The sequence below is a fragment of the Lepus europaeus genome, unplaced genomic scaffold, assembly GCF_033115175.1.
Source record: "Lepus europaeus isolate LE1 unplaced genomic scaffold, mLepTim1.pri SCAFFOLD_505, whole genome shotgun sequence".
NCBI classification, from domain to species: Eukaryota; Metazoa; Chordata; class Mammalia; order Lagomorpha; family Leporidae; genus Lepus; species Lepus europaeus.
In genome coordinates, this window is record NW_026909381.1 from 1 (window position 1) to 63,150 (window position 63,150).

General features: G+C 56.3%; 1 protein-coding gene across 1 annotated transcript; it reads right to left on the reverse strand.

Annotated features, from left to right (window-relative positions):
• Positions 1-2,457: 2,457 nt before the first annotated feature.
• On the reverse strand, positions 2,458-53,420 carry LOC133755487 (adhesion G protein-coupled receptor E1-like; the record flags this gene model as incomplete). The annotated part of the gene is given in 21 exon segments (XM_062185599.1): positions 2,458-2,562; positions 2,657-2,825; positions 3,725-3,774; positions 3,776-3,817; positions 7,398-7,464; positions 8,576-8,811; positions 10,275-10,469; positions 11,299-11,469; positions 13,391-13,602; positions 13,760-13,879; positions 15,514-15,694; positions 15,962-16,051; positions 18,291-18,379; positions 20,569-20,715; positions 29,794-29,943; positions 31,041-31,187; positions 37,126-37,245; positions 37,335-37,490; positions 37,899-38,045; positions 49,414-49,476; positions 53,390-53,420. Coding segments are annotated over 21 exon segments (2,688 nt in total), but the record flags the coding sequence as incomplete, so codon positions are not given.
• Positions 53,421-63,150: the final 9,730 nt, after the last annotated feature.

The following is a 63,150-nucleotide window of genomic DNA, read 5'->3' on the forward strand; positions in this document are numbered from 1 at the left end:
CACTGCTGGAAACCGCCAGCCACTCCCAACCTCTCAGCCACGACTCGTCCTCCTGCAGACACCGGAGAGCCAAGTGCTCGGCTGCACAGGCTACTGTGCACCCGGGAGTGGTCACAGGATACAGGTCTGACCAAGTCGGTGAATAGGAATGCACCGAGTGCATGCTGGGAAACCTCTATTTCCTGTCACAGAAGGAGGCACGGAAGGAGAGTCTCCGCTTCTGCTTCGTCCATCTTTTTCTTGCCTTAGACATATTTCTGACGTCTGGAGCTGTGACAGCCATCTTGCAACCATGAATCACTAAGCTGAAAAGCCAACGTGCCCATAGCTGAATGGAAACCCATGGCGAGCCTGGATCCTTCACAACACCACTGAGCAACAAAACAATTCCAGCAATGCCTCACTCGGGACTTCCATTGTTTGAAGATTTATGTTATTTATATGAAAGGCCGAGAGAGAGAGAGAGAGAGAGAGAGGGGAGAGAGAGGGAGAGAGAGAGAGAGAGAGAGAGAGAGAGTGGGAGGGAGGGAGGCCTTCCATCCACTGCTACGCCCTCCCAAATGGCTGCAATGGCCAGGACTGGGCCAGATCGAGGCAGACGCCTGGAGCTCCACCCAAGTCTCGCACGTGGGTGCAGGAGCCTGAGCTCCTGGGCCGTCTGCTGCTGCTCTCCCAGTTGCATTGTCAGGGAGCTGGATCAGGAGTGGAGCAGCCTGGTGCCAAGCCTGCTCACTGACATGGGATGCTGGTGTCACCACTATGCCAGCCCCTGGACTTCTGTTCTTAAAAGGAAAACAATTCCCTATTTATCTAAGCCACTGGATCTTGGTTACTTGGAGTCAAAAGTATTGTTACCCGGGACCCTCATGTGTGGGAGAATGGTAACTTTTATTTCCTTGTTGTTGTTGCTTCTAATAGTTTTCTAAAATTTTCTATACCTATAAACCCTTTAAGCAGATAGTACATCTTATTACGTACACATAAGCTATACAGAGACAAATATAGAGACAAACAGATACAAGAGAGACTTCAAAAAATGTATGGAAAATAGAACCAAAAAATTTTTTTGATGCCAAGAAAACCTGAAATCCATGCATTTTGTTTATACTATGCATTCCCCACAAGCTTTGTAAATTTTCTGTGCCAAAATAAACTGATCTTTTAGCTCCATTTTCAACAAATGTTTAGAAGTATCCTTGGGGGGCCGGCGCCACGGCTCAACAGGCTAATCCTCTGCCTTGCGGCGCCGGCACACCGGGTTCTCGTCCCGGTCGGGGCACCGGATTCTGTCCCGGTTGCCCCTCTTCCAGGCCAGCTCTCTGCTGTGGCCAGGGAGTGCAGTGGAGGATGGCCCAAGTGCTTGGGCCCTGCACCCCATGGGAGACCAGGAGAAGCACCTGGCTCCTGGCTTCGGATCAGCGCAGTGCGCCGGCCGCAGTGCGCCAGCCCGTGGCGGCCATTGGAGGGTGAACCAATGGCAAAAAGGAAGACCTTTCTGTCTGTCTCTCTCTCACTGTCCACTCTGCCTGTCAAAAAAAAAATAAAATAAAATAAATAAAATTTAAAAAAAAGAAGTACCCTTGGACATATAGCCACTCTTTGCTTTCTCTCTTTTGAATTTGAGAGAGAGAGAGAGAGAGAACCCCTCTGCTGCTCCCCAAAGGCCCACAGGAGCCAGAGAGGGACCAGGGCCAAAGCTAACAGCCAGGAACACAGTCCAGGTGCCCCACGTGGAGGTCAGGATCCCAGGCACCTTAGCCAGCACTGCGGCCTCCCTGGAGTCAGGAGCCGGGACCCGAACCCGAGCAGGCTGATGGACGCTGTACGTGTCTTCACACTAGACCAAGGCACCTTCTTCTGAGCCGCCTGCAGTCTACCCGCTTCCTCTCTATTAACGGGTGGGGATACGACTGATCTCACCTGCTGGTTATGCCAGTCTCAGTCCCGGCGCGATCTGCTTTTACATTGCACCGTTGGTTAGGGCCAGGGCTGGGATGTAAACACAGGCTGCCTGGATCTTGAATCTCAACTCTTCTTTTTTTAAAAAATTTGTTTATTTGAAAAGCAAAACGGCAGAGACAGAGACAGATTCCCACCCACTGGGCCACTTCTCAAGTGACCACAACAGCCAGGGCTGGGCCAGGCCAAAGCTAAGAGCCTGGAACTCAACCCAGTCTCCCACGTGCCTGCGGGGGTCTAAGTCACTGGACCATCACCCCCCCCCTTCCCAGGCACGTGCACAGGATGCTGACTAGGAAGTGGAGCAGCTGGGACTTGAACCTGCACTCTGATATGGGATGCCAGTGTCCCAAGAGGCAGCTTAACCTGCTGCGCCCCAACACCAGCGCCCCAAACCCCAACCCTCAGTCCCCACTCTCCACGCAACCAGCCAGCCGGGGTGGACAGGCTCGGCTCCCACCCCCACCCCACAGTGCCGGCAAACCCACAGTCCCTCACCATTTTGGAAGCGGATGGCGTGGACAACAGAACCATCCCCGTGGTCTGGGACTGGGAGCTGGGCTTGGGCCTCCTGCACAGCCACCTCCTGTATTCCTCTCGTACCTGGGGGTGGAGGCAGAGCACGGGGAGGGGTGAATCCCTCCCAGCCCTGGGGGATGTAGGGAAGGAGCATGGGGGAGGGGAGGGCAGCCCGTACCTGGCGGCTGAGCAGGCAGTGGATGAGGAAGATGAAGGCCCCCTGCAGGCTGTTGACCACGGTGAACAGGTACGCCATGACATGGGCCACGGGTCCAATCTGGAAGATTCCCAGCACCCAGGTGCAGCCCAAGATGAAGAGCTGGGCAAAGGCCTTGAATGTCAGCAACCTGGGGGAGGGGATTCGCAGAGCGTGAGGCTCGGCTGGTGCCTAGTCCTCCCAGGCCACGCTCGCTCCAGGAATGGCCCAAGGAAGCTGCCAAGCGACCCAGGATGCCACCGTCTGGGAGTGGACAGACAGAGGGTGGGGCCTCCAAGCCCACATGGTGGGAAATCAAATCCTATAGGTACTTAGATGAGGGGATGGGAGGGGAGGGGAGAGGAGAGGGGAAGGGAGGGGAGAGAAGGGGAAGGGGTGGGAAGGGAGAGAGCAGGGGAGGAGGGAGGGAAGGGAAGGAGGGGTAGGGGAAGGAGAAGGGGGAGAGGAGGGAGGGGAGGGGGAGAAGAGAGGGGAAGGGAGAGGGGAGAGGGGAGGGGAACAGAAGGTAGGAAGGGAAAAGGATGGGGAAGGAGGGGAGAGGGGAGGAGAGGAGGGAGGGAAGGGAGGAGGGGGAGGAGAAGGAGGGGGAGGGGAAGGAGAAGGGGGAGAGGAGGGAGGGGAGGGGAGAGGAGAGGGGAAGGGAGAGGGGAGGGGGAGGGGAACGGTAGGGTAAGGGAAAAGGATGGGGAAGGAGGGGAGAGGGGAGGAGAGGAGGGAGGGAAGGGAGAGAAGGGAAGGGAGGGGGAGGAGAAGGAGGGGAGGGGAAGGAGGGGGAGGAGAAGGAGGGGAGGGGAAGGAGGGGAGGGGGAGGAGGAGGGAAGGGAGGAGGAGAAGGGAGGGGGAGGAAGGGACGGGAGAAGGGGAGGAGAGTGGAAGGTAGGGTAAAGGGGAGAGGGTGGGCAAGTGGGGGAGAAGGGAAGTGGGGATGGAAGGGAGGAAGAAAGGGGAGGGGGAAGGAGGAAAGGGGAGAGGAGAGGGAAGGGGAAGTTGGGAGGGGAGGGGAGGACAGAGGGGAGGGGGGAGCCACACCTGGTGTCTCTGAGCGTGGAGACCTCGGCGTTGACGCTGGAAAGCTTCTGCCCGCAGGACACACAGCGTCCACGTGAGCAGCACGGAGTTGATCTGCGGGGCAGGGGGAGGGGTCAAGAGGTCGCCAGGAGCTGGGCCGCGACCCCCGGGGCCTGCTGCAGGGCCCACGGCTTCCCTGATCACCGCCCCCATGCACCCCCGCGCACCCCAATCTCCCAGGCCCAGAGTGCAGTAACCCTGGGCATCCTCGCTGCTGTGTGCATGGAGTCTGAGGACGCTGCTGGGAGGCCAGCCAGGGGCCCTGCACCCCCAGGAGGCTGAGGTGGAGCTCCTGGCTCCTGGCTCCGCCTGGCCCAGCCCTGGACCGGGGCTATGTGGGGGCAAACCAGAAGATGGAGGATCTCTCTCTCATTCTCTCATTCTCTCCTCTCTCTCTCTCCCCCTCCTTCCCCCCCTACTCTGCTTTTCAAATAAATAAATTTTTTTAAAAAGATGGAGCAGAAAAAAATCCTAGCAGACGGAAAAAGAAGGCAAATTTTCTGTCTGTGCTTTAGAACTTAATGCAGAGGAAGAGAGAATGGAGGGAGGAGGCCTGAGGAGGGGAGAGGAGGGAAGAGGCGGGGACAGAGCAGGGGGGCTGAGGCTTCCGCTTCCTTCACAGCCTGGGAACCCTGACAAGAGAATTTATGTGAAGTTCTTCAGGCGGTTAACACCTGCAGTGGCTTGAATGTGTGTGTGTGCATGTGTGTGTGTAAGAGAGAGTGTGTGTGAGACAGAGTGTGTGTGTGAGAGAGTGTGTGTGTGAAGAGAATGTGTGTGAGACAATGTATGCGTAAGTGTGTGTGAGTGTATGTGTGAGTGTGTGTGAGACAGTGTGTGTGTGAGAGTGTCTGTGTGAGAGAATGTGTGAGACAATGTATGTGTGTGAGAGTGTATCTGTGAGTGTGTGTGAGTGTGTGTGTGTGAGAGAATGTGTGTGAGACAATGTATGTGTGAGTGTGTGTGAGTGCATGTGTGAGTGTATGTGTGATTGAGTGTGACAGTGTGTGTGTGAGTGTATGTGTGAGTGTGTGTGTGAGACAGAGTGTGTGTGAGAGAGATAGTGTGTAAGAGAATGTGTGTGAGACAATGTATGTGTGAGTGTGTGTGAGACAGAGAGTGTGTGTGTGAGAGTGTGTGAGACAATGTATGTGTGAGTGTGTGTGAGTGCATGTGTGAGTGTATGTGTGATTCAGAGTGTGAGAGTGTGTGTGTGAGTGTATGTGTGAGTGTGTGTGTGAGACAGAGTGTGTGAGAGAGATAGTGTGTAAGAGAATGTGTGTGAGAGTGTGCTTGTGTCTGTGTGAGGAGAGTGTGTGTGTATGAGAGTGTGTGTATGTATGAGAGTGTATGTGTGAGAGAAAGTGTGTGTGAGAGAGAGAGTGTGAATGTATGTGAGAGAGACAGAGAGACAGATGTGAATCCTGACTCCCAAGACCCTCCCCCCAGCGGCGCTGTCTCTGGAGGCGGGGTCTCCACAGGGGCAGAGGTGGTGGGAAGTGGTCCTCGAGGACCTGACCATCATGGGACAGGAAGCTGAGACACAGAGCCACCGCTGGGAGACACGGGGTCCGGCAGCCTGCGTCTCTCGGGAGTGGGAGACGGCCCTGGGGGGGACCCCCCGGCCGCCTGCCCCATGCCTCAGCTTCAGCCCTGGAGCCACTGGACCCTGGGGGGACTGGCACCCGTTTGACAGCCAGAGGAAGGAACCCTGTCTGGGAGACACAAGCCCCAGCATGGCCAGGCTACAACCAACCGCAAGGCAAAGCCGGGAAGGTCCCCAGTGTACAAGGACAGCGACAACAGGGACGGTGGGGCGGCAGAGTCTGCCCTGGAGCCGAGGAGGCAGCCATGGGCTCAGCCATCAGCCCCTCTGCCTGCCCCCAGCTTCTCACTCCATCCTTCCACCCTCGCCTTGCACTGCTCAGAATTAATTTCTGCCGTTCCTCTCATCCAGCACTTGCTCGTAGGAGAGGCTGATAGACCACGCTGTAAAAAATAATAATAATTAACTTGTGTATTTGAAAGATGGGGTGAGAGAGAGAGGTCTTCCATCCACTGCTTCACTCCCCAAATGGCCACAACAGCCAGGGCTGGGCCAGGAGCTCCACCTGGGACTCCCACGCAGGTGCAGGGACCCCAGCACTCGGGCCATCTTCTACTGCTTTCCTAGGGGCATTGGCAGGGAGCTGGATTGAAGTGGAGCAACCTATAGGGATGCCAGTGCTGTCGGTGGTCTAACCCAGCACCCAATAGGTCCCTTCTTCCTGAAGCACAATAATGGAGACTGTGGCCTCCCCAAGGGACATCTGCATTTTTTTCTGAGATAAAAGTACTTTATTGAGGAGTTTGAGGGGGTGGGTGGGGGAATTGGGACATGCACTGGTACTGATTGAAGTCCAATGACCTCAGCCAGAACCTGCTGATGGTCCCAGTCCCAAAAAATGACATTTGCATTTTGAGCATGAAATAACAATTACAAGTTTAAAAAAATTACATGATTTTAGAATGAAAAAGCAATCAGAAGGGGCCAGCACTGTGGCGTAGCAGGTTGAACCACCACCTGTAACACATTTGGGCACTGGCTGGAGTCCTGGCTGCTCCACGTCCCATCCAGCTCCCAGCTGTGGCCTAGGAAGGCAGCAGAGGGTGGCCCAAGTGCTGGGGTCCCTGCACCTGCGTGGGAGACCTGGATGAAGCTCCTGGTTTCAGCTTGGCCCAGCCCCGGCCATTGAAGCCATTTGGGAAATGAACCAGCATTTGGGAGATCTCTATCACTATGCCTTTCAAATTAATCTTTCTTTAGGGGCTGGCACTGTGGCACAACAGGTAAAAGCCTGGCCCGAAGCACCGGCATTCCATATGGGTGCCAGTTCAAGACCTGGCTGCTCCACTTCTGATCCAGCTCTTTGCTATGGCCTGGGAAAGCAGCAGATGGGCCAACTGCTTGGGCCCCTGCACCCATGTGGGAGACCCAGAAGAAGCTCCTCGCTCCTGCTTCGGATCAGCGAAGCTCTGGCTGTTGTGGCCATCTGGGGAGTGAACCAGCAGATGGAAGACCTCTCTCTCTGTCTCTGCCTCTAACTCTGTCTTTCAAATAAATAAAATAAATCTTTTTTAAAAAGTCTTTCTTTAAATTACATTCATTTTTGGAATGAAAACAATTGCAAGTCAAAACATCACACTTCAGGTTCAGAAGGGAGAATTCTCAGGGCCCGTGCTGTGACGCAGCAGATAAAGCTGCTGCCTGCAGTGCCAGCACCCCATGTGGGCACCAGTTCGAGTCCCGGCTGCTCCAGTTCCCATCCAGCTCCCTGCTAATGGCCTGGGAAAGCAGCAGGAGATGGCCCGAGGGGTGGGACCCCCACGGAGACCTGGATGAAGCTCCTTGGCTCCAGTCTGGCTCAGTCCTAGCTCTTAGGGTCACTTGGGGAGGGAACCAGGGATGGAAGACCTTACTGTGATCTCTTGACTCCGTAATTTTTAAATAAATAAATATTTTTTAAAAGGGAGGTGGAAGTCTTCAGGGGAACGGAGAACCCGAGGCTGGGCCTTTCATTCGCATTTTCTGAGCCCTGGGGTCTCCTCGCTCCCCACCCCCACCAGGACACTGTTCCCAGATCCATCTGCTCACCTTGATGATCACACACACTGGCCCCAGAAAGCTCCAGACGAACCCGGTGTCCGTATTCAGCCAGCAGCTGTGGAGAGAGACAGGCGGCGTCAGGGTCTTGGGCTCAGTGACTCCGGCTCAAACACGCACCAGCGGAGAGGACCAGCACAAAGTTCTCTCCCGGGCCGCGTGGCATCAGGGCCTGGGCACAGCCTCTGGCAGACTTCCTGGGCAGACGTGCGCCCCCTGCTGGACATCTCTCTTTCCCCCTCTCTCTCCCTCTCCCTCTCTCTCCCTCTCCCCTCTCTCTCCCTCTCCCTCTCTTCCTCTCTCTCTCCCCCCCCGTCTCTCTCCCTCTCTCTCCCCCTCCCTCTCTCTCTCCACCCTCCCTCTCCCCCCTCTCCCTCTTTCCTCCCCCCCTCTCTATTTCTCCCTCTCTCTTTCTCTCTCTATATATCTCTCTCCCTCTGCCCCTCCCCCCTCTCTCCCCCCTCTCCCTCACATCTCTCCCCCTTCCCCTCTCTCTCTCCCTCTCCCCCTCTCTCCCCGTCTCTCTCCCTCTCCCCCCTCCCCCCTCTTTCCCCCTCTCCCTCTCTCTCTTCCTCTCCCCCCTACCCCCTCTCTCCCTCTCCCTCCCTCTCTCTCCTCTCTCTCTCTCCCTCTCTCCCTCTCTCCCTCCATCTTGCTTTCACTCTTAATGTTCCCTTCCCTCCTCCTCCTCTCTCTGTAACTCTGCATTTCAAATAAATAAAAAGTAAATCTTTAAAACATATACATGGGGCCAGCACCGTGACACAGTAGGTTAATCCTCCCCCAGCAGTGCCGGCATCCCATATGAGCGCAGGTTCGAGTCCCGGCTGCTCCACTTCCAATCCAGCTTTCTGCTATGGCCCAAGTTCTTGGCCCCTGCACCCACGTGGGAGACCTAGAAGAAGCTCCTGGCTCCTGGCTCCTGGCTCCTGGCTCCTGGCTTTGGATCTGCACAGCTCTGGCCATTGTAAGCCATTTGGGGAGTAAACCAACAGATGGAAGACCTTTCTCTCTGTCTCTCCCTCTCACTGTAATTCTAGCTCTCAAATAATTAAACAAAATATTTTTTAAAATTTTAAAATAAAAAACATACATTATACACATTGCTCTTGTCTACGCATCACAAACTCGGGCAGTAAGGGTTCAGGGAAAGTGAGGCCAACACTCACCGATTGTGCATCCCGTAGCCCTGTGGCTGGACGCCAGCAGAGACTGCCACCACCAGTGCTGGGAGCCCATAGCCAAAGGCGCAGAGGTATACCATCTTGATGTTGCGAGAGCTGAAGTAATTCACCACCTTCAGGTTCCTGACCGTCAGGGTGAGCATTATGGCCTCTAGCAGCATCCAGAAAAAGCAGGCAAGGAAGAGGTAGTGCAGGAAGCCCGCGATGATGGCGCAGCCCATCTGCAGAGGGCAAGCACGGGCGTGAGAACCCCCCAGCCAGGCGCAGGTCAAGGGGCAACAGGCAGGGCAGTGACCACTGGGACTACAGGTCCCACCCTCGGCCCCGCCAGCCACTCGGAGACACACACGATGATCCCAAGACGGTGTCATCCTTGTTAGGGGTGTCACCACCCCAGAAGGTCAAGAGTGAGCCTGGAAGATTTTAGGGGAGGAGCTGGTGCTGTGGTGTAACAGGTAAAGCCACTGCCTGCAGCACCAGCATCCCATATGGGCGCCGGTTCGAGACCCAGCTGCTCCACTTCTGATCTAGCTCTCTGCTGTGGCCTGGGAAAGCAGTGGAGGATGGCCCAAGTCCTTGGCCCCTACAACTATGTGGAAAACCTGGAAGAAGCTCCTACCTCCTGGCTTCAGAACGGCTCAGCTCTGGCCATAGTGGCCATTTGGGGAGTGAACCAATGGATGGAAGACGTCTCTGTGTGTCTATAACTCTACTTCTCAAATAAATAAATAGAACCTTTTTTTTTTTTAACAAAAAAGGGTTTTTGGGAAGCTGACCATGATCGCCCTGCTTCAGAGAGTATCTGAATGGAGAGTGTGGGTTCAGCAGACCACACTCACTCACTGGTTACCTATGTTGTCAATAAAGTTTTATTGCCACACAGCCACGCCCACTTAACCTACTCTCTATGTCTGCTTTCACATCCCAGGGCAGAGCCGAGCAGTCATGTGGCCCACAAGCCCAGCAATAGTCACTGTCTGCGTTTTCATGGATGTGGTCGGACCCCAGCCCCACTCAGGAAGGGTGGCAGGTGGCACAAATTCCATTCACCCTCCGAGGGGCCGGGTGCCAAACGCCCCACAGTGAGGAGGCTCCTCCTCCAGGGAAAAGGATCGTCACACCCAAGATGCCAACAGCACCCATCTGGGGATCCCACAGAACCTACTCTGTGTCAGGCAGGGTGCCTGGCGGGGAACGGCCCTGCTGAGGCTCATGGTCTAGTGGTGGAGGTGGACACATGACAAATAGGACAACAGATGGCTCCTGTGGTCTCCAGTAGTGCAGGGCAGGGAGACAGGAGGGACCAAGGAATGGCGTCTCAGCCATAGCACCACAAACACCCAAGATGCTCTCTACACTGTTTCTCTATCACGAGGGGCTGCCCACCACGCTACGGGCTGTGCAGTGGCACCTCCGACCCCCACTAAAATATCCCCAGATATCGCCAAGTATCCCCCTGGGGCGGCAGAATCGCTCTCAACACACACCGGGACCACAGATGCGATTTCAAACTGACACCTGTCACTAGAAAGGGTCGACTCGGCGAGGGGCTGGGCAGTGAGCGTGAAAGGGAGTGAGAAGAGCACCTGCAGAGGCCCCGAGGAAGGAACCGGCATGCAGGGACCCAGGGGTAGATACGGGGAGATGACGACCTGGGTGGGGGCACCGCCCGAGGGACACAGACCCGGTTCTCGGTCTTGTCTATCCCGACGAGGAAGAGAATCTTGGCCAAAAAGAGGCACACGCAGAGGTGCAGGTGCAGGTAGGTGTTGTGGTTACGAATGGAGCGGCACAGCAGGAAGGTGAGGATGGCCAGCGCCAGGCACAGCAGGGAGATGACCATGCCCGTGTGGCTGATGATGTACAGGGCGAACTCCAGCTGTCGGGAAGCAGTTGTGGTCAGCATCCCCCAGGCAGGGCAGAGTGACCCAGCCCCTCGGCGTGGCAGGAAAGGCCATGCAGTCAGATCTCCCCGTGTTCAAATCCCCCCTCTGTCTATTCATGACCAGGCAGGCTGCCAAGCCCCCATCTCCCAATCCAGTACGTGGATGTAGAAACACTTAACCAGGCGAATGAGTGGTGTCAGGGTTGGGACACCACCTGGGGTCCTCATGTCTCATGTAAGAGGAACTGGGTTCAATGCCTGGCTCTGCTCCGGGCTCCACCTCCCATTTGTGCAGCTCCTTGGAGGAGGCAGCAGGTGGTGGCTCAAGTACTTGGGCCCCTACCACCTGCGGGGGGGCCTGGACCGAGTTCCTGCTCCTGGCTTCCTCCCGGTCCAAGCCCCAGATGTTGCAAGCATTGGAGAAATGAACCAGCAGATGGGAGATTTCACTCCCTCCCTCCTCCTCCTCCTCCTCCTCCTCCTTTTTTCTTCTCTCTCTCTCTCTCTCTCTCTCTCTCTCTCTCTCTCTCTCTCTCTCTCTCTCTCCAAAAACACCTAACAAAATAGCCCAGTTCATGCTAGGTGTGAATTAAATGAGACTTGTGATTCCCACAGGGTTGTTCCTCCCTAGAATCGCCATCTCTCACTGAGTCCACTACTTCCCAGCCCGCAATGGCGCCCTGAATGACAAAGATGACCCACCGCCCTCTGTCCCCATGGCTCCCTCCTGTGACACCCCAACCATGAAGGACACAACAGTTAGTTGGCACTTTCTTGTTCAATCTGGGAGCAGAGACTCACAGCACAGATCACCAGCACTGACCGTGAGCTCCCCTGAGGCCATGATGATGGCCAAGTTCGCCATCCGATTACAGCTGCAGACGGTGTATGTCTCGGAAGCTTCCAGAATCACACAGCCAGAGCGTGTCCACCTTCCACCATCCACATCGGTGCTCCAGGAAACACAGATGGGCCTCTCATGCTCCTGTTTTGGCTGAAACATCCAAAGTTTGGGTCAACTGAGACTTCCTCCTCCAGCGGATTCAACAGGGGCTTCCCAAGAGCCACCAGGGACAAGATGTATCAGGTGTGCTCTGTAGGGAACGGGGCGGGTCCACCAACGTGCAACAGTGCACAGCAAGTCCTGTGGTGTTCCACAGGCAACAGAGACCAGTCTGATGGGGCAGCCCATTCGGGTTGCCAAAGGGAAGCTCCTGGCCCCTTCCAGTCCACGACAGGGTTTCCAAACTAGCCATTCATGTCCTCACTCACTCGTCCACCATGTTTGGTTGAATACCTACTGTGTGCCTTGAGTGGTGCTGTCTGTGGACAACATCAGCAAGACAGACACGGTTCTGTCCCCCAGTGAGATAATGGGAGGAGAAACGTAACAGAAACAAGTCGCCAGAGGAATATTTCTAGCCACTGCTGAAAATGACCAAGAATGTATAAAAGAAGCCCAATCAGGCTGGAAGAAATGAAATTGGAGGCCTGAGAGATGCACTGTGGCTACCCAGAAGAAACACTGGCAAGGGAGTACAGCACAAGGGGGCAGGGTACTCTGAGCAGTGCGTGCAAATGTCCTGGGGCACAGAGGAGCGGGATACATTGTCAGAACTGGGTAAGTCCACAGGGCTGGGAAGCAGTGAACGGTACAGAGATAAGACTGTGCAGGTGCTGGTGTGAAACCCAACACGCAGGTTCACAGACTGATGGAACACACTACACATGGAGCTAACTATACCTGCCGCTTATTGGAAAATTAAAACCTATTTGGCGGCCGGCGCTGCGGCTCATTAGGCTAATCCTCCGCCTGTGGCGCTGGCACACCAGGTTCTAGTCCCGGTTTGGGCGCTGGATCCTGTCCCGGTTGCCCCTCTCCCAGGCCAGCTCTCTGCTGTGGCCCGGGAGTGCAGTGGAAGATGGCCGAAGTGCTTGGGTCCTGCACCCGCATGGGAGACCAGGAGAAGCACCTGGCTCCTGCCGGATCAGCGTGGTGCACCAGCCGCGGCGCGCTGGCCACGGTGGCCATTGGAGGGTGAACCAACAGCAAAAGGAATCTCTCTCACTGTCCACTCTGCCTGTCAAAAAAAAAAAAAACCTATTTGGCAAACTTTCAGAAGTGAGACTATGGGAAATTTAAGAGGGAAAAAGCGGCTGTGACCAGTTGAAGAGTGTTAGGGACTATTATGGAGAAGAGGAAGAATGTATTTTTGCTTTATTAGTGCAAGTCGAATTTGTTGTCCCAGGAAATGCAACCAGGTCTTTCCTACTTCTTTAGCTGGAAGATCAAGGGGCCTGGGCATGGGCCTGTGAGTGGATTCAGTGCTGCCAACCTCAATAGCTGTGAGTGGCAGGCATAGGGCCTGGTGGTGAGGGTACCCTACTCACACCCCCCAGCGGAGTGCCTGGGTTCGAGTCCCGGCATCGCTGCCGATTCCAGCTTCCTGCTAACGCAGGCAATGCTCAAGTGGCTGCACCCCTGCCATCCACGTGGCAGACTCAGACCGAGTTCTGGCTTCTGGCGCCATCCGGCCCCTGTCCCGGCTGTCGTGGGAATCTAGCAGGTGAACCAGCAGACAGATCAACATCTCTCTCTCTCCTCCCACATCCCCCTGTCGCTCTGCAGGTACAGACGCACGTCGCAGGTCTCGGGCTCACGTTACTAACACGAGTGGCCTGCGCCTTGGCTGCATCAGGGGCAGAATGCTAGCCAGGATAGAACTTTCTAGATCTTACCACTCGGGGAACCTGGCAGCAGCTACACTGGGGATCTCTGTGTTACATCCTACAACTGAATCTACAGTTATCTCCGAATAAAAGCCTTCATCTATAAAACGAAGACCTCTAATGCCACTGAGAGAAGTGAGGATGGGGGGGTGGATGGGGGTCCCGGTGGAGCCCCCTTCCCACACCTGAATGTTCTCCAGGGTGTAGACGATGGGCTCCGAGAAGCCCTCCTTCTTCTCCCCAGTCGTGAGGCCACCAACAACACGTGAATTCATCTTCAGCTTCCTCCCGGAGTTGTCCCCAGAGCCCCAGGGGTCTTCTAGGAAGCGTTCGTCTAGAATGGACTCCATGCCCGCAAAGGACACAAAAGCCACTCCGGAGAGCCCTGCAGGTTCCCCTGGATGAGAAAGCACAGGAGAAACCGTTAGCTGCACACACAGCCGTTCCTGCTCCCACCATGGTCGGTGCCCAACCCCCCGGTGCTGGGCTTGGAATTCGCCGGCAGGGGGCGGTCACCCGCACCATGTCTGGGACCCTCAGGAGTGGACAGGTACCTGCAGGCTCAGCTTCCTCCACCATGGAGCAGCTGATCTTCATCTTGTCCCCTTTGGCCTTCAGGCTGAAGAACTTGCTCTCCCCGACGCACCCGTCCTTGATAACTTTGCTCTCGATATCTAAGACCAGAAGGCAGTGCATGAGGGGATGTGGACAGCAGGTCCTGAGAGGTCTCTGCCCATGAAAGGTGCTGTCCACAGCAGAGAGTGGAGAAGGCCACGGAAAAGGCGTTGGGTCCCATGGTGCATGGCCCCAAACCAGTGAGAAAGGGAGCTGGAGCTTGGGAAGTGACCTCTGAGTCTCGGAGGGCTGGTGCCAGAGAGACAGCCGGGACTGAAGTCCAAGGGGACAGCAAGCCACAGACTCAGGGACGCTCTGGCCACTCCAGACTTAAGCAGCTTCCCAAAGCAAAGGAAACAGAAAGGGAGCGAGGGGGGCCTGGCTCTGCTGCCCACCAGCTGTCAGCCAGGACGGGGCCCCCTGAGTTTTCTATCTCATCTACTGTCAGTAAAAAAAAAAAAAAAAAAGCCAACGGCATACCCATGTGTGCCGGTTTGAGTCCCAGCTGCCCCACTGCCAATTCAGCTCCCTGCTGATGGCCTGGGAAAGCAGTGGAAGATGGCCCAAGTGCTTGGGCCCCTGCACCTGCGTGGGAGACCCGAAAGAAGCTTGTGGCTTCAGCTCTGGTCACTGTGGCCATTTGGGGAGTGAACCAGCAGAGGGAAGACCTCTCCCTCTTTACCTCTCAAATAAATCTTTAAAAGAAACAGATAGTAACCTTGGCTGTTGGGGAGTTGGGGGTCTTTTGTGCTTCTGTAGGAAGCTTAGGATTCCAGCACAGATCCTGAGAGACACAGGGCCTCTGCTACCCCCAAGCACATGGAAACAGCATCATCACACAGGAAGAACAAGGAGACAGGCGCGGAAGCTTCTGAGCGTGGAGCAATGGAGAGCAGCCCTGTCTGGCCTAGCTGTGACGATGCCACCGGCAGGAACACCACGCCTCGCGGCGGAACGCCTGATTCCAGTTCCGGCTCTGCTCTTGACTCCAGTCCTGCTCATGCAGTCTGGGAGGCAGCAGGCGATGGCCCAAGCAGCCAAGGCCTGGACTGAGCTTCCAGCTCCCACCTCTGGCCCGGCCCCGCCCCATTGTTGCAGGGTCACTGGGGGGAGTGAACCTGCCCCATCTGTCTGTCCATCTCCATCTCTGTCTATCCCTATGTCCATGTCTGCCTCTCAGGGAATAAGGAGATGGAAACACCAATGATCCCGGCTGGACTGGTACACGTGGTATGCATGGACTGAAATGAGGACCATCATCATAGGCAAGATTCAAAAGCAAACTAGCGGCCGGTGCCGTGGCTCAACAGGCTAATCCTCCGCCTTGCAGCGCCGGCACACCGGGTTCTAGTCCCGGTCGGGGCACCGATCCTATCCCGGTTGCCCCTCTTCCAGGCCAGCTCTCTGCTGTGGCCAGGGAGTGCAGTGGAGGATGGCCCAAGTGCTTGGGCCCTGCACCCCATGGGAGACCAGGAGAAGCACCTGGCTCCTGCCATCGGATCAGCGCGATGCGCCGGTCGCAGCGCGCTAGCCGCGGCGGCCATTGGAGGGTGAACCAACAGAAAAGGAAGACCTTTCTCTCTGTCTCTCTCTCACTGTCCACTCTGCCTGTCAAAAATAAAAAAAAAAAGAATAAAAGCAAACTAGCAGAACCTCAGTGGCTGGGCGTGAGCTGCCCCGACAGGCGCCCTACCTAGTTGTTGTGTGCGGACACACTGGCCGCCACTCCCTGAAGTTCTCAGCAGAGTGGCCACGGTGGCGCTCTCCACACTCTGCAGCAACACCGTGGCCAGGGCTGACGACTCCGCCCTGGTGAAGTTGACAGACGACATCGACGCTTGTTCCAGCACAGAAGCAAAGTTCTCTGCCACGGTCTGCAAGAAGAGACGTCTGTCCCTCTCCCCTCCCCCTCCCCTCCCCCTCCCCCTCCCCCCTCCCCCCTCCCCCTCACGACCCTAACACATCACACATCAGCTAACAGCTCACTCATCACTCTCCCCCTCCCCCCTCCCCCTCCCCTCCCCTCTCCCCTCCCCCTCCCCCTCACGACCCTAACACATCACACATCAGCTAACAGCTCACTCATCACTCTCTGCGCCCCAGGTGACACTGAGACATCAGGACGAAGGCGGCACCGTTACCTTCAGAGACGCTGGGGGAGCTTTGCTCTCGCAGGATTCATCCAGCACGCCGAAGGTGGCGTTCATGAGTGTGCAGAAGGAAACCTGTGCCTGGGAGAGAGACGACCTGTGAGTGTGGGTCCACCTGTCCCCCTAGCCTGCCACCCAGAGACTGCACCAGCAAGACCAGCAGGGGGCGCTCCGTGTGAGTGTGGGTCCCCCTGTCCCCTAGCCTGCCGCCCAGAGACTGCACCAGCAAGACCAGCAGGGGGCGCTCCCTGTGAGCGTGGGTCCACCTGTCCCCTAGCCTGCCACCAAGAGACTGCACCAGCAAGACCAGCAGGGGGCGCTCCCTGTGAGCATGGGTCCCCCTGTCCCCCTAGCCTGCCGCCCAGAGACTGCACCAGCAAGACCAGCAGGGGGCGCTCCCTGTGAGCGTGGGTCCCCCTGTCCCCTAGCCTGCCACCCAGCAAGACCAGCAGGGGGCTTTATTTGAGCTTTATTGGTCAAAACGGAGACTATGGCTAACGAGAGTGCATTGAATATTTAAAAACTGCTAAAATAGTGCACTTCAAAGGTTCTCACTGGGAAAAGTCCTAGTTATCTGAGGCACTGGCCTTGTTATCTTGATTTAATCATTATGTGCAGGTGGCTGTACACATCTCACCGAATTAGAAACTTCAGCTTTCTCTTCCACAAAAAGAGAAGTAAACAAAAAGCAAAACTATTTAGTGGGAGGCTGGCATTGTGATGCACCTGCAGCCCAGCATCCCATATCCGAGTGCTGGCTCGAATCTCGGCTGCTCCACCGGGGACCCAGCTCCCTGCTAATGCACCCGGGAAGACAGCAGGGGGTGGCCCAGCTACTTGGATCCCTGCACCCCTGTAGGAGACCCGGATGGATTTCCAGGCTCCTGAATTCCGTCCAGCCCCAGATGCTGTGAGCCTCAGGAAGTGAACCAGCAGATGAAAGATCACTCTCTCTCTCTGACTCCTTCTCTGTCATTCTGCTTTCGAATAAATAAAATTTTTTTAAAAAACTATTTAGAGGCCAGCATTGTGGTACAGTGGGTTCAGCACCACCTGCAGTGCCAGCATCCCAGATGGGCACTGGCTCAAGTCCCGGCTGCTCCACTTCTGACCCAGCTTCTCGCTAATGCACCTGAGAAAGCAGCAGAAGATGGCCCAGGTCCTAGAGCCCCTGCACACACATGCAAGACCTGGATGGAGTTCCAGGCTCCCAGCTTCAGCCTGGCCCTGCTCCGGCCATTGCAGCCATTTGAGGGATGAGCCAGTGGACAGAAGATCTGTCTGTCTCCAACTGCCTTTCAAGCAAATAAATATTTAAAAAAAAAACTATTTAGTGCAGTAAAAAAGATGAGGAAAGGTGTGAAACCCAGCAGTCCAAATGGAATATTATTCAGCCATCAAAAAGAATTAGTTTCTGATCTATGTTACAATGAACCTGAAAATCATTCTAAGTGAGAGAATCCAGACAAAATGACACAGATTGCATGATTATATCCATATAAAATGTGCTGAGCAGACAAATCCACAAAGACCACAAGCTGATTTGCATTTGAAAGGGGCAGAGCTGGGGAGTGGATAAGTGGAAAGTTACTGCTGAATGGAGATGGGGGTCTCCTTTTTGGAGGTGACAAGGACATTCAAGAACCAGACCGTGGTGCTTGTCTCACACCCCAGCGAATGTGCCCAGTGCCACTGTGTTGTGCACTCCAGAACACTCAAGTGGCGAGTTTTAGGTTGTTCTGTTTTACAACAAGTAAAGGGAACACCAGCACCCAAGGTACCCAGGAATGCCAGAGCTAGCATGCATGCCCATGTTTAGAACGACACACCACCCACCCCACGTCACCCAGGGGAGCACCAAAACCCTCACCAATTTGGAGACTCTTATGCAGTTCTCTGTATTCTGTGAGCCAAAGAAGCCCTGTTACAGACAGGCAAGGACTACCTTTCCCGCCTCCCTTGCAGCTAGGCATGGTCATGTGACTGCCTTCCAGCCAATGAGGCATAAGCAAAAGTGATAGCGAGTCATACACTTAGAGGGCTGGGCTGTGCCTTTCCTTTTCCCCCTCTTCTCGTCCATGAACTGAAGTGCAGTTGTGACAGCAGGAGAGGCCGTCTTGGGCCACACAGTGGGAGGCTTGTGTTGGTAGAGCCTCCATCAGGGGTTCCCAGCTTACACTCACTGCTACAGAGGGGGAAGGAAAGCAGCCGTCCACTTCAGGGCCCTGTGACTTTTGCCTTCGCAAAAACTGGGAAAACAGCCTTCCTCTGTGGTTTCCAGGCAACACTTAGAGAGGAGAGGAGCTCCAGAAACACTTACAGCGTCAGGTTCCCCGGCTGCTGCCCCATGACATCGCTGCACGAGTTCGTTGTAGGGTATCACATCTTCCCTACACTTGAAGGGGACCCCTGGGAAGAAAACAAAACCATCACACCACACTCCAACCACGGCAAGGAGTGAGCAAGGGGCCAGCGTGGTGGCCACGGGCTAAGCCGCCACCTGCAATGCCAGTATTTCATAGGATTGCCGGTTCAAGTCCCGGCTGCTCCACTTGTGATCTAGCTCCCTGCTAATGCGCCTGGAAAAGCAGCCAGAGATGGCCCAGGTCCTGAGGTCCCTGCCACCTGTATTAGAGACCTGGATGGAGTTCCCAGAACTCAGCCTTAGCCTGGTCCAGTTCCAGCAGTCGAAGCATTTGGAGAGCGAGCCAGTGGATACAATTTATCTATTTCCTTCTCAAATAAATACCTCTAAAATGATCCAACATTATATGTTTAAATCTTTCATGTTTGTGCTTGGGGAGATAAATTCTCCAAACTACTTTGCATGGCACCAAAGCCCAGCGGAAGCTGACCCCTGCCCACCTCATCGGGTGTGGCCGATGTCCCTGCCCCCAGCTCTCCCTCCTCGTGAGCCTCAGGCCCCTGCACACGCCCACCACCCTCCGTCCGGAATGTTCCTACTCCCCCTTCAAGTTATCATCTAAACGCCATTTTGCTGGACTGCATTGAATACCCTGCTGGTCACCCCAAAGCTCACCACAGTTCTTAAACTGCTGCCTCCACTGCAATTTCCATCAAATCACTGTGATGTGCATGTGCGTGGGTGCTCCCCCAATTTTATATTTTTATTTTCTAAGGAATACAGATTCCCTAAGTACAACTTCAGAAATATAGTGATTCCTCCCACCCCTCCCCCTCTCTCTCTCCTTCCTAGTCCCATTCTCCATTAAGATTCATTTTTAATTAACTTTGTACACAAAAGACCAACCGTACACTAAGTAAAGATTCCAACAGTTCGCACACACACACACAAAATAAAACTGAAAACAAGTGTTAGGCCGGCGCCGTGGCTTAACAGGCTAATCCTCCGCCTTGCGGTGCCGGCACACCGGGTTCTAGTCCCAGTTGGGGCGCCGGATTCTATCCCGGTTGCCACTCTTCCAGGCCAACTCTCTGCTATGGCCCGGGAGTGCAGTGGAGGATGGCCCAAGTCGTTGGGCCCTGCACCCGCATGGGAGACCAGGAGAAGCACCTGGCTCCTGGCTTCAGATCAGCACGATGTGCCGGCTGCAGCGGCCATTGGAGGGTGAACCAACGGCAAAAATGAAGACCTTTCTCTCTGTCTCTCTCTCTCACTATCCACTCTGCCTGTCAAAAAAAAAAAGAATGTTAAAAAAAAAACAAGAAAACAAGTGTTACAGTTAATGCTCATAGTACAACTCATTGAGGACAGAGGTCCTGCATGGGAAGATAGTGCACGGTGACTGCTGCTGTTGATTTAACAATTCACATTCTATGTATGACGTCAGTGACCACCCAAGGCTGTTGACATGAGCTGTCAAGGCTGTGGAAGACTTTGGGGTCCACAAACTCTCAGTATTTAGACAAGGCCATAAGCAAAGAGGAAGCTCTCTCCTCCCTTTAGAGGAAAGTACGTCCTTTGATGGCCGCTTCTTCCCCCTGGGGTCTCACCCACTGAGGTCCTTCATGTAGGACATGTTTTGCCACAGTATCTCAGCTTTCCATGCCTGAAATGCTCTCATGGGCCTTTCGGCCAGACCAGAATGCCTTAAGGGCTGATCCTGAGGTCAGAGGGAGGGAGGGAAGGAGGGAGGGAGGGGAGAAGGAAGGAGAGGAGGAGGGAGAGGGGCTGGAAGAGGGAGGGGGAGAGAGGAAGGCGGGGGAGGGGGGGAAGGAAAGGAGGGAAAGGGAGGCAGGGGAGGGAGAAAGAGGCAGGGGAGAGGGGGAGAGGAGGGAATCAGGGGAGGGAGGGAAGCAGGGGGAGGGGGAGGGAGGCGCGGGGGAGGGAGGCGGGGGAGGAGGGAAACAGAACAAGGACTTTCTAAAAACAACAGGCAGAAGTCATTGCTCGTGGACCTGTTGTACAAGAAATGCCAGAGACCAGATACAACTATATCACAAACTAGGATCTACACTAAAAAAAAAAATTAACAGTTTCAGAAAAGAAATGAATGGAGGTAAAATCTAAAACTGAAAAGGAGAAGAACATGTGGATGAGAGAAGGCAGGAGAAGGCTCCAGAGGTCGGGGAGAGCGGGCGTCTTAACAATCAGAGCGCGATCAGGAGGTTTTTACTTTTGCAGCTGAAGTTGCCGTGTCGCTGGGAGCCTTCCGGATGGGGACGGAAGCCCACGGTGCAGCCGCAGCTGTAGGAGCCTGGGGTGTTGGTGCAGACAGAATCTGGGCCACACGGTGAGGGGTCTTGGAGGCATTCGTCGACGTCTGCAAGGAATTCGAAAATATCAACGAAGTTGGAGGAAGGAGAAGAAACGCCTCCCCCAGGCCGACTGGCAAGCCCTCACATTCCGCTTCATGGTCCTTGAAACTCGGCTGCCCACTTCTGGGTGCAAAGCCAGGGTGACAGGTGCAAAAGTAGCTCCCAGGGGTGTTGGTGCAATCCAAGTTGAGGGGGCACTTTTCAACACACTCATCAATATCTGGCGGTAGAGAACGAGGGAGAAGAACTGCCCGAGATAGCAACAGCACACTTCCCCTTCAGGACAGCCCCGCGTTGCCCCACGCTGGCAACAGCTTCTGAGAAACATGGCGTTGGGACATCCTGTGCCTGTGCGGTCAGCGTGGAGCGCGTGTTTGCACAAGCTTGAGTGGTGCCGGCTGATGTTTCATCGAGTGACGTGGGAGGTGCAGCTGGCGTGACACACGTGCTGTTTCATAGAAAGCTACTTCTAGTAGGTGGAAGGAGCACAGGCTAAAATACTGGTGAAAAATATACTAAATACCTAAAGCAGCCACAGTCCCTTATGCCCAAGGGTGTGTTCTGCACTTACACGGCTGGCAGCCCCGTTGTGTGCACCTCAACCTGCGTGATGTGGTGCACTGGGACCTCACTGGGCAACGGGAAGCACTCAGCTCCATTCTAGTGCCTGGGACCCACCACCTCACACACATGTCCACTTATCGAACTCGTTTGAAAGGGAGACAGAGAGAGTGTGGTGTTGGGCATTTGTGATTCAAGTGTAGATGGACACTGACACCTCCCAGGACAAGAGAACGGCCTGTGGCTGGAAGGTGTGGGGAAGTGGCTTCTCTCTGGTGAATGGATGACATTGGTAGTGGTGATCACTCCACTTCCAGAATTACTTAGCTGTAAACCAGGGGAGTGCTCGTCAGACAGCACAGGTGCAATTTACACTTTGCAGATGGAACTGGGTAACGTGCATGACTGCAAAACTTTGGAATCTGGAAGCTGGAATTCACGTCACGTGAAACTGGAATAAGTCAAACCAGTAAGAGATGACAACTTAGTAGACAGGTGGGTAGAGGGTCTGGCGTTGTGGTGTAGCAGGTAAAGCTGCAACCTGCAGGGCCGGCTTCCCGTATGGGTGCCAGTTCAAGTCCCAGCTGCACCACTTCCCATGCAGCTCTCTGCCATGGCCTGGAAAAGCAGTAGAAGACAGCCCAAGTTCTTGGGCACCTGCACCTGTGCAGGAGACTGGGCGGAAGCTCCTGGATCCCAGCTCCAGATCAGCCTAGCTCCAGCCAGTGTAACAAATTGGAGAGTGAACCAGTGGGTGGAAGACCTCTCTCAAAACTCTCTGTGTGTAACTGACTTCAAATAAATAAATAAATAAATCTTTTTTTAAAAAAATGAATGGGAGCACAGGGCATTATGGGATGGCCTTTTCCCATAGCCGTGATAGGGACACAACAAGGGCTCCTTGGGGTCCCCGGCATTCCAGTAACATATTGTCAAGGCCCCTCTAAGTTCCCCCTCTATTGAACTGCTTCTAAAAACATCACAATAACAATTAACAGACAGTTTTTTACTTAAGAAGCATGAGTTTCCCCAGGAAGTTAGAGAACATAACGGGGCCTCTGTGTGCCTTTGGTAGACACTGGGAAGACGGCCTCCAGTGATGCCCCATTTCCTGCGAGTGCGGCGGGATCTCCCAGCGAGAGAGGGGGCTATGTCCCTGCCTTTGACACCCACAGGCCCTGGGGCTGCTCCCAGTAGAATGCTAGAGAAGTCGCCTTCCCAGATTTCTTTTTTTTTTCTTTTTTTTTCTTTTTTTTTTTTCTTTTTTGACAGACAGAGTGGACAGTGAGAGAGAGAGAGAGAGAGAAAGATCTTCCTTTTTGCCGTTGGTTCACCCTCCAATGGCCACCGCTGTGGCGCGCTAAGGCCGGCGCATCGCACTGATCCAAAGCCAGAAGCCAGGTGCTTCCCCTGGTCTCCCATGTGGGTGCAGGTGCCAAAGCACTTAGGCCATCCTCCACTGCACTCCCGGGCCATAGCAGAGAACTGGCCTGGAAGAGGGGCAACCGGGACAAAATCCGGCACCCTGACTGGGACTAGAACCCAGCTTGCCGGTGACACAGGCAGAGGATTAGCCTATTGAGCCACGGCGCTGGCCACCTTCCCAGATTTCTAAGCCAAGATCATTAACAAAAAAAAAAATCAGGTCCTGACTTCTTCCCCTTGGAGGTCGGTCGCCATGTTGTGAGGAACCCCAAGCAGCCATGAGGAAGCCTGAGGCGATCAGCAGAGCTCACCACCAGCGGCCAGTACCAACTACGGCCATGCTAGCTAGGTTCCTTTGGACCTCCCAACCACACTAGAGACCCAGGTGACACCCCACTACACGGAAGAGCCCTGGGATCAACCCCTAGAACCATGAGCTACTGCAGCGGTCATTGTCAGAAGCCACCTGCGTTTCCGGACGGTTTGGTGCCCACTGAGAAGCCCTCGGCTGGGCTGTGGAAGTCACCTGTGCACTGCAAAGCCTTGGTGTCCACGGGGGCCTGACCGCTGGCGGAGAAGAACCCAGGCAGGCAGGAGCAGTTGTACCCCCCAGGGGTGTTGACGCAGACCGAGTTGGCACCACAGAGAGAGGAGTTCTTGGAACACTCATCCACATCTAAGCAGAAAGCAGGTCCACGTCACAGGCTTGGAGGACGCTGAACTGCGGCCCCTCTGTCTCACCACTGACCGCAGTCGGCGGCTTCCCCGGCTCCAGCCTCACCTTCTAGAACACGTGTTCACCACGCACAGAGCAGCCGTGTAGAGGCACATCCACGACCCTGTCGGCCTTCTGAGAAGTCTGCCCTCCACTCAGGAGAAACCTGGGCCCTTCGATAGCTGGACAAGGCCCTGGGAATGTGGCCCTAGCCAAGATCACCTACCTTGTCACTTGCTTCTAATCCTCTCCTGATGTGTGGTAGATGCCTTAACTACTAGTGGCTCACAAAGGCAAACTGTGGCCTCTTTAGCTTGCACACTCTCCTCCAGACAATCACAGGATTAGTAACAGTAACACAAAGGCAGGGACGGCGCCATGGCTCACGTGGCTAATCCTCCACCAGCCTTGCCAGCATCCCATATGGCTGCTGGGTTCTAGTCCTGGTTGCTCCTCTTCCAGTCCAGCTCTCTGCTGTGGACCCGGAGGGCAGTGAAGGATGGCCCATGTGCTTGGGCGCCTGCACCCATGTGGGAAATCAGGAGGAGGCACCTGGCTCCTGGCTTCAGTTTGGCGCAGCACTTGCCATAGAGGCCTTTTGGGGGGTGAACCAACGGAAGGAAGACCTTTCTCTCTGTCTCTCTCTCTCTCTCTCTCTCTCTCTCTCACTATCTATCTCTATCTGTCAAAAAAAAAAAAGTAACACAAAGGGAAGGTCAAGAGCATCGCCGTTCCAGGTTCAAAGCCTGGCTCTGACACTCATGGCTATGCTCCTGACGGGATGGACTTAATCGCACACTCTCCCCACAATTCACATGCTGATTCCTGACCCCTCATAGATGGTATTCATGGGTGGTATTCACTGCTACGTTCCTAGTACTGAGAACGGTGCCTGGAATGGCGTAGACGCCCCATCCTTGGAGGAGGGCACGAATTAATAAGTGATCATTGGCTTCAGCTCTGCAGAAAAGCTCTCCGACACATCCGAGACCCTTCCCAACCCCTCTCCACTGTCTGCAAATAGATCGGGACTTGAGTGCCCCCAAGTGCACCACCCACCTTCACACGCCTCTCTCAGACCCCGGAAACTCTTGCGTCCACTTCTGGATTCAAACCCCAGGTTGCAGGCACAGGAGTAGCTGCCGAGAGCATTGAAGCAAGTGGCGTGCTCCGGGCAAGCTCGAGGACCGGCACATTCATCCACGTCTGGCAGATGCAAGAGAAAACCCAACCCACACGGAGGGAAAGGGAGAATCAGGGCTGGAGACTGCAACCAGGATGTTCACCCTGTGAGACCGGGAAACACTGCCCAACACCCACGCTTCCCTTCGTCTGGAGTGCACAGCTGGGCATGTGTGTGTGTGTGCATGTGCACAGCATGGCAGGGGAGGGGTGTTCCCCAGCCTCCCCTGCACTAAGGCTCGGTCATGAGAAACTCTGCTCAATGCTGGTGAGCAGAAAGATGGCCAATACTTTGAACACGTGATTCTCAGAGACTGCAGAACCACTCATGGTCATCCGCGGTTCCTGCAGGCACACACTGGCAGGTGGACCGTGGGAAGAGGCGGAGTACAATCCTCCCTCCCCTGAATCCAGCCAGCCCTGTGACTGCCAGGAAACAGGACAGCTGGTCTAAGCCTGGTCCTCAAGAACCCTGTTTTCAGGGCCGGTGCTGTGGCGCAGCGGGTTAATGCCCTGGCCTGAAGCGCCCGCATCCCATATGGGCGCCACTTCAAGATCTGGCTGCTCCACTTCTGATCCAGCTCCCTGCCATGGCTGGGAAAGCAGTGGAAGATGGCCCAAGTCCTTGGGCCCTTACATCCACGTTGAGACCTGGAAGAAGCTCCTGGCTCCTGGCTTCGGACCGGCACTCCGGCCATTGTAGCCAACTGGGGAGTGAACCAGTGGATGGAAGACCTCTCTCTCTCTCTCTCTCTCTCTTCCTCTCCTCTGTGTAATCTGACTTTCAAATCAATTAATAAATCTTTTTTTAAAAAAGTGAATTGGAGCACATGGCCTTATGGGCTGGCCTTGTCCCATAGCTGTGATGGGGACACCACAACGGCTCCTTGGGTCCCCTGGAGTCCTAGTAACATATCGTCAAGGCCCCTCTAAGTTTCCCCTCTATTGTACTGCTTCTAAAAATAGCAGAATAACAATTAACAGACAGTTTTTTACTTAAGAAGCATCAGTTCCCCAAAAGTTAGAGAACATAACAGGGCCTCTGCATGCCTTTGGTACACACTGGGAAGACGGCCTCCAGTGATGCCGTACTTCCTGCGAGTGCGGGGGGATCTCCCAGCGAGAGAGGGGGCTATGTCCCTGCCTTTGACACCCACAGGCCCTGGGGCTGCTCCCAGTAGAATGCTAGAGAAGTCGCCTTCCCAGATTTCTTTTTTTTTTCTTTTTTTTTTTTTTCTTTTTTGACAGAGTGGAAAGTGAGAGAGAGAGAGAGAAAGATCTTCCTTTTTGCCGTTGGTTCACCCTCCAATGGCCACCGCGTGGCGCGCTAAGGCCGGCGCATCGCACTGATCCAAAGCCAGAAGCCAGGTGCTTCCCCTGGTCTCCCATGTGGGTGCAGGTGCCAAAGCACTTAGGCCATCCTCCACTGCACTCCCGGGCCATAGCAGAGAACTGGCCTGGAAGAGGGGCAACCGGGACAAAATCCGGCGCCCTGACAGGGACTAGAACCCAGCTTGCCGGTGACACAGGCAGAGGATTAGCCAATTGAGCCGCGGCACCGACCACCTTCCCAGATTTCTAAGCCCAGATGATTAAAAAAAAAAAAAATCAGGTCCTGACTTCTTCCCCTTGGAGGTCGGTCGCCATGTTGTGAGGAACCCCAAGCAGCCATGAGGAAGCCTGAGGCGATCAGCAGAGCTCACCACCAGCGGCCAGTACCAACTACGGCCATGCTAGCTAGGTTCCTTTGGACCTCCCAACCACACTAGAGACCCAGGTGACACCCCACTACACGGAAGAGCCCTGGGATCAACCCCTAGAACCATGAGCTACTGCAGCGGTCATTGTCAGAAGCCACCTGCGTTTCCGGACGGTTTGGTGCCCACTGAGAAGCCCTCGGCTGGGCTGTGGAAGTCACCTGTGCACTGCAAAGCCTTGGTGTCCACGGGGGCCCGACCGCTGGCGGAGAAGAACCCAGGCAGGCAGGAGCAGTTGTACCCCCCAGGGGTGTTGACGCAGACCGAGTTGGCACCACAGAGAGAGGAGTTCTTGGAACACTCATCCACATCTAAGCAGAAAGCAGGTCCACGTCACAGGCTTGGAGGACGCTGAACTGCGGCCCCTCTGTCTCACCACTGACCGCAGTCGGCGGCTTCCCCGGCTCCAGCCTCACCTTCTAGAACACGTGTTCACCACGCACAGAGCAGCCGTGTAGAGGCACATCCACGACCCTGTCGGCCTTCTGAGAAGTCTGCCCTCCACTCAGGAGAAACCTGGGCCCTTCGATAGCTGGACAAGGCCCTGGGAATGTGGCCCTAGCCAAGCTCACCTACCTTGTCACTTGCTCCTAATCCTCTCCTGATGTGTGGTAGATGCCTTAACTACTAGTGGCTCACAAAGGCAAACTGTGGCCTCTTTAGCTTGCACACTCTCCTCCAGACAATCACAGGATTAGTAACAGTAACACAAAGGCAGGGACGGCGCCATGGCTCACGTGGCTAATCCTCCACCAGCAGTGCCGGCATCCCATATGAGCACCGGGTTCTAGTCCTGGTTGCTCCTCTTCCAGTCCAGCTCTCTGCTGTGGACCCGGAGGGCAGTGAAGGATGGCCCATGTGCTTGGGCGCCTGCACCCATGTGGGAAATCAGGAGGAGGCACCTGGCTCCTGGCTTCAGTTTGGCGCAGCACTTGCCATAGAGGCCTTTTGGGGGGTGAACCAACTGAAGGAAGACCTTTCTCTCTGTCTCTCTCTCTCTCTCTCTCTCTCTCTCACTATCTATCTCTATCTGTCAAAAAAAAAAAAGTAACACAAAGGGAAGGTCAAGAGCATCGCCGTTCCAGGTTCAAAGCCTGGCTCTGACACTCATGGCTATGCTCCTGACGGGATGGACTTAATCGCACACTCTCCCCACAATTCACATGCTGATTCCTGACCCCTCATAGATGGTATTCATGGGTGGTATTCACTGCTACGTTCCTAGTACTGAGAACGGTGCCTGGAATGGCGTAGACGCCCCATCCTTGGAGGAGGGCACGAATTAATAAGTGATCATTGGCTTCAGCTCTGCAGAAAAGCTCTCCGACACATCCGAGACCCTTCCCAACCCCTCTCCACTGTCTGCAAATAGATCGGGACTTGAGTGCCCCCAAGTGCACCACCCACCTTCACACGCCTCTCTCAGACCCCGGAAACTCTTGCGTCCACTTCTGGATTCAAACCCCAGGTTGCAGGCACAGGAGTAGCTGCCGAGAGCATTGAAGCAAGTGGCGTGCTCCGGGCAAGCTCGAGGACCGGCACATTCATCCACGTCTGGCAGATGCAAGAGAAAACCCAACCCACACGGAGGGAAAGGGAGAATCAGGGCTGGAGACTGCAACCAGGATGTTCACCCTGTGAGACCGGGAAACACTGCCCAACACCCACGCTTCCCTTCGTCTGGAGTGCACAGCTGGGCATGTGTGTGTGTGTGCATGTGCACAGCATGGCAGGGGAGGGGTGTTCCCCAGCCTCCCCTGCACTAAGGCTCGGTCATGAGAAACTCTGCTCAATGCTGGTGAGCAGAAAGATGGCCAATACTTTGAACACGTGATTCTCAGAGACTGCAGAACCACTCATGGTCATCCGCGGTTCCTGCAGGCACACACTGGCAGGTGGACCGTGGGAAGAGGCGGAGTACAATCCTCCCTCCCCTGAATCCAGCCAGCCCTGTGACTGCCAGGAAACAGGACAGCTGGTCTAAGCCTGGTCCTCAAGAACCCTGTTTTCAGGGCCGGTGCTGTGGCGCAGTAGGTTAATGCCCTGGCCTGAAGCGCCCGCATCCCATATGGGCGCCACTTCAAGATCTGGCTGCTCCACTTCTGATCCAGCTCCCTGCCATGGCTGGGAAAGCAGTGGAAGATGGCCCAAGTCCTTGGGCCCTTACATCCACGTTGAGACCTGGAAGAAGCTCCTGGCTCCTGGCTTCGGACCGGCACTCCGGCCATTGTAGCCAACTGGGGAGTGAACCAGTGGATGGAAGACCTCTCTCTCTCTCTCTCTCTCTTCCTCTCCTCTGTGTAATCTGACTTTCAAATCAATTAATAAATCTTTTTTTAAAAAAGTGAATTGGAGCACATGGCCTTATGGGCTGGCCTTGTCCCATAGCTGTGATGGGGACACCACAACGGCTCCTTGGGTCCCCTGGAGTCCTAGTAACATATCGTCAAGGCCCCTCTAAGTTTCCCCTCTATTGTACTGCTTCTAAAAATAGCAGAATAACAATTAACAGTTTTTTACTTAAGAAGCATCAGTTCCCCAAAAGTTAGAGAACATAACAGGGCCTCTGCGTGCCTTTGGTAGACACTGGGAAGACGGCCTCCAGTGATGCCGTACTTCCTGCGAGTGCGGGGGGATCTCCCAGCGAGAGAGGGGGCTATGTCCCTGCCTTTGACACCCACAGGCCCTGGGGCTGCTCCCAGTAGAATGCTAGAGAAGTCGCCTTCCCAGATTTCTTTTTTTTTTTCTTTTTTTTTTTTCTTTTTTGACAGACAGAGTGGAAAGTGAGAGAGAGAGAGAGAAAGATCTTCCTTTTTGCCGTTGGTTCACCCTCCAATGGCCACCGCTGTGGCACGCTAAGGCCGGCGCATTGCACTGATCCAAAGCCAGAAGCCAGGTGCTTCCCCTGGTCTCCCATGTGGGTGCAGGTGCCAAAGCACTTAGGCCATCCTCCACTGCACTCCCGGGCCATAGCAGAGAACTGGCCTGGAAGAGAGGCAACCGGGACAAAATCCGGTGCCCTGACAGGGACTAGAACCCGGTGTGCCAGCGCCACAGGCAGAGGATTAGCCAATTGAGCCGCGGCACCGACCACCTTCCCAGATTTCTAAGCCCAGATGATTAAAAAAAAAAATCAGGTCCTGACTTCTTCCCCTTGGAGGTCGGTCGCCATGTTGTGAGGAACCCCAAGCAGCCATGAGGAAGCCTGAGGCGATCAGCAGAGCTCACCACCAGCGGCCAGTACCAACTACGGCCATGCTAGCTAGGTTTCTTTGGACCTCCCAACCACACTAGAGACCCAGGTGACACCCCACTACACGGAAGAGCCCTGGGATCAACCCCTAGAACCATGAGCTGCTGCAGCGGTCATTGTCAGAAGCCACCTGCGTTTCCGGACGGTTTGGTGCCCACTGAGAAGCCCTCGGCTGGGCTGTGGAAGTCACCTGTGCACTGCAAAGCCTTGGTGTCCGCGGGGGCCCGACCGCTGGCGGAGAAGAACCCAGGCAGGCAGGAGCAGTTGTACCCCCCAGGGGTGTTGACGCAGACCGAGTTGGCACCACAGAGAGAGGAGTTCTTGGAACACTCATCCACATCTAAGCAGAAAGCAGGTCCACGTCACAGGCTTGGAGGACGCTGAACTGCGGCCCCTCTGTCTCACCACTGACCGCAGTCGGCGGCTTCCCCGGCTCCAGCCTCACCTTCTAGAACACGTGTTCACCACGCACAGAGCAGCCGTGTAGAGGCACATCCACGACCCTGTCGGCCTTCTGAGAAGTCTGCCCCTCCACTCAGAGGAAACCTGGGCCCTTCGATAGCTGGACAAGGCCCTGGGAATGTGGCCCTAGCCAAGATCACCTACCTTGTCACTTGCTTCTAATCCTCTCCTGATGTGTGGTCAAGATGCCTTAACTACTAGTGGCTCACAAAGGCAAACTGTGGCCTCTTTAGCTTGCACACTCTCCTCCAGAGAATCACAGGATTAGTAACAGTAACACAAAGGCGGGAACGGTGAATGGCTCACTTGGCTAATCCTCCACCAGCAGTGCCGGCATCCCATATGGGCACCGGGTTCTAGTCCTGGTTGCTCCTATTCCAGTCTAGCTCTCTGCTGTGGACCCGGAGGGCAGTGAATTATGGCCCATGTGCTTGGGCGCCTGCACCCATGTGGGAAATCAGGAGGAGGCACCTGGCTCCTGGCTTCAGTTCGGTGCAGAACTGGCCGTAGAGGCCATTTGGGGGGTGAACCAACGGAAGGAAGACCTTTCTCTCTGTCTCTCTCTCTCTCTCTCTCTCACTATCTATCTCTATCTGTCCAAAAAAAAAAAAAGTAACACAAAGGGAAGGTCAAGAGCATCGCCGTTCCAGGTTCAAAGCCTGGCTCTGACACTCATGGCTATGCTCCTGACGGGATGGACTTAATCGCACACTCTCCCCACAATTCACATGCTGAAGCCCTGACCCCTCATAGATGGTATTCATGGGTGGTATTCACTGCTACGTTCCTAGTACTGAGAACGGTGCCTGGAATGGCGTAGACGCCCCATCCTTGGAGGAGGGCACGAATTAATAAGTGATCATTGGCTTCAGCTCTGCAGAAAAGGTCTCCAACCCATCCAAGACCCCTCCCAACCCCTCACCACTGTCTTTGCAAATAGATCAGGACTTGAGTGCCCCCAAGTGCACCACCCACCTTCACACGCCTCTCTCAGACCCCGGAAACTCTTGCGTCCACTTCTGGATTCAAACCCCGGGTTGCAGGCACAGGAGTAGCTGCCGAGAGCATTGAAGCAAGTGGCGTGCTCCGGGCAAGCTCGAGGACCGGCACATTCATCCACGTCTGGCAGATGCAAGAGAAAACCCAACCCACACGGAGGGAAAGGGAGAATCAGGGCTGGAGACTGCAACCAGGATGTTCACCCTGTGAGACCGGGAAACACTGCCCAACACCCACGCTTCCCTTCGTCTGGAGTGCACAGCTGGGCATGTGTGTGTGTGCATGTGCACAGCATGGCAGGGGAGGGGTGTTCCCCAGCCTCCCCTGCACTCAGGCTCGGTCATGAGAAACTCTGCTCAATGCTGGTGAGCAGAAAGATGGCCAATACTTTGAACACATGATTCTCAGAGACTGCAGAACCACTCATGGTCATCCGCGGTTCCTGCAGGCACACACTGGCAGGTGGACCGTGGGAAGAGGCGGAGTACAATCCTCCCTCCCCTGAATCCAGCCAGCCCTGTGACTGCCAGGAAACAGGACAGCTGGTCTAAGCCTGGTCCTCAAGAACCCTGTTTTCAGGGCCGGTGCTGTGGCGCAGCGGGTTAATGCCCTGGCCTGAAGCGCCCGCATCCCATATGGGCGCCACTTCAAGATCTGGCTGCTCCACTTCTGATCCAGCTCCCTGCCATGGCTGGGAAAGCAGTGGAAGATGGCCCAAGTCCTTGGGCCCTTACATCCACGTTGAGACCTGGAAGAAGCTCCTGGCTCCTGGCTTCGGACCGGCACTCCGGCCATTGTAGCCAACTGGGGAGTGAACCAGTGGATGGAAGACCTCTCTCTCTCTCTCTCTCTCTCTCTCTCTCTCTCTCTCTCTCTCTCTCTTCCTCTCCTCTGTGTAATCTGACTTTCAAATCAATTAATAAATCTTTTTTAAAAAAGTGAATTGGAGCACATGGCCTTATGGGCTGGCCTTGTCCCATAGCCAAGATGGGGACACCACAACGGCTCCTTGGGTCCCCTGGAGTCCTAGTAACATATCGTCAAGGCCCCTCTAAGTTTCCCCTCTATTGTACTGATTCTAAAAACATCACAATAACAATTAACAGACAGTTTTTTACTTAAGAAGCATGAGTTTCCCCAGGAAGTTAGAGAACATAACGGGGCCTCTGCGTGCCTTTGGTAGACACTGGGAAGACGGCCTCCAGTGATGCCCCACTTCCTGCGAGTGCGGGGGGATCTCCCAGCGAGAGAGGGGGCTATGTCCCTGCCTTTGACACCCACAGGCCCTGGGCTGCTCCCAGTAGAATGCTAGAGAAGTCGCCTTCCAGATTTCTTTTTTTTTCTTTTTTTTTCTTTTTTTTTTTTCTTTTTTGACAGAGTGGACAGTGAGAGAGAGAGAGAGAGAGAGAGAAAGATCTTCCTTTTTGCCGTTGGTTCACCCTCGAATGCCACCGCGTGGCGCGCTAAGGCCGGCGCATTTTGCACTGATCCAAAGCCAGAAGCAGGTGCTTCCCTGGTCTCCCATGTGGGTGCAGGTGCCAAAGCACTTAGGCCATCCTCCACTGCACTCCCGGGCCATAGCAGAGAACTGGCCTGGAAGAGGGGCAACCGGGACAAAATCCGGCGCCCTGACAGGGACTAGAACCCAGCTTGCCGGTGACACAGCAGAGGATTAGCCAATTGAGCCGCGGCACCGACCACCTTCCAGATTTCTAAGCCCAGATGATTAAAAAAAAAAAAATCAGGTCCTGACTTCTTCCTCTTGGAGGTCGGTCGCCATGTTGTGAGGAACCCCAAGCAGCCATGAGGAAGCCTGAGGCGATCAGCAGAGCTCACCGCCAGCGGCCAGCACCAACTGCGGCCATGCTAGCTAGGTTCCTTTGCACCTCCCAACCACACTAGAGACCCAGATGGCACCCCACTACACGGAAGAGCCCTGGATCAACCCCTAGAACCATGAGCTACTGCAGCGGTCATTGTCAGAAGCCACCTGCGTTCCGGACGGTTTGGTGCCCACTGAGAAGCCCTCGGCTGGGCTGTGGAAGTCACCTGTGCACTGCAAAGCCTTGGTGTCCGCGGGGGCCCGACCGCTGGCGGAGAAGAACCCAGGCAGGCAGGAGCAGTTGTACCCCCCAGGGGTGTTGACGCAGACTGAGTTGGCACCACAGAGAGAGGAGTTCTTGGAACACTCATCCACGTCTAAGCAGAAAGCAGGTCCACGTCACAGGCTTGGAGGACGCTGAACTGCGGCCCCTCTGTCTCACCACTGACCGCAGTCGGCGGCTTCCCCGGCTCCAGCCTCACCTTCTAGAACACGTGTTCACCATGCACAGAGCAGCCGTGTAGAGGCACATCCACGACCCTGTCAGCCTTCTGAGAAGTCTGCCCTCCACTCAGGAGAAACCTGGGCCCTTCGATAGCTGGACAAGGCCCTGGGAATCTGCCCTAGCCAAGCTCACCTACCTTGTCACTTGCTTCTAATCCTCTCCTGATGTGTGGTAGATGCCTTAACTACTAGTGGCTCACAAAGGCAAACTGTGGCCTCTTTAGCTGCACACTCTCCTCCAGAGAATCACAGGATTAGTAACAGTAACACAAAGGCAGGGACGGCGCCATGGCTCACGTGGCTAATCCTCCACCAGCCTTGCCAGCATCCCATATGGCTGCTGGGTTCTAGTCCTGGTTGCTCCTCTTCCAGTCCAGCTCTCTGCTGTGGACCCGGAGGGCAGTGAAGGATGGCCCATGTGCTTGGGCGCCTGCACCCATGTGGGAAATCAGGAGGAGGCACCTGGCTCCAGTTCGGCACAGCACTTGCCGTAGAGACCATTTGGGGGGTGAACCAAGGGAAGGAAGACCTTTCTCTCTCTCTCTCTCTCTCTCTCTCTCTCTCTCTCTCTCTCACTATCTATCTCTATCTGTCAAAAAAAAGTAACACAGGCCGGCGCCGTGGCTCAACAGGCTAATCCTCCGCCTTGCGGCGCCGGCACACCGGGTTCTAGTCCGGTCGGGGCACCGATCCTATCCCGGTTGCCCCTCTTCCAGGCCAGCTCTCTGCTGTGGCCAGGGAGTGCAGTGGAGGATGGCAAGTGCTTGGGCCCTGCACCCCATGGGAGACCAGGAGAAGCACCTGGCTCCTGCCATCAGATCAGCACGGTGCGCCGGCCGCAGCGCGCTACTGCGGCGGCCATTAGAGGGTGAACCAACGGTAAAGGAAGACCTTTCTCTCTGTCTCTCTCTCTCACTGTCCACTCTGCCTGTCAAAAATAAAATAAAAAAAAAAGTAACACAAAGAGAAGGTCAAGAGCATCGCCGTTCCAGGTTCAAAGCCTGGCTCTGACACTCATGGCTATGCTCCTGACGGGATGGACTTAATCGCACACTCTCCCCACAATTCACATGCTGAAGCCCTGACCCCTCACAGATGGTATTCATGGGTGGTATTCATTGCTACGTTCCTAGTACTGAGAACGGTGCCTGGAATGGCGTAGACGCCCCATCCTTGGAGGAGTGCACGAATTAATAAGTGATCATTGGCTTCAGCTCTGCAGAAAATGTCTCCAACTCATCTGAGACCCCTCCCAAAATCCTCACCACCGTCTTTGCAAATAGATCGGGACTTGAGTGCCCCCAAGTGCACCACCCACCTTCACACGCCTCTCTCAGACCCCGGAAACTCTTGCGTCCACTTCTGGATTCAAACCCCAGGTTGCAGGCACAGGAGTAGCTGCCGAGAGCATTGAAGCAAGTGGCGTGCTCCGGGCAAGCTCGAGGACTGGCACATTCATCCACGTCTGACGGATGCAAGAGAAAACCCAACCCACAGCGAGGGAAAGGAAGAATCAGGACTGGAGACTGCAACCAGGACGTTCACCCTGTGAGACCAGGACACACTGCCCAACACCCACGCTTCCCTTCGTCTGGAGTGCACAGCTCATCGTGTGTGTGTGTGTGCAGGCGCACAGCATGGCAGGGGAGGGGTGTTCCCCAGCCTCCCCTGCACTCAGGCTCGGTCATGAGAAACTCTGCTCAATGCTGGCTGAGCAGAAAGATGGCCAATACTTTGAACACATGATTCTCAGAGACTGCAGAACCACTCATGGTCATCCGCGGTTCCTGCAGGCACACACTGGCAGGTGGACCGTGGGAAGAGGCGGAGTACAATCCTCCCTCCCCTGAATCCAGCCAGCCCTGTGACTTGCCAGGCAATAGGGCACCGGTTCCAAACCTGGACCTCAGAACTCTGTTTTCCTCTGCACTTTATCTTGGTCCTCTTGCCTCTGCCATGGGCACAAACCCCAGGATAACAGACCAATGGAGGGAGGGGGGATAGAGGGAGGGAGGGAGAGAGGGAGGGGGGATAGAGGGAGGGAGGGAGAAGGGGACATTGCACCAAAAGGCTGACTTGAGACAAGATTGAATGATTACAGATAAAGGAACTCAGAAGAGATTAGAAGAACTGACCCAAATAGCCGAACCTAAGTTGCCAAACTCTTCGATCAAGAGCTACATAAACGAGGAGCCAGCCCTGTGGTGTAGTGGGCAAGGCTGTTGCCTGCAGGGCCAAGATCCCACATGGACGCTGGTTCAAGTCCCAGCTGCTCCACTTCTGATCTAGCTCACTGCTATGGGTTGGGGAATTAGTAGAAGATGGCTCAAGTCCTTGGGCCCCTGCACCTGTGTAGGAGACCCGGAACAATCTCCTGGCTCCTGCCTTCAAATCGGTGCAGCTCTGGCTATTGCCACCAACTGGGGAGTGAACCAACAGATGGAAAACTTCTCTCTCTCTCTCTCTCTCTCTCTCTCTCTCTCTCTGCCTCTCCTCTCTGTAACTCTTTCAAATAAATAAATCTTTTTTTTAAAAAAAAAAAAGAGCTACATAAACAGTTGTTGCTTTAGCCATTAACTTGCAGGGCTCTTTGTCACTCAGCAAGAGTTATCTGACACTGGCCAGTGCCACGGCTCACTAGGCTAATCCTCCGCCTGCGGCGCCGGCACACTGGTTTCTAGTGCCAGCTGAGGCACCGGATTCGGTCCCGGTTGCCCCTCTTCCAGGCCAGCTCTCTGTTATGGCCCGGGAGTGCAGTGGAGGATGGCCCAGGTCCTTGGGGCCTGCACCCCATGGGAGACCAGGAGAAGCACCTGGCTCCTGGCTTCGGATCAGCGCGGTGCGCCGGCTGCAGTGCGCCAGCCGTGGCGGCCATTGGAGGGTGAACCAACGGCAAAAGGAAGACCTTTCTCTCTGTCTCTCTCTCTCTCTCTCACTGTCCACTCTGCCTGTCAAAAAAATAAATAAATAAAAAATTAAAAAGTAAAAAAAAAAAAAGAGTTAGCTGACACTGACACAAACGGGTTAGAGAAAAAGCAGAGATGGCTTCAAACATCACTTCAACTAAGCCACGGGGAGGTTCTGGGGGTGTGGCCCGGCTGCTCCTTGCTCGGCAGTCACTCTCCCTGAACAAGAGCTGCCCTAGCACAGCAAGACAGAGCTCTCCCCTCTTGATGAAGGCATTCGGGTCGCAGTGTGGAGAGAGCTGGAGAAAGGTGGGGGAGTGAGGAGCTGCCGCAGTAGGGAAGCTTGAGCCAAGATGTAGGGGCCGAGAGGGTCCAGGGTGCCCTTCGCAGGTGCAGGACGCACAGGTGGTGGTTGAGTTAATTCGGAGGCCGAGGGAGAACGAAGGACGCCTCTCGGACCAGAAGTCCAATTCCTTTTAGGGAGGAGGAGTTGTGGAGCCGAGACCTGAGCGCTCCCTGAGGGAGGTCTCCTTGGCTCAACCCTTCTGACCTTTGCGGCTGCATCCTTCTTGGCTGTGAGGGCTGCTCTGTGCGTTGCTCTTCTGGCCTCGACTTACGAGATGTCACCAGCAGCACACACACAGCCACAGCCCCATCCCCAGTTGTGACCATAAAAACTGTCTCAGACATTGCCGACGTCCCCTAAGGATGCTATGTTTCCAGAAGTGACTTCCGAGCCCCATAGTCCCGCCCCCGTCATGTGCTCCTCTAATGGGCGGATGCTGGTTAGCCAGGGACGCCCACCATGGAGAGAGCTGGCCCTCTATACCTTTGCAGGTGGAGTTGTTAGAGACAAAGCCAGCGCGGCAGCTGCAGCTGTAGCTCCCCTCGGAGTTGGTACAGACGGAGTGCTCGGGGCAGACTCTGCGGTTGAGGCACTCGTTGATGTCTGAAAGGCCAGGCAGACAAGAGATGGGGCATCTACACTTGCCAACACGCGGATGCGACCCACCAGAGACCCCTGCCTGGGAGCATTACCCGTGCAATGGAAATGGCCTGGCTTTCCATGGATCCAGCCGTCACCAAGGGGTGAAAAGAACCCCGGAAGACAGCTACACTTGTATCTTCCACGCAGATTTTCACAAACCGAGTGAGGACCACATGGCGAGGGGCTTTGAGAACATTCGTCAATATCTGGACAGAGAGAAAGATGGTTACAAAGGCACTTCATCCTGGAAGCTGAAACAATACCTCCCTCCCATCCCACGTGACATGGGCACTTCTTCCGTGGAGGGGTGATGTCCAAGTCCCCTCCCCTTGAGCCTGAGCACGTGACACTAGGTCATCAAGACGCCAACACCGAGCCTCAACACCACACACTTCCGCTCCTTTCTCGGAACTTGTCACCAGACTTGAGGAAGCCCAACCACTCCTGCTTTTTGATAGGCAAGGAGGAATCATTTCCACCAAGAGACTCAGAGACAGAGAGAAGCTTGGACGTTTGAGGGTTGGAAAGGAAGTACCTGTATGCGCCCCAGCCAGCCAGCATCCTTCCGAGTTTCTTACCAAAGGCTGGAGGGTTTTGAGTGCCTGTGTACTCACCGTGGCATTGCACTCCTGGGTCTGTGAAGTGAGGCTGTCCGTTGCTGGACCGGAAGCCTTGTTTGCAAGCACAATAGTAGCTCCCGATGGTGTTGGTGCAGGTTGAAAATGTGGGGCAGATGGTGGAATCCGCACACTCGTTCACATCTAGGGAGGTTTGTGAACGAGAGTTAGAGCACGAGAGAGTGAGGCTGCGAGGGAACTCAGCGTGGAAGGCAGGGGTGGCTGTGAAGCTGGGTTCCCAACAAGCTAGGCTGAAGTCTTAATCCCCAGGACCTGTGAATGTAATTTTTTTAATTTGGAACTAAAGCCTTGTACGTTAAGATGAAGTAGTTCTGGGGCAGGGTGGGCCTCCAATCCAGGATGGCTGGATGAGACCACGACACAGGGGCAGGAACAGGGAAAGGCGAGGGACACGGGGGACAGATCCGAGGGATGCGCCTACAAGCCAAGGATTATCAGAAGCCAACAGTCACAAGCCAGTTTCTTACCCTCCAGCTCTTACTCCAAGAAGGGTCCCACCAACACCTTAATCTCAGATCGGTGACCTCCGAGACCATGAGAGAAGAGATTTCCTAGTTTGCAGCCACCGAGCTCCTGGTGGTGTGCCATAGGAATTTTTAAGAAATTGGCACAGCAACCAATGGCACTTCAGCAAGCACCTTTGTGGTGGAATGAAAAGGCCATGCCAAGGTGGCCACTGGCAAGCGAGCGTCAGTTACTCAGGAATGGCTTTGAAATCCACCTGGCAACGGAGCCTGCCTGGCAACAGGCTGTGATTGGATGGATTTGAAACTGCCTGGCAACAGGCTGTGATTGGTTGGGGCATAGATCGCCCCTTGGCCAGATTGGCTGGTCTTGGCTACATAAGATGTGGTTCCAACTGTAATAAACGAGTCTGCGGGCTGCTCGCCTCAAGCCTGCTTTCACCCGACTCCCTCCCGGGGTCTGTGTGTTGACTCCGCGCCTCTTGCCCCCACCACGCTGCTCCTCTCAGAAACAAATCCACTGCAACATTGTTGAGAAATCAATGGCAACACACCTTGAAGACCCAAGACCCTTGGTCCTCCATGTGCGATCCATACATGGAGAGGCAAGTGTGCACCTGCACGAGCATCCCCCTGCAAGCCCAGATGCAGGAGCTCAGGCCCCAGTCCCAGATCAACAGCGTCAGGACCTGCGTCTGGACAAGATCTGCAGTTGGCTCAAGTTTGTGCCCAGGAAAATTTGAGGAGCACTGATCTGCACGTTCCCTACTCACAGTGTGGTCCACGGACCAGCAGCACCCACCTCCCCTTGGATCCCAGCAGACCTTGGAAAATTGATCCCCGATCCAGCAGGTCTGGAGAAGGGGACTTAAATGCTCATCTTTTTTTTTTTTTATTTGACAGGTAGAGTTATAGACAGTGAGACAGAGAGAAAGGTCTTCCTTCCATTGGTTCACTCCCTAAATGGCCGCTACGGCCAGTGCTGTGCCGATCCGAAGCCAGGAGCCAGGTGCTTCCCCTGGTCTCCCATGTGGGTGCAGGGCCCAAGCACTTGGGCCATCCTCCACTGCACTCCCGGGCCACAGCAGAGAGCTGGACTGGAAAAGGAGCAACCGGGACTAGAACTGGCGCCCATATGGGATGCCGGTGCCACAGGCGGAGGATTAACCAAGTGAGCCACGGCACTGGCCCCGAAATGCTCATCTCTAACAGCACAATAAGGCTGCTGGTGCTGGCCCGGGGATCACAGCAAGGCAGATCTGAGTTCAGGTCCCAGCAGTGAAGCTCGAAGCACAGAACAGCGCTGTCCCCCCCGGGCTCGTTCTTCCCCCTCCCTGGAGCGACCCAACCGCCCACGGAAGACTGCGTTGCTAGCTTCTCTAGCAGCGAGGGGTGGAGACGTGCCTGAGTCCTTGCCAAAGGAGACGAACAGAAGGCACGTGTTCTTGTGTTCTCTACCTCCTCGTTCCCCCCCCTCACCTGGGCTGGTGCGTGGGCAGAGTGGGCTCACTGTCCTCACCCGTGGGGGTAAGGCTCACGCCCAGCGTGGCAGAGGCACCCGAGTGGGACTGTGCTACCATCCTCAAGTCGGCGATGGGGGTGGAGAGGATAATGCAATTTCTACCTTACCTAACTCACTGTTTCTTGGTTTCCATGGAAACAGCCAATACTCCATCTTAGCCAATCCAGCCCTGGGGTGAGTGATTTCTTCCCCTGTGCCTCGGTTTACCTGTTTAACCCTCACCTCCCAGCAATCCCCAGAACCTGTTGATTCTCCTTCCTGGGGATCATTCCCTCCGTCCCCCTGGCTGTGCCAGGTCCACTGCCTCCCCTTCACATCCCTTATTCCCGGCAATCCCTTCTCCACGCAGCGTTCATCTCTGAATGCAGTTTGACCACTGGTGCCGCGGCTCACTAGGCTAATCCTCTGCCTGCGGCACCGGTTCTCTGGGTTCTAGTCCCAGTTGGGGTGCCAGATTCTGTCCCGGTTGCCCCTCTTCCAGTCCAGCTCTCTGCTGTGGCCCGAGAGTGCCATGGAGGATGGCCCAAGTGCTTAGGCCCCGCACTCACATGAGGGACCAGGAGGAAGCACCTGGCTCCTGGCTTCGGATTGGCGCAGTGTGCCGGCCTTAGTGGCCATTTTGGGGGGTGAACCAACGGAAGGAAGACCTTTCTCTCTGTCTCTCTCTCACTCACTGTCTAACTCTGGCTGTCAAAAAAAGAAATAAATTTTTAAAATTGCAGTTTGACCCCACACCCCACCCCTTGCCTCTTCCACTGCCTGTTACACTGTGGGTTGAAATCCAGAATACTTGACACGAGCACAGCGCCCCAGCAAGAGGACCAACCACAGCACGCAGCGTTGTCTGCTGCCGGTCTCCCTCTGTTCCCCATTTCAAGCCTTCCTACTGCACGCCCTTTGCACATGCTGTTCCCATTTTTTCTGCTCAGCCTTGTTAGCTTCTACCCATTCCCTCGGTCTCATTTTAATGTCACCTCCTCCAAGAAGCCTTCTCTGATTCCCCCATAACTCCCTGAGCTCCTCCTTCATGACACTTGTAATAATTGCATCTATGATCAGCCACCACGCCTGCCACTCCACGAGGACATTTCATTCCTGTGCTGTGCAGATAACGGTGACCATGCCCAATCCCAAGAACCCAGGAACGTTAGCCTCCCTGGCAAGGGGACCTTAAAGCCGCAGATGGAAGGGACAGCCTAGCCAGTCACACCAGCACGGACAGTCCAGGCCGGGCTGTGACCCATGCAAATGAGGAAATTGGTAAGCGAGAGACAAAACCGGCAGAGGCAGAGGCCGACGATGAGGCGCCAGGGACCTGACAGCAACTGCCATCCTGGAAGACAGAGGAAGAACCCACGAGCCGAGGAACGCAGCCGACCCTGGACACCAGAGATAACGGATTCTCCACTGCTCCCCCAGAAGGGACACATGCATCAGGCGGGACCATTCTGGACTTCCCACCTGCGGAACTGTGGGCTACTAGGAGTCTGTTGTTTTGACCCACAAGTTTGTGGTTTTCTATGACAGCAGTCACAGGAAACAAACCAATTCCCTCTCTACAGATGTGCAAATGGAGGCTCAGAGGGGCTCGTGCTGTGGCACAGCAGGATAAGTCATTGCCTACAACGCCAGCATCCCATGTCTAAGCACTGGTTCGAGTCCCGGCTGCTCAGCTTCCCATCCAGCTCCCTGCTAATGCACCTGGGAAGGCACCAGATGATGGCCCAAGTCCTTGGACCCCTGCCAACAATTTGGGAGAGCCGTAGGGGGTTCTGGGCTCCTGGCTGTTGCAGCCATTTGTGGAGTGAACCAGAGATCTCTTTGTCTCTCCCTCTCTCTCATTCTGCCCCTCAGATAAACAAGTCTTTTTGAAAAAGAAAAGCTTCAGAACCAGACCTTTTGGAAGTGAAAGTGCTAAGGCTGGCATTGTGACACGGCAGGTAAAATGGACACCAGCATCTCACATGGGCACCCATTCAAGTCCCGGCTCCTCCACTTCCAACCCAACTCCCTGCTAATGCACCTGGGAAAGCAGTGGAGACTGACCCAGGTGTTTGGGCCCCTGCACCCACGTGGGAGACCTGGATGAAGCTCCCGGCTTCAGCCTGGCCCAGTACTGGCCATTACAGCCATCTGCGGTGAGAACCAATGGGTAGAGGATCTCTGTGTCTCTCCCTCCCTCTCTCTGTAACTTTGACTTAAAGCAAATAAATCTTTAAAAAAAAAATCCAAAGATCTAGAGGAAAGGAGGTGGCTCTGGTCAGAAATGGAACAAATTTCCAAGCGATTTCAGCTCTTGCCGTTGGTTTTCTGAGCACTCCCAGAGGCCGGGGCTGTGCCTCGGTCCTGCTTACTGCTGTACGGATCGGTCCCTGTCGCATCTGTCACCATGGAACGTGTGGCATGGAGGAGCCGCTCTGCCTTGGAGGGGGAGGGGCAGAACGGAGAGAGGCAGGAGGAAGACAGGCGAGCAGCAGATAAGGAATTGCTACAGGGAGTCAGATGTCCAGCAGAGATAAAGAAGAAAGCAAAGGAAGGGGGTGGGGGAGTTAGGGAGTGGGAGGAGGTGCAAAGTTCAACAAGGAAGTTGCCAAAGATGGCAGAGGCCTGCAGGAGGCAACAGGAAGCCACTGATGTCCAGGAAAGGAAGTGCAAAGGCCCTGGGGCAGAACCACACCTGGTGACGCCACAGAATAGCAGGAGGTGGGGGAGGGAGTGGGGGAGAAGAGCAAAGGGAATGGGAGGGAGTGAGGCAAGCGGGCCACCCAGGCAGTTCATGCAGAACCTTCCAGAGCACAGTAGGACTCTTGAGTTTTGATTAGAAAGAGCTACGGGCTGTGGAGGGGCGCAGGGTGACCAAGGCTCTCACAGGACCCTCCTGGTGCTGGCTGGAAGATGAGCGGCGCGTGCAAAGAAGCAGAAGCGTGGAAGAGGTGGCGGTCCTCGTCCAGCTGACCCTGGGGACATCACGGCCCTTGTCCAGCTGACCCCGGGGAGAGTCACGGCCCTCGTCCAGCTGACCCCGGGGAGAGTCATGGCCCTCGTCCAGCTGACCCCGGGGAGAGTCACGGCCCTTGTCCAGCTGACCCTGGGGACATCACGGCCCTTGTCCAGCTGACCCCGGGGAGAGTCACGGCCCTCATCCTGCTGACCCCGGGGAGAGTCACGGCCCTCTTCCAGCTGACCCCGGGGAGAGTCACGGCCCTCGTCCTATGACCTTGGGGACAGTCGCGGTCCTCGTCCTATGACCTTGGGGACAGTCGCGGTCCTCGTCCAGCTGACCCCGGGGAGAGTCACGGCTCTCGTCCAGCTGGCCCCGGGGACAGCCGCGGCCCTTGTCCTATGACCTTGGGGACAGTCGCGGTCCTCGTCCAGCTGACCCCGGGGAGAGTCACGGCTCTCGTCCAGCTGACCCCGGGGAGAGTCACGGCCCTCGTCCTATGACCCTGGGGAGTCACGGCCCTCGTCCTATGACCTTGGGGACAGTCGCGGTCCTCGTCCAGCTGACCCCGGGGAGTCACGGCTCTCGTCCAGCTGATCCCGGGGAGAGTCACGGCCCTCGTCCTATGACCCTGGGGAGTCACGGCCCTCGTCCTATGACCTTGGGGACAGTCGCGGTCCTCGTCCAGCTGACCCCGGGGAGTCACGGCCCTCGTCCTATGACCCCGGGGAGAGTCACGGCCCTCGTCCTATGACCTTGGGGACAGTCGCGGTCCTCGTCCAGCTGACCCCGGGGAGTCGCGGTCCTCATCCTATGACCTTGGGGACAGTCGCGGTCCTCGTCCAGCTGACCCCGGGGAGTCGCGGTCCTCATCCTATGACCTTGGGGACAGTCGCGGTCCTCGTCCAGCTGACCCCGGGGAGTCACGGCCCTCGTCCTATGACCTTGGGGACAGTCGCGGTCCTCGTCCAGCTGACCCCGGGGAGTCACGGCCCTCGTCATATGACCTTGGGGACAGTCACGGCTCTCGTCATATGACCTTGGGGACAGTCGCGGTCCTCGTCCTGCTGACCCCGGGGAGTCACGGCCCTCGTCCTGCTGACCCCGGGGAGTCACGGCCCTCGTCCAGCTGACCCCGGGGAGAGTCACGGCCCTCGTCCTATGACCTTGGGGACAGTCGCGGTCCTCGTCCAGCTGACCCCGGGGGGAGTCACGGCCCTCGTCCTATGACCTTGGGGACAGTCATGGCCCTCATCCTGCTGACCCCGGGGGGAGTCACGGCCCTCATCCAGCTGACCCCGGGGAGTCACGGCCCTCGTCCTATGACCTTGGGGACAGTCGCGGTCCTCGTCCAGCTGACCCCGGGGAGAGTCACGGCTCTCGTCCAGCTGACCCCGGGGAGAGTCACGGCCCTCGTCCTATGACCTTGGGGACAGTCGCGGTCCTCGTCCAGCTGACCCCAGGGAGAGTCACGGCTCTCGTCCAGCTGGCCCCGGGGACAGCCGCGGCCCTTGTCCTATGACCTTGGGGACAGTCACGGCCCTCGTCCTATGACCTTGGGGACATTCGTGGCCCTCGTCCAGCTGACCCCGGGGAGGGTCACGGCCCTCGTCCAGCTGACCCCAGGGGGAGTCACGGCCCTCGTCCAGCTGACCCCGGGGAGAGTCATGGCCCTCGTCCAGCTGACCCTGGGGAGTCACAGCCCTCGTCTTATGACCTTGGGGACATTCGTGGTCCTCATCTAGCTGACCCCGGGGAGAGTCACGGCCCTCATCTAGCTGACCCCAGGGAGAGTCACGGCCCTCGTCCAGCTGACCCCGGGGAGAGTCACGGCCCTCGTCTAGCTGACCCCAGGGAGAGTCATGGCCCTCGTCTAGCTGACCCCGGGGCGGGTCACGGCCCTCATCCTGCTGACCCCGGGGAGAGTCATGGCCCTCGTCCAGCTGACTCTGGGGAGTCACAGCCCTCGTCCTATGACCTTGGGGACATTCGTGGTCCTCATCTAGCTGACCCCAGGGAGAGTCACGGCCTTCATCTAGCTGACCCCAGGGGGAGTCACAGCCCTCGTCTAGCTGACCCCAGGGAGAGTCATGGCCCTCGTCTAGCTGACCCCGGGGGGGGGTCACGGCCCTCATCCAGCTGACCCCGGGGAGAGTCACGGCCCTCGTCTAGCTGACCCCAGGGAGAGTCATGGCCCTCGTCTAGCTGACCCCGGGGCGGGTCACGGCCCTCATCCAGCTGACCACGGGGAGAGTCACAGCCCTCATCTAGCTGACCCCAGGGGGAGTCACGGCCCTCGTCTAGCTGACCCCGGGGAGAGTCATGGCCCTCGTCCTATGACCTTGGGGACAGTCGCGGCCCAGGCAGCAGCAGCGAGCAGGAGCGGATGCCAGGTTTGTCTTTAAGATTCATTTATTCATTTGAAAGACAAAGTATCGAGAGCGACACAGCGAGAGACTGATCTTTCCCCTGCTGCTTCACTCCCTAAATGACTGCAATGGTTGGGGAACAGCCAGGAGCCAGGAGCTCCACCCGGGTCTCCCACGTGGGTGCAGGGGCCCCAGCACTTGGGCTGTCTTCTGCTGTCTTCCCAGGTACATCAGCAGGGAGCTGGATGGGAAGTGGAGCAGCCGGAACTCAACCTAGCGCTCCAGTGTGGGACGCAGGGGTCATAGGCAGTGGCTGAACCAGCTGCACCCCAACACTGGCCCCATATTCCGGATTTACCCTGAAAGTGATGCTGACAAGGTTTCCAGGCCAAGTGCATACAGGGCGTGAAAGAAAGAGAAGCGAACAGCAACCCCCCACGAGGACAGCGACACGGGGAAGGGCTCTCTGAAGTGGCACCGGAAGGGGGCCCTGGTCCCTGCGCTCGCCCTCAGCCCCTGCACACCCCTGCTCCGCTCCCAGGCCCAGTGGCGTTTCCCACCCTGCGTTTGATTCTGCAGCAAGGCTTCCCCTCTCATGGGCACCATCTAAGCACCAGACCCCAAATGCACTTTCACCGAATGCCCACGGGCATGCCCCCAGGGAGGATCACCAAGCTCCATGATCACCCAGGACATGCCTGGTGTTGGCACGGCAGGTGCAGAGTCCCGGGAAACCCACCCAGTGCCCAGTCCTCACAACCATCCCATCAGGCAGATGACGAAACCCAGAGACCAGGGCACTGGTTCAAGGCCCAACTCCCTTCAGTCCTGAGACGCTGGCCAGGGTGCTGACCACAGTGGGAATGTGTGCATCAAGGAGAGCGGGGTCCCCTGGACACCCCCGCCCTGGTACGAGGGGAAGCACAGGAGTCACACACCGCACACACACCCTCCTCCCAGGCGGTGCCCCCTCCCCAACCTCTCCACCTGCCTTGCCCAGGCCCTGAGTCAGCGTCCCCTGAACAAGCCACGCTCCGGCGCTCCCTGCAGGATCCGGCCGAGGCTGAAGCCTCTCCCACTACCAGCTTCCTCCCCCTGCTCTGAACTGCTCACACACAGCCCGAATTGTGGCCCAGAGCACAGGTTTGAGTCCCGGCTGCCCCACTTCTGGTCCTGCTCCCTGCTGATGCACCTGGGAGATAGGAGTAATGGTTCAAGTGCTTGGGCCCCTGCACTCACATAGGAGACCTGGACAGAGTTCCTGGCTCCTGGCTTCAGCCTAGCCCAGCCATTGGCTGTCACAGCCATCCGGAGAGTGAACAGCAGAGGGGAGATCTCTCTCTCTCCTCCTCTCCCTCTCACTCAGCCTCTCAAATATCTTTTAAAGATATATAAGTAAATTATTCACATAAGGATCCTATCTCAAATAACTTCGCATATGTATGGGGTACAGTATGTTTTGATATATGTGGATAAGAGTTAAATCAATCTAATTCATATATCCAGCATCTCACAGACCTATCACCATTTATTACTTGTCAATCAGAAATAAAACAATACTTAGGGCCAGTGCAGTGGAGCAGTGGGCTCAGCTGCCACCAGTGGCCTTGGCATCCCATATGGGCGCTGGCTCAAGTTCTGGCTGCTCCACTTCTGATCCAGCTCCATGCTAATGGCCTGGGAAAGCAGCGGAGGGACAGCCCAAGTGCTTGGGTCCCTGCCACTCACATAGGAGACCCGGATGGAGCTCCTGGCTTCAGCCTGGCCATTGCAGCCATCTGGAGAGTGAACCAGTGGATGGAAGACCTCTCTGTGTGTCTCTCTCTCTGTCCTCCCCCTTCTGTCTGACTGTGCCTTTCAAATATATAAGTCAATCCCTTTAAAAAAGAAATAAAGAATTTAAGAATGAATAAGGTAAATAAGGAACACATTTCTGGTTTATTCCCGGTCGCTACCTAGATGGCACCAGCACATCACCCAAGACTGGGGTACTGTGCCTGTACATTCTGTGAATTCTCTCTGGAAGACATCTCTGGGCTGAAGGCTGGGGCTCCCATGTGCGGTTGCTGTCTTATAACATTTACTGGTTACAATGTACCGAGAACATGAGTGTGTGTGTGTGTGTGTGTGTATGTCTTATCATCTTTACTGGTTATAACATACAGAGAACATGTGTGTTGTCTTATAACTCTTACTGGTTATAACATACAGAGAACATGTGTGTGCTGTCTTATAACCCTTACTGGTTACAATGTACTGAGAACATGAGTGTGTGTGTGTGTGTGTCTTACAATCTTTACTGGTTATAGCATACAGAGAACATGTGTGTTGTCTTATAACTCTTACTGGTTATAACATACAGAGAACATGTGTGTGCTGTCTTATAACTCTTACTGGTTATAACATGCAGAGAACATGACACAAGGCATAAGGGCACAGCTCATGGAGCTCACGAAATCAGCAACCTGCATTCATTTTTCCTTCGTCCCAATCCTGCCCAATTTTCCTGAAAGTGAAGCCGTCTGGACCCTGGCTCAGGCACTGCATGTGCCAGTACTCCGCGCTGCATGTGTGTGGCACAGAGGCCTCCTCATCTGTCTGCGCTTGTCGCCCATGCACCGGGCTTCCAGAGCCTTGGAAACAGACATGTCCTCCTCTTCACCCCACGCCGGTGGCAGCCCCCTGAGACCCAGCAATCCCACTGCCAGTTACCTGCCCACATACTCCGCCCCATTTGTGCAGCGCTGCCCACGGGATCAACCAAGGTGTCCGTCACCAGATGAACAGATAAGAAAACCGTGATACCCATGCACACACATTGCGCACACACCACACACATGTGCACACACATGCACATACACACAACCAATGGAATATTAATCAGCTATGTAAAGAACAAAATTCTATCATTTTCAGTAAATTGGTTGGAACTGGAAGATATCATGTTGGGTGGAATAAGCCAGACACAGAAAGACAAATACTGCATGTCCTTCCTTACATGTGGGGAGAGAGAGGAGAGAGAGGAAAGAGAGGGGAGAGAAGGGGGAAAGAGGGGAGAGAGGAGAGAGAGGGGAGAGAGGGGAGAGAGGGGAGAGAGAGAGAGGAGAGAGGGGGGAGAGAAGGGAGAGGGGAGAGGAGAGAGAGGGGAGAGAGGGAAGGGGGGAGAGAGGGGAGAGAGAGGGGAGAGAGGGGAGAGAGGGGAGGGGGGAGAGAGGGGAGAGAGGGGAGAGAGGGGAGGGGGGAGAGAGGGGGAGAAGAGAGAGAGGGGAGAGAGAGAGGGGAGGGGGAGAGAGGAGAGAGAGGGGAGAGAGGGGAGAGAGAAGGGAGGGGGGGAGGAGAGAGAGGGGAGACAGAGGGGGAGATAGAGAGGGGAGAGAAGGGAGGGGGAGAGAGGGGGAGAGGAGAGAGAGGGGAGAGGGGGGAAGGGGAGAGGGGGGAAGGGGGAGAGGGGGGAAGGGGGAGAGGGGAAAGGGGAGAGGGGGGGAGGGGGAGGGGGGAAGGGGGAGGGGAGGGGGGAAGGGGGAGGGGGGAAGGGGGAGAGGGGGGAAGGGGAGAGAGAGAGGGGAGAGGGGGGAAGGGGGACAGAGGGGAGAGAGGGGAGGGAGAGGGGGAAGGGGGGAGAGAGAGGGGAGAGAGAGAATGTGGAGTGCCTGTATCAGTTTTGCTACAAATAGTGTTTGTGCCAAGCTTTGTTTTAAATGTGGATCAAACCGATGGGAATTCACCCTCGGGTGGTCTCAGGGGATGTTGACACCGGGTCGCCTGCTGCACCGTGGCCTTCAAGCCGGGTCTGCCCAGCCTCTTTTGTGGGGAGATGGGAGCCCTTGCCTGGAGCGCACGGTGGAATTACAGGAAGCCTCTGTGCCTGCACCCCCACCGCGTCGGCAAGGGAAGCGCGGGTTCCGCGGACACAGGCGGCTGGGCTCTGGCAGGAGGGGAGCTGCTCCGGGGCTCCGCAGAAACATCGCGAACCTGGGCTGCAGACAGGACTCTGTCTATGAGTGAGGCTACCACCGGGGCCACCCTCGCCACCTGCCTCGCAGCCCTGGAAACTGAAAACCCAGCAAGTCCCCGGCACAAAAGAAAGAACCCAAAACCTGCAAGGAGCAGGGGCCCAGGAGACATCAGGCAAGCAGAGACCCCTGCCCCGGCCCCAAGGACCACCCCTACCCACCCATCGCACCGGTCTACCTACCATCCAGAGTGGGGTGTGGCCCAGGCAGCCTGGTCACCCCTCCAAAGCAAAGGCCACAGCACCCTGTGAAGACAGAGAAGGGGACATCAGACCCGCAGAGACCTTAGGACGGGGAGCTGCTAAGGGCCACGCCCAGGGTCACAGCACCACCCCAGGGGCTGCTCTTGGCTTTCCCGGCCTTTTGTGCGTCGTGCTGTTGGGTTCAGTTTTATTTTGCTTTTTTTTCCTAAAGATTTATTTTACTTATTTGAAAGGTAGAGTTAGACAGGCATAGAGAGAGAGAAAGAGAGAGGGCTTCCACCGACTGGTTCACTCCCCAAACGGCTGCAATGGCCGGGGCTGGTTCAGGCTGAAGCCGGGAACTCCATCTGGGTCTCCCACACGGGTGCAGGGACCCAGGCACCTGAGCCATCTTCTACTGCTTTCCCAGACCATCAGCAGAGAGCCGGATCAGAAGTGGAGCAGCTGGGACTCGAACCAGTGCCCATATGGGATGCTGGCGCTGCAGGTGGCAGCTTTAGCCGCTACACCACAGCGCCCGCCCCTTCCAGTGAGGTTCATTCTCCCACCTGTCTCTGTGACACAGGTGTGGATCTTTCTGCTTCTGCCTTTTTTTTTTTTTTTTCAGCGCTCCCTTAAGCTTTGCTGGGCTCGCCTGGTGTGGCATTTGCTGGCCGCCTCTCTCTCTGAAGGCTGCTGCTGTCGCCCTCACCCTTTCGGGGGACAGCCGTGTGGGGTAGCATCCTTGGTTGTAGGGCTGTTTCCCCCTCCGAGTGCTCTGTGTCACCCCGTTCTCTCCTCATCTGCAGGGCTTCTGCGGAGAAACCTCACAGCCTTTGCGGTTTCCCTTGGGTGCAGCTGGCTGCTTTGCTCCCGAGGCCTCTAGAATTCTCTTTGACAGTTGCACTGAATCTATTTGAGAATCTTCGAGCTTCCTGGATCTGGGTCCCATGTCTCTCTCAAGAATTGTGAGGTTTTCAGCTATTATTTTATCAAATACATTTCCTGTGCATTCTCCTCTCTTCTTCTGTAATTCCCAAAATGCAAACATTCGCCCACTTCACAATACGTCATAACTACAGTGGACTTCCTTCATTCTTTCTTGTTCCTTTTTCCTGTTTGTCTAATGAGTTATTTCAAAAGCTTTGTCCTCGAGGTCAGACACTCCTCTTTACAAGCACAGTCACCCCAGGGACGGAGAACAGACTTGGCAGGGCCGTCCCGTCCCCAGCAAAGCTGCAGCCTAAGCCACGGAGGCACCCACAGACACGACCGGCACTGACCACGGCCGAAGGAGCTGCGCCCACCCAGGGCCACCCGTAGGCAAAGTCTCTCCCTAGGAAGCACACTCCACCAGGTGGGAAGAGGCGACTACTACACCAGAGGCACACAGATCAACAAAGGGACACAAGAAACAAGGGGAGCACGGTTCTCCAGGAACGTACCCCAAAGAAAAGGACACCCATGAAATGCCTGAAAAGAACTCTCTCTGACTCTTCCTTTCAAATAAATACGTTTTAAAACAGAATTCAAAAGAAGGGGCCAGCGCCGTGGCTTAACAGGCTAATCCTCCGCCTTGCGGCGCTGGCACACCGGGTTCTAGTCCCGGTTGGGGCGCCAGATTCTGTCCCGGTTGCCCCTCTTCCAGGCCAGCTCTCTGCTGTGGCCCGGGAAGGCAGTGGAGGATGGCCCAGGTCCTTGGGCCCTGCACCCGCATGGGAGACCAGGAGAGGCACCTGGCTCCTGGCTTCGGATCAGCGCAGTGCGCCGGCCACAGCGGCCATTGGAGGGTGAACCAACGGCAAAAAGGAAGACCTTTCTCTCTGTCTCTCTCACTATCCACTCTGCCTGTCAAAAAAAAAAAAAAAGAATTCAAAAGAAGGGTCTTCAGGCACCCTGAGCTAGACTACAGATAGGTATTTTAATGGAATCTGGAAAATAGTTTGTTGTCTGAAGGGCAAATTCAACAAAAAGGTAGGTGTCGGGGCAGTCACGTGACCTGGGAGCTGCCACTGGTTGGAATGACTCTATCGGAGGGCCTGGGTTCAAGTTCTACCCCTACTCAATTCCAGCTTCCTGCCAAGGTGCATGCTGGGAGGCGGCAGGGACAGCTCAAGTGTTCGGACCCCATCATCACCATCATCATCACCACCACCATCACCGTCACCGTCATCGGCACCCGCAGCACCATCAGCACCATCTTTGTAACTCTTTGTTCCTCAACCTTACACATGATAAGGGGTGACGCTGGCTGACACCAGTGCCCCACCCCGAAGCGAAACCCCACACCCCTCCACCTGAGATCAACAGCCCCCAACGTTGCCCACCGCCACCAGTGGAATTCTCTCCCTTGTTAATCACTTCAGAGACAACGCAGCACAGGGCTTGAGCCTGCAGACTCTGGACTCCTGCCTTGGTTTAAAGGTTTGCCATCGGGGCCAGCGCTGTGGTGCGGCCATCACCGGCATCCCACATCACTGTACCAGTTCAAGTTCCGGCAGCCCTACTGCTGATCCAGCTCCCTGCGCATGCACCTGGGAAAGCAGGTGATGGCCCGAGGGCTTGGGTCCCTGCCACCCACAGTGGAGACCCGGATGGGGTTCTGGGCACCAGGCTTTGGCCTGGACCAGCCCTGGCCATTGTGGTAATTTGGAGAGTGAACCAGAGGATGGAAAAATCAATCTCTCTCCCCCCACCCTCCATCTGTCTCTGTCTCTCCCTCTGTCACTTTCTCTTTGAAATAAGTGAATCTTTAGAAATTTGGCTGGCTGAGCAGCCTTGAGCATTTGTTTTTGTCATTGCTGGGCCTCAGTTTCCCACTCTGTAAAATGGGTGAACAAGAACGATTCAAGAGCCACAGCAGAGGAAACCCACACTTGCCCCAACCAGTGACCAGAACTGACAAGACACAGAGGAAAATTAGCGACATGGAAGACACACAGGGCCAAGACGAGCTGACGCCCGAAAAAAGAGAGCCCAGACAGGAAGGCTCCATCTCATAGCTCCTGTCTCAGCAGAAATCCAACCTGCTCAGAGAGACCGTCCCGACTTCCCCTTCCACAACCCAATCCCACTACAACAGCTTCTGCTATAGGGCTGATCGCAGCCTGAAATTCTCACTCACTCATTTTTGTTATTTGTAAAATTTATTTTCATTTATTTGAAAGTCGGTGTCCAAGGGAGGGAAAGGGGGGAATAGAGACAGACAGAGAGACGTCTCCCGTCCACTGGTTCACTCTCCAAATGGCCAGAACAGCCAGGGACGAGCCAGGCCCAAGCCAGGAGCCAGGAGCTCCATTCAGGTCTCCCACGTGAGTGCAGGGACCCCAGCACTTGGGCCATCTTCTGCTGCTTTCCCAGGCACGTTTGTAGGGACCTGGATCAGAAGTGGAGCAGCCGAGACTCGAACCAGCGCCTGAATAGGATGCCAGTGTCACAGCGGCTTCACCCACTGCACCACAGCTCCAGCCTCTCCGCTTCTTCTGGGCAAATACTGCACCAGACCGTGCGGCTTTCAATTCTGGGGCTACCCCCTCGCTGGCCAAGTGGTCTCAGGGAAGCAACTTCGTCTCCTTTCCCCATTTTCTCTTGCACAGTGGCGCCGACGACGGCCCCGTGACACAGAATCGGTGTGACGACGGCACACCATCCACGCTTGAGAAGCTAGGGCCGAAGGGGGTGGTTGCCCAGGCGTCTGCCTCCACCCCCTGCACAGCGCCCCCAAGCTCAGGGCTCTCATCCTCGAGTTCCCAGCTCTATCCTCAATGCCTGGAGCAGCATCTGCCGCAGGTGCTCCAGAAACCCGTGTCCAAGCCATGACGGGAAGGAAGCTGGCCTGACAGACATGATGGCCAGTGTTACAGGTGCCCCGGCACAGGTGTCTACACTGTCGGCTCTGTCGGCTGGACCATCCGTGGCCCTCCTCCCTTTTCCTCATCCCCTCTGCCAGCCCAGGCCTCCCCCAGCCCCCACTCACCGCAGAAGAGGAGCAGGCTAAGGCCCCACATGATGCTCTGGCCCCGTCAGAGAGGGAACCCTCCTGTTGAAATGCTTCTCGTGGGCGGAGGCAGAGTTGCTCAATGCCCCAGGCGGAGCCTCAGCGCCCTCTCACCGAGATGCTGAGGGCGGGCGGCCCAGCAACCCCCGATTTTCCCCTCTGAGCCGGGGACGCGCTCCCTTCTCCCTGGCCCTCCCACCACTTCCCCCTTTCGCTTTCCTTTTCCCCACCAACATCCGTCTCCCACATTTCACTGCACCTGGTCAATGTGCATCCACTCCCTGCTCCCAGCACAGGCCCCAAGCCCCCAGGGCTCTTCCTGGCCGGCCCCACAAAGCCCACCACCATGCACCCCGACCCCAAGATTTGCCATCACAGGAACCTCAGCCGGCAGGGGTGTCCACGCACCAAGAAAGGCAAGGAGGCTCGGAGACAGGTCACTCGTCCACGGTCACCTGGGCACCAGGCTTGAACTTGCACACAGTTAAGCCAGAGGCCGCCGAAATCAGAATCCATACGGTCATCCGCTACATGTTCCCTCAGCCCCAGACTCTGTGTAACCCCTGCCTAGAAACACCCCCTCCCGGGTCCCAGACCCTGCCCCACACCTACGGGCACACACACACGCACACGTGTGTATGCACAAATGTACACATGTACACAAGCACACACAAGCATGTGAATCCACACATATGACGCATGCATACATGTGTGCACACGTGTGCTTGTACACACATGTGCACATACAGCGTGCTCGCGTTCACACGTGTATACATGTACATACACACACGTGTGTGCACACACGCACAGAGGTCTAGTGTTATCTTACAGTCCCCCACACGCAGAGCCTGGGACAAGGACTCTCGTGAACTCCGTGTCCTCAGGAAGTTGACCCCAGGGAACAGCAGCTGGGGCGGGGAAGGCAGAGCGCCAGTAGCAGGCGGATTCTCAGAAAACCACATCCTCACCAGGAACTCGGGGCAACACGGACTGCACTCATCAGAGCTGCCCCACCAGGGGCAAGGGAGTGGGGGCTCACGCTCTCAGCTACCACCCGTCGTCCCCTGAGCCTTGCTCCCATGATGCTTTGGGCCTGGCCTCCCAGCAGGTCCACGTAACCCCACAAACGAGAAATGCCACAGTGGCTGGCAATGTCAGGCTCACAGACCCAGAAGCAGCAGCGGCTTCACCCACAGGCCACAGGAGCCAAGCAAAGACCCAGCCCGAGTTCTCGAGAAGAATCCCGCTCAACTCACTAAGACGAAGCTCCCGCTTGGGGCTGTGACAAGAAAGACTGCGCTGAGGAGTCACCACCACCACCGAGAGCCAGCCTGCAAGGCCCAGCAGGGAGGGGGTGCGGGGGGCTGCACGTGGTGTCTAGCAGCACTGGAGGGAACTCATTGTTGGCAGCCCAGACCCCGTCCCCACCACTTACCTCAACATTCTCACCTGTAAAAATGGGCGTACTCCAAGTAGCATCCGAATCTCTCCCCCCAGGGGCCGAGGCGCATGTCAGAAGCGCGGGCATGGAGGGCTGGGGCACAGCCAGTGCCCTGAGTGCTGGCCACACGCAGTTAACTGTGGCCGGATCCCTTGGACGTCGCCCATCTGTCTGGCTGAGATTCCCTGCCCCCGCCTTTCAGGTCCTCTTAAGATGCTCCTGGCAACCAGACGCCGAGTGGGGCACCCTGGCACCCTGGGTCCAGCATCTGCTCCTTGGCTTTCACAGCCTCCGGGGCCACTGCTTTCCTAGGCTTCGATCAGCAAGGCCAGCAGTGTAGCATCTTCGACCCTGTCCCGCCCTGCCTCTCCCTCCCTCGTTCTCCCTCCCTCCCCTTTCTCCTAAGCAATGCAGTCCCGTTAGCAACCTCCTCTCCCCTACCTTTCCCAGATCTTGTCCATTTTTATCGTATTTCTGCACAAGTAAGCTCAACACCTGCCCGCTCGCTCTCTCGCTCGACTATACCCAGCATCCCCCCGTGCACCTGTCACCTGTCCATCTTTCCAACCCTTGTAAGGAACCCATGGTGACCTCGGATCATCTCCCATCCCCAGCTCCCTATGTGAGAAAGTAGCAAACACCAGTGAGGATGTGGAGAGAGAGAGGCTCTTAGACACCATGCGGGGAATGCACATTGGGACCGTCACCGTGAAAACACTGGAGATTTCTGTAGACTAGATGGAACTGCCTTGTGACCCGGCCAGCCCATTCCTGGGCAGATCATCAACAGATACGGACTCGGGGTGTCAAAGTGACACCTGCTGCTCCATGTGTATCCCAGCACCGCTCCCAAGAGCCAAGGCGTGGAGCCAGCCGAGGCATCCACCAGAGGATGAATGGACAGAGGAGACGCAGTGTGGAATCCCGTTGTGCAGGAAGACGGATGGAGCTTGAGGACGCCGTGGGAAGTGAATTAAGCCACACGCAGGAAGACAGAGGCCAGATGTTCCCCCACATCTGTGAGAGCTTAAAAAAAAACTCAGTCTGGGGCCCGGCGATGTGGTGTAGCGGGTAAAGTCGCCACCTGCAGGGTCAGCATCCCATGTGGGCACCAGTTCGAGTCCCGGCTGCTCCTTTTCCAATCCAGCTCTCTGCTGTGGCCTGGGAAAGCAGTAGAAGATGGCCCAAGTCCTTGGGCCCCTGCACCCACATGGAAGACCTGGAAGAAGCTCCTGGCTCCTGACTGGCGCAGCTCCGGCCACTGGGAGGAGCTCATTATCCCCACCACCACGGCCAGGGTCCCCCGGAGCCATGCCCACCCAGAAGGACCAGCAGGGCTGAGGGCTCTGGGCTGCAGCCCCACCCACCCCACCCCCCCCCCGGGGGACAAGGACAGCAGGAAAGGGACGCGGAGGAAGTGGCCAAATCCAGAGAGCAGCTTGCAGAGGCGGGAGCCCTCGTGACCCTTCCCAAAGGGGAAAACACGGAGCTGTCAGAGCCGAGTCAGCCAGGAGGCGGCCAGGGAGGTCACTCGCCATCACACGGAGCGTGGAGCCAAGCCGGGAACCTGAAAACCCCACCCTGGGTGGGAGGCAGCCCGGGGCCTCGGCCACATCCCCCTACCCTGCACACCCCACCCGAGCTTCCTGCTGCCTTGCAAATGGAGCCCGGGGTTCGTTACTGGAATGCACATGACCCTCCCTCATCCTACTCTGGTTTCTTTGTCTCGCTTCATCGACCCCTTCCCCAAAACCTCAGCCAACTTCAAGTAAATGAAGCCCCCTGGAGGGGACGCCTGGCTGACCCCCGGCACCAGCTGAGGTCCCCATCCTCTGGCTGACAGCTCACAGCCACCCCTGCCCTCCACGGAACCAGCCACAGCCCAACAGCTGCAAAGCCCCCAAGCCCCAGGCCGCCGAGGGTCATGGAGACACAGAGGACACCCCCAGTGACCCCAAGGTGACATCAGCCTGGAGGTGCCACTGGGGAATCCGAGCGCCCCAGGGGGTCCAGTGGAGGCTGGAGTCCCTGGATTAGCTCCTTCCAGGCCTCCTTGCTTCCCTCCCTCATTAACCCCAGCAGGCTCCAAGCTCCATCTCAGGCCCACGTCTGAAGCGCACCCTCACCCCCAAATCCTATGCATTGTTCTGATATAAGAAGTGTCACCTCCTCCAGGAAGCCCGCCTTGATAGTCAGGTCAAGGTGAAAAGTCTCCTCTCCTTGGTCTCATCTGTGCTCGTGGGGCCAGTTCCTCTGGGCAGGAGAGGAGTTTCTCTATGAACACCTCTCTTTATCATCTCGGAGATGGAGAGAGCTCCCTGCACACTGGTTTACTGCCCCCAGAGACCCACAACGGCCAGGCCAAAGCTGGGAGCCAGGAACCCAGTCGAGGTCTCGGACATGAGCGGCAGGGACCCAAGCACTTTGCCGTCGCTGCTGCCTGCCAGGCACGCACCAGCAGGCAGCCAGGGTCAGGAGCTCAAACCCAGGCGCTCCCATGGGGGACGCAGGTATCTCCTCACCACTAAACCCAACACCTGCCCTGGGAGGAAACTCCATTTGCTGTTGTATCCTTTAGAAATGAAGGAGCATTGCGGCGCCGGCACACCGGGTTCTAGTCCCGGTCGGGGCACCGATCCTGTCCCGGTTGCCCCTCTTCCAGGCCAGCTCTCTGCTGTGGCCAGGGAGTGCAGTGGAGGATGGCCCAAGTGTTTGGGTCCTGCACCCCATGGGAGACCAGGAGACGCACCTGGCTCCTGCCATCGGATCAGCGCGGTGCGCCGGTCGCAGCGCGCCAACTGCGGCAGCCATTGGAGGGTGAACCAACAGCAAAGGAAGACCTTTCTCTCTGTCTCTCTCTCACTGTCCACTCTGCCTGTCAAAAAAAAAAAAATGAAGGAGCAAATGAAGAAGAGAAACGGACGCGTTTCCTGAGCTCCTGAACCCACTCCTACCCACAGAGAACCAGGACGCTGAAGGGGCGGGAGGTGAACGGCTGGACAGACGGACAGGGTCCTGGGCGGGAGGTGAACGGCTGGACAGACGGACAGGGTCCTGGGTGGGAGGCGAACGGCTGGACAGACGGACAGGGTCCTGGGTGGGAGGCAAACGGCTGGACAGACGGACAGGGTCCTGGGCGGGATGGTGAACGGCTGGACAGACGGACAGGGTCCTGGGCGGGATGGTGAACGGCTGGACAGACGGACAGGGTCCTGGGCAGGAGGCGAACGGCTGGACAGACGGACAGGGTCCTGGGCGGGATGGTGAATGGCTGGACAGACGGACAGGGTCCTGGGCGGGATGGTGAACGGCTGGACAGACGGACAGGGTCCTGGGCGGGAGGCGAACGGCTGGACAGACGGACAGGGTCCTGGGCGGGAGGTGAAAGGCTGGACAGACGGACAGGGGCCTGGGCGGGAGGAGAACGGCTGGACAGACGGACAGGGTCCTGGGCGGGAGGCAAACGGCTGGACAGACGGACAGGGTCCTGGGCGGGAGGTGGTGGCTGATAGACAAGACCATCATCTTCCCACACGGGGTTTCTGGCTGACCTGCGGCCCCTCAGGCTTGTTGGAGGCAGCCAGGTCCATGTTCTAAGTCCTCCAGTGAGATGTAGTTTTGGGTGGCTGGGGTGGGGGCCGATTGGTGCCGTGGTGAAGACCCCACCTGGGACTTCCACATCCCATACTGGACACCTGGGTTCAGGTCCCCTTCACTCTGCCCGCCCACCCCCACACAAAGATTTATTTATTTGAAAATCAGAGTCGCACAGAGAAGGAGAGGCAGAGGCAGAGAGAGAGAGAGAGAGAGAGAGAGAGAGAGAAAGAGAGAGAGAGAGAGAGAGGCTTTCCATCTGCTGGTTCACTCCCCAATTGGCCGCAGCGGCCAGAGCTGTGCCAATCTGAAGCCAGGAGCCAGGAGCTTCCTCCGGGTCTCCCACACGGGTGCAGGGACCCAAGGACTTGAGTTATCTTCTACTGCTTTCCCAGGCCATAGCAGAGAGCTGGATGGGAAGAGGAGCAGCTGGGACTTGAACTGGCGCCCATATGGGATGCTGGCACTGCAGGCAGCGGCTTTACTGGCTGCGCCACAGCACCGCACCTCCCCCCCTTAATTCCAGCTCCCTGCTCATGCGCACCCTGAGACTCAACACTTGGCCAACTGCCTCCCACGTGAGAGCCCTGGCCGGAGCTTCTGGCTTTGCCCCGGCCCCGCCCCAGCCATTGCCGGCACGTGGGGAATAACTCCGCGTACGGGAGCTCTCTGTCTCTCTCAACCTCTCTCCTTTTCAAATAAGTATTTAAAGAAAAAAGTCATACAGAGCTGATCTCACCGTGAATGACAAATGCATTCAAGCTTGGAAAGATAAGAAACTCGCGAACCCTGCACTTCCTTAGCCGCGAGCTAAACTTCTCCGTGCAGCTCAGCTCCCAGAGCCACTGCCTGGGTGCTAAGAGCTGCACCTGTGAGGCCAGAGCGTGGTCACCTCCCGCGGAGCCGACACACAAGGGCACTTCCCAGGCTTCACGGGAAAGCTAAGCCTGACCGGGCGCGAGACAACTCCAAAACCCACGCCGACGTGAGGGCTTCCAGAAGCGCACATGACCAAAAATCACGCACGGACTTCAGAACGCTTTACATCCAAACAGGTGCCCCTGTGCCTGCCGTTTTCCCACGGCTCTGAGGGTCGGCCACCAGGTGCACCATGTCCACCCGCAGACACGCACGTTCTGCAGGGGCTCCTGGCCCAGGCCCAGTTTCTGGGGAGGCAGAAGAGCCACGGAGAGGAACTGCTCTCCCCGCCCCTGCCTCCGGACACCGCCCCACACAGACCCCAGAAGAGGATGTGGAAATGCAAGGGTGAAAAAGAAAGATCATCACAAGTCATCACCTCCACCCCCGGCCCGAGGAGCAGGGGCTGGCGGGGGGCGGGGGAGGGACCAGCCCTCACCCCAGGATAAAGCAGCCAGCGAGGGGGGCCTCCAGGCCTGAGCGGGCAGAGGGGACCCCGGGGAGGAGGGAGCCCAAAGAGCAAATCAGGAAGTTTCAAGATGTCCACAGCGGGGGTAGTGGCTACCACGCGGGATCCCACATCGGAGGGCCTGGGTTCAAGTCTGATTTGGGGCTCCTGACCGCAGCTTCCTGCCAGTGAACCCCCACCCCCTCGAGCAGCAGGGGGTTCAAGTGCTTGTGCACCTGACACCCGCACGGGAGACCTGGGTGGAGTTCCCGGGTCCTGGCTTGACCTGGCCCAAGCTCAGCTGTTGCAGTCCCTTGGGAAGTGACTCAGTGAGCCGGAGTGCCATCTCTCCATCTCTCTAATAAATGAAATTTAAAAAAAAAAAAATGTAGCCTTGGGGCCAGCGAGGTGCCACAGTGGGTTAAGCCACGGCTGAGGAGACGCTGGCATCCCGTATCAGGCACCAGTTCGAGTCCCAGCTGCTCCACTTCCAATCCCGCTCCCAGCTAACACACCGGGAAAACCACCTGGACCCCTGCCATCCCACATGGGAGACCCGGATGGAGCTCCCGGCTCCTGACTTCGGCCTGGTCCAGCTCCAGCCACTGCGGCCATTTGGGGAGTGAACCAGCATGTGCAAGACATCTCTCTCTTTCTCTCTCTCTCTCTCTGGCCTTCCAAATAACTCAGACTTTTGAAAAATTTTAGTCTTACAAAAAGACCACAAAAAAAACAGAACTAAAAAAGATTACTTGAGTGCAAAGATTTGTGTTAAGTTTCTGTGTGTTCCTCTCTTGCTATGCGTTCTCCGTGAGCACCTTTTAAAAAATGAATTTATTTAAAAGAGTTTCAGAGAGGCAGAGAGAGAGGTCTTCCATCCATTGGTTCACTCCCCAATTGGCCACAACGGCTGGAGCTGTGCCGATCCAAAGCCAGGAGCCAGGAGCTTCTTCCAGGTCTCCCACACAAGTGCAGGGGCCCAAGGACTTAGACCATCTTCCACTGCTTTCCCAGGCCACAGCAGAGAGCTGGATCGGAAGTGGAGCAGCTGGGACTCGAACTGTCGCCCATATGGGATGCCGGTACTGCAGGCGGCGGCTTTACCCTCTGCCCCACAGCGCCAGTCCCTCTGGGAGCATTTTGAAGACCCCTTGCGTGCATGGACTTCAGCATCTTTGCACCAAAGTCCACACATCTTTGAATTCCATTTTCCCGCAGGCTTTCTGGAGCCTCCTTGCTCAGCCCTGAGCGCGGGATTTCCTCACCCTAACCAAACGCCCTGGGCCGGTATCTCACCGTTCCACAGGCCACAAGCTGGGCCCGCTGGGCCCGCTGCTCCCAGGGCCTCTGTGTGCGTGTGTGTGCATCCAAATCGCTCCTTGCGACACCAGGCCACCCATCATAACTCATCCCTGTTTACACACATGTGTGTGCAAATCACAGCCTCCACAGGCCGGAGTACCAGGCCCTAGCCCTGGCCGCCAGCCACCAGGTGAGAGCAGAGAAAGAGCGACCCTGGACACAGAACACAAAACCCCCAGAGAGGAATTTATAAAGGGGTTTATAAGGGGCAGGTGCAGCTGCAGGTGGAACTCGGACAGACCGAGCAGCCACCATGGGTCCTCCAGCAGGTGTTCGGGCTTGCATGATGGCAGTGTGGAGGCAGGGGAGGCTCTGTGCTAGCAGGGCTCAGCTGGCCAGGGCTCCCTGCTGGGCCTCCCAGCCACCTCCTTCCAGCCAGCTACCAGCATTGTCCCCATCAGCCACAGGGGATCTGCAGCCCCAGCCACTGGCCCTGGCCAGACCCCCGACAAAGGGAAGAGACAATGGTGGCTTCCAATGCACCGGGGGTGTGTTGGGGGGGAACAGCCGAGCCCCAACCTCCCGTGCTCCCCATCCCAGCGTCCCAGGGAGCAGCAGGGCTGGCTGAGGTCGCTGAGCCCCCTGCCCACCTGGAAGACCCGGATTAACAAGTTTCCAGCTCCTAACTTTGCCCTCCCCCCTTTCCTTAAACAGAGATGGCTGGGCATTTGGCTTTCCATACCAGAGGGCATGGGTTCAAGTCCCAGCTCCGCTCCTGATTCTCACTTCCTGCATCGAGAGCAGCTGAGGGCTCAGAGAGTTGGGCCCCCGCCACCCACATAGGAGAACTGGATGGAGTTCCTGGCTCCCAGCTTCAGCCCGGCCCAGCCCCTGGCATTTGGAGACTGAATAAGGGGGTGGGGTCCCCCTGCCTTCGCTCTCTCTCCCCACTCCTCATTCTCTCTTTCAAATAAAATCAAATTTAAAAAGCAAAGAAAATGAGTGTTGAGTGCTGAAGCCATATTTACAAAGGCCACCAGAGGGCAGCAAACACTGGTGCCATGGGGACAGAGGGGACTGGTGGGGACAGAGTGGGGCAGGTGGGGACAGAGGGGACAGGTGGGGGCAGAGGGGGACAGGTGGGGACAGAGGGGACAGATGGGGACAGAGGGGACAGAGGGGACAGATGGGGACAGGTGGGGACAGAGGGGACAGAGGGAACAGAGGGGAACAGAGGGGACAGAGGAGGACAGAGGGGACAGAGGGGGACAGATGGGGACAGGTGAGGACAGAGGGGACAGGTGGGGGCAGAGGGGACAGGTGGGGGCAGAGGGGGACAGGTGGGGACAGATGGGGACAGGTGGGGACAGGGGACAGATGGATGGGGACACTCATGGGATCTGAGCCCCAGGTGCTAACACAGCCTGCTGGCTCCCCTGGACCAGCCTCACTCAACTGGACAGTCCTGGCCAGAGTGACGAGCTCTCCAGGAAAACCTGCTCCGTGGCTGGAATTCCACAATTACACAGTCATTCCTTCGGCTAAAATTCCTACGTCGCATGCGCAGAGGGTCTCTAGCTGAGACTCTTGGAACGCGCTCGGACTAAAGCAGCAGAGGAAGCTTTAGGCCGCGGGAAAGGGCTCTGGGTAGAGCCCCGCCCACAGATCTCTCAACAAGAAGAGCGTGTGTGTGTCTCCTCACAAGGCAGGTCCAACCCCCCACCCCCAGGAAAATGCTCAGTCCCCAAGGCTCCTCCAGCCCCCGGCTCCTCCCTCGTCCCCTGTCTTGGCCACAGGACGACGGGTGGGAACCCTGGGAGAATCCTGGCCTCTGTTTGCTGGTGGGGTGAGTCTACATTTCACGGGGCAGCGTGATGGTGCTCATCTGCTGGGATGCCGGACGTCACAGGAGCTGCTGGCCAAATCGGGGCTCAAAGATAGACAGGCCAGTGTACAAGCACGTGTGTACACACACACACATACACATGCACACACATTGTACACATGAACATACATACACACGGGCATATGCACATA